This window comes from Sylvia atricapilla, chromosome 15 (genome assembly GCF_009819655.1).
Source record: "Sylvia atricapilla isolate bSylAtr1 chromosome 15, bSylAtr1.pri, whole genome shotgun sequence".
NCBI classification, from domain to species: Eukaryota; Metazoa; Chordata; class Aves; order Passeriformes; family Sylviidae; genus Sylvia; species Sylvia atricapilla.
In genome coordinates, this window is record NC_089154.1 from 4038437 (window position 1) to 4090929 (window position 52493).

The following is a 52493-nucleotide window of genomic DNA, read 5'->3' on the forward strand; positions in this document are numbered from 1 at the left end:
TTGAACTTTATTAATGACACGTGCTACCACCTGAGAGCTGCCTCCTCACTCCTCAGCTAGGCTAATTCTAAAATTAGTGAAGAAAACAAAGCCTTTGTTAAAGATATATTCTCATCACCTCCCCACGCAGCTGCATCTGACACCTACAGTTTGAAGCCAACCGTGAGTTTCCTGTGGCACTCACTGAATGGGGCAATTTCAGAGTAAATATAGTTCAAACACTTATAAATCTCTAGAGTGAAATCCCTGCTGAGCTGAAAATAAGAGCTTCGCCACAGATTTTGATAGTTTTTCAGTCAGTTTTAGAGTTGGTTCTCAGTGAGCCCTGTTGCTGGCAAGGGGACGATTAATGTGATTTTACAACGTGTGCCACCCTGTGCGTTCCTGCTGACCCACACGTCAGCTTCCATAAAGCACCACGGGCCTCCTGACAGGAATCATCTGCTCTGCCCTCATGGCTTAGACGTGCTGGCTGGACACTGCAAGATCCAGCCTGTGAACAGTGACCTAAGACATTAGAGAAGAGGGGAAGGAGCAGGGAAAAAACCCCATCATCACCATCAGCTCCATTAATTTTACTGCAGGACAAAACCTCCCCCTGGCACAACCTGCTCGTCCCAGGCTAAGCACAGGGGCCTGTTCTGCAGCTCTGTACATGCCAGCTGCTGCAGCTCCAGCAGTGGTCCTGGCCAGTGCTGAGCATCTGCAAGGCGTCATCTTGGAGGGATAATTTGTGCTCAGTCTCCATGATTCTCGTGGATTTCCCTAGGACTCCACCTGCAGGACTTCACACACCGGTGGAGTCTCATTATCACAGAATCTCTGTATGCTGTTTTATAGCAGAGAAGGTCATGGCTTAGTTGCTGGAAGAACCCACTGTTCTGACTATCACCACAGAAATAGAAAGAGCTGAAGAGAAGAGAAATTCAAATCCCTACCCCTACTGCACAGTGCAGTTCAATCTTCCCGAGGCATACAAAGTAAATAGTAGTAATAAAATGTGATAGGAAAATCAATTGGAACAAATGAAGCACTGTCTGTGCTGTATTCCAGCTCCTCCGTCCCATTGTTACTGCTTTGATTAATAAACAGCAATCTGATAATGAGCAAATCACCTCAGCACCAGGATATGGGGAGGCAAACGCTGCAGACGGGCTACAATGACAAAGCTGAATATTCCCAGTGTGTTTGGAAGGTGCTGGGCTGGTCCAGGAGGCTGGGTCAGACACACCACAACCACCACAGGGCAGGCTCAGAGGGCAGAACTCTTTGGGAGAGGAGCTGCTGTAAGCCACTGGATTTGATGTTATATTTATAAGCGTGCACTTAGAACCAGGCATCAATTTTTCACATTCATTTAATAGAAGTTTACCCCACTGGCTTTCTCTAGGGTGCAAAAATGAAGGCAACAGCCCAAAATTGGCTCTTAAAACAGTATTTTAACAATACAGTAATGTTAGTATAAAGAACTCCAACTAGGTCAGAGTCGATATCCAGCTTAGTTTCTTTCTGGTGTGTATTTAGATGGAACTGAAAGTTAATGGAATTGTGTCTGTTTCTGCCAGGAGTAAATCAGTTTAATTATGAGTTATTCTTTATTTCTTACTGTGTTTATTTCTTTCCTGCTCTTTCCCAATGTTCCCATGACCACGGTTGGAGGCTGCCTGGTGCAGCCCTTCCTGAGCAGTGTCCTGATGTGCCCTGGTCCCTCCCTGAGCCCTGTCAGGGGTTCTCTGCCTGCTGCTGTTGGAGCACGGGGTTGAACTTCAGCAAGTGTCAGTGCCCCTTTCTGTCTCCTTGCTGTTTTGCTAATGCTTTGGTAGATGCGATCACTGCAGGCTGTGCCAGAGATCCTTGTTAGTTCCCCACCTCTGTGAGCAAAAATTATCAGATTCACTGACATTTCAGACACAGAGACGAGGAGCAGTGTACATAATTGATGTGCGACCACTGGTTGCAGGGAATTTAAATCAGAAGTAGAGAGTTGTTGTCCAAAGGACTGGATATACCCAACACTCATCACCAAGAAATGGTTCCAAGAGCCAGCTGCTGACCAGAAGGAGGCTTTTCTACCAGTGTATGAAAAAGAAATTAATGGGACAAGGGATAAAGGAGAAATCTTAGCTCTGAGGTGGAATTTTTTCAGATGCTGAGGTGTTAAAATGGCTCTTTTGGCAGTACCCTGAAAAGTCAGGATGGCTGCTGTATCTGAGGGAGGGACAGAAGGAGTGGTAGCTCTTACTGCTCAGATTGCTTTGCAGCAATTAATTAATTCCCATTAATTCACAGCAAGGGAAGCAAGCTACATCCCATGTCTCCTCCCCATTCTCCACTGCTTGCTCTGCTCCCCATTTTCCCTGGTGGGATCAGCCTGGCCTCAGCCCCAGTTCCTCATCCCTGGGATGGTGCCCCTCCAATCTGCACAGGCTCCTGACAAGGCTGCAGTGGATCTCTCCTGTGTTTCCCTCCAGAACCTCTCTCCTGCAGGCTGCTCCTGCCCTGCTGAAGGGACTGGGGGCTGCAGGTCCTTTCCTGCCTTGTCTTTGCCCAGGCATAATGGGGATCCTCTGAAAAAGCCACCTCTCCATCTTTGTCTTTCTGCATCTCTACTTTGGAAGAAAATCGATATTGCTGTTTGTTGCTAAATTGTCAGACAGCTTTTGATGCTAATATCTGATGAAGCAGACACGCTGTTGTAGATAGTTACTCTCAAACAGGTTCTCTATCATCTACCATCTGCTTTAAAAAGGTCTTTTTTTCCCTTTTTTTCCAGTGACTAATGGTGCATTTAACCCCGGAGAGCCTCTGATATGAACATCAGACAGTTTCTGCAGCAGAGGAACAGAAAAAAGGAGGTGGGGGAGGGAGGGTGGATGAGCTTCCTGTTGTTCTAACTTGGCTGATTGGTAGGGTTCTCAAATCGAGCTAGAAATCTCACCACTTAAGGCAAGCCCCACTGAAACCCTTGATCCAGCTGCCAGTTGGCATCACCCCCATGCAGAGCCTGGAGACAGAGCAGTGCAGCCCAGGGGCAGCCAGGCTGTGGCACTGGCCCGTGTGGGCAGGTGCCCTCAGCTCTCTGTCACCTCCTGCATCCCCACAGAGACTGACAGCACCTTCTTCTTAAAGGAGCATCAGTTCTACAGGTGAAAGCTGCAGGGATGTAAGTCCTTCTGTTTGCTTCTGCAGCCTCAAAATTTACAAAGAATCGATGAAAAATCAGTGAGAACAGCTAGAGTCCTCCAGGTTTGGGTCTGGGATTGTCCCTGAGGGTTAGACAGAGTTTTACAGAGATATGGAGTGTGATTTCTGGGAGCATGGCAGAATTCTGCAGTACCTGAAATACAGGGATGAAACCTCATGCCCCAGCCTTCCAGCACTGCCTTGGGCGGGTCAGAATGGATTAGGCTGGGCAGAAGGGTCAGCCCAGGTGCTGCAGGTACTGTGTGGGCAGGACTGGCACAGCAGGGTCACTGTCACTCCTGCTATGCCAGGAGGGTGCCAGCATTCAAGGGCCCCCATTCACTGTGCCTGAACCAAAATCCACACTGGATTTGGTCTCCAAAACCAAAAGTCACCTGGCCTTGATCCATGGGAGAGCCTCCTTTTTCTTCTGCAGATGAGTCTGGAAAAGCAGAAGGTTTTCCTGGAATTACAGTTTCAGTTGACAGCTGTTTCTGAATCTTGTGGTGCTCTGGTGAGGGACCTCAGGGCTGCACAGTCCCAATCAGCCCTTGTGGTACACAGGGTGCAGAGCAAGCAACTCTGGAAACTGAGCCAGCAGGAGAAAGGGGAGTCACAAAGTGACTTACAAGCAGTGAATCACTGTCTCCTGTTTGATATCTTGAGTCTCTTTGTGAGCTAGGTTCAGTTCTCAGAACTGAACAAGAGCACAGGAGATGGAAACTGCACCAAAGGGGAACACATTGTCACGGTCTAAGCTGATTAAGGCTGAGTGACTTGGAATACACAATACAAATAACTGCAAAATCCTAGGATGTTGCTCTCCCAGAAGCCCTAAACTCCAGTGTCTTGCTTTGCCAGTCTCCAGGGAGCAGTTTAACAACTGCTGCTCAGGCAGCCCAGCCCAGGCAGGGCTGAAGAAGCTGCAGGCAGCTCCAGGGCTCAGCAGTGCCCCACCACAGCCTTGTGCCCAGCTCTCGACCCCTGGGCCATGAAAATAGCTTGGCAGAAAGAATACAGAAACCTCGATCAGGTTTACGGGCATTTTTCCAGCTTTGGCATCTATCTCCAGTTCAAGTTTGTAGGCACAAGTCTGCTTTGTGTGTGTTCCTACCCCCTTGCAAACTGCCAGAGCTGTCTGTGCTGCAGCAGGACCGATTGACAGCTTCGCCTCCAGCCAGAATTCGGATTCAAAGGAATATCCAATTCTGTGTAATAAAGTTTGCATGAAATTTTTACCTGCAACAATTCCCCAATGTGCTGAACTGCATGATACTGACTTATGCAATACATCATTTTAGCAGCAGAGTTAAACAAAAAGCAAAGCCAGGCTCAGTTTGATTTTTCTCTCATAATCACAGATATTATACCACGTGTGAGAGCTGTAAGCCATTACTTCCATTATTTTGTAGTATATAAACATCAAAGACAAGTGTCTCAATCAAATCAAATGTTTAAATGTAGACTTTTAAAAATACTACACCTATAAAATTAAAAATTAACCCCCAAAATGTTTTCAGATAAAAGATTGAAAGTATGTGAAATATTGAAAATGACTGCTTCAGTATTATTGAAATACTTCAAATTTCTTCAAAATGAAATGTTAGAATGGAAGAATTTCCATGGACATTTGATTTAGATGAAAACATATTTTCTAACAGAACAATATTCCATTGAAAAAATTTCCAATTGCATTTTCTAGTGGGCAATTTTTCAATGACATTTTCAGAAGAACAATCTGCATGTGAAAAATTTTCCAACAAGCTCCTGTGAGCTCTTAAAAGCAAGAAGAAGTAGTTTTCAAATAATCCATTTTGAAAGGCAGTTATTATTCTATGTTTTACACCTCTTGCAGTAGAAGCAGCAGACCAAACAGGGCAATTTCTGAGCTTTCTGTTACCTCCTTTCTAACTTAAAATACAAACTGCTGAGAAATGTTCCCAGACTTCAGTTAAGAACCATGAGTGATTTTAAAATGGGCTGTGCTGTGAATGTTGCTTACCTTTGGTACCTCTGGGATCCACACATGGCACCCTGGCCTGAGCTCTGGTGTCCAGGCACAGCCTCCAGTTCCAACTCAGCTTGAATTTCTTGATTTAGACTGATTTAGAGAATGTATCTAAATTTTGGTGGTACCTGCAAGTCCAGTTATTCACCCCAAATCTGATATCAAGTGCTGTCTAAAATACAGAAACAACCAAGGAATAAATCAACATGAAACCTTGTCCCATTCTAACCCTTAGATGAGATCAAGTGGAGAATCTACTTGAGATTCCATGGTGACACTATTTACAGGGAACATTTGCGACATTTCCAATTCCCATTTTATTTTCTTAATTGTTGTTCCCAGTACTTTGACCACACAATCCCTATGGAAGCTGGCTATTCCTGCTGGGCTTTTGTGCATGTGCTGAGCCCAGGTTTGTGTGACTGAGATGTGCATGTGAGGAGGGATGTGGCCTAAGGTGATACCTCACAAGGGCGATTTAGCACAATGGAAAATACCACCGTCATCTACAGCACAAATTCCAAGTCTGCACAAATCTGCTGGTTCACGACTTGGAATCCCCACTGATTCAAGCACTCTGACATTCAGGGAAGATCACGGCCTCTTTTCGGAATCTGAATGTATTTCGAGAGGTGCAGGGGTTAATTTCCTTCAGCTCTTGGCTCCAGAGCAGAGGCACCTCCCAGCCAGGGTAAACGACAGTGGCCCCTTTTCCTCCACGGCTGTTTTGCAGCTCCACTCCAGCTACAGATCTGCTCTTGGAGTTCACACCCAGAAGTCAAGAGGGAACAGAGTTTTCAGTCCTCCTCCACTGAGTCACAGAGAGATGAGGCTTGTGCAGGGCACAGCACAGGACAGGATCTGGTTGTTTGGCACCACATGAGCAGACAACCACAAGGCCCTATGGTGTCTGCAGAGCTGGGAGTTTACACTTGGAATTTTGCACTTGGATATGAGAAGAAAGGTCTGTTCCATGTATCCACTCCTCTCTTGTTTCACAGAAATAATTAGATCTCTTGTTCTCTGCCTCAATCTCTACTTCCACTTTTCCCAGAAGGTGGTTTAGCTGTCCTAAATTACAGATCAAAGAGCTAAATGCTAAAGGCCAGGCTAATTCTCTCGTTTCTTGCTGTAGTCTATGAAAACCCCAGACAGTTCAGAGGGCAATTCATCTCACCCTTAAATAGCCATCTCCAGTAAGTCAGAGAAACAGCTCTTTGGAGGTGTATCTCTGCTCACTGCAAAGGAACCTCCTCCAGAGTTTGGCATGTGCCTTCCCTGTGCCAAAAGTGAAGTGGGACAAATCACATCTCCAGTTTTGTCCATGCAAAGAGACATAAAGCTGTGGGGAGAGGAGATCACTGCAGAAACAACCACGGCATTCTGAGACAGTCCATCTCCTCTGCCCCACCTGCCATCTGTTGCAGCCATTCCAGCAGATGGTTGGGATCCCTGTGGCACAGCCAGTGACACATGGACATCCTCTCTGCTCTGGCTGGTGAGCAGTCAGCTGCTGGCTCCTGGAGGCATCTGACGCTGACCTGGCTGAACTTTTTGCTGAAGCAGCTGAGAAATGTTCCTGCAGTCCCTCCCATTGCTCAGCTGTGGACTCAAAAGCTTTCACAAGAGGGGCAGGAACAAACCACAGGCAGCTGTTACACAAGGATGCATTATCAGGACATTAGGAATGAATGCAAAATGCTCCTGGAAGGCTTAGTTCTTCCAACTGATGCTTTCTTATTTCTGCTTGAGCTACAGAGGATCTCTGAAGAATCATCCAATTTGTTCTATATATACCCCAACTGGTTGTTATTCTTTGCCCTGGAGGGAGTTGCAAATTGTGTGTGCAGCCTGTCCTTTTTGTAAAGGAATTGCACATGGAAGTATCCCCCTGCTTGCACAGTCCAAGCAGATGGCACAGGGCAGGTAAAGAGCTATTCTCTGGGAAGTGCTGGCTATGAACATTCTTTCAAACATTAATAACTTGAGAAACACAGCAGCAGCAATTAGATATAAAGTGACATAAATTACTTCTCGAAGATTCCATTAGTTAAAAAATGATGTGCATAAAAGAGAAGAGCATAAAAGAAAAAAGAGCATAAAAGAAAAGTGCAATCCCACAGGCCAACATGAGCTGACCCAGTCTACCTGAGAGACACCCACAGCAGAAGTTTGTTGCAAAGACAGGGGAGCAGCTAATCTAGTGAAGGCAACCAGGCCAGATGTTCTGTTTGGATTCCGATTGGTTTTTTATTGCCTGCTGCTGTACATCAGCCCACAGCACCAAGATGGGGACAGGGGATGAATGCAGAAGGAAAGGAAATTTGCTGTTAAATGCATCTTAAAAGGGAGGGGTATGGCAAAGAATGAAGGATCTAAGGACAATGGGATGGACCACTCTTCATCTGTAGGTCAATTTTTATTGCGTTTCAGATCAGCAATTGCGCGAGTCATTATTATCGGGTCAGTTTTATTGGATCAATTTGGCAATCTCAGTACAGCGTCTAATGTCGAGAGGAAAGCTTTCAAAGACTGAAGAGATTTAGGAGTCTAAGTCACACTCACGAGCAGTGGAACTTAAACTCTCTGAGGACTTAAGTGCTTTTGAAAATGGGACATGGTCTCCTCACCTCTACACACACTTGTGGAAGCATTTTCCACTTGGCCACAGCACAGCGTGGTTCCCGCCGATCTCCTCACTGTCAGTCACGGCACACAGGTCAAGGACTGAGTGGTTCACAGCAATTACTGGCTTATGAAATTCTCCTTTTCTTCTTCTCAGAATAGTTCCTCCTGTCGAGAGCAGGCATGTTGGCAGGCAATGATATTGTAGAGAAATATTTCAGTGAAGAAACAGAAGAACTTGTTGTCCGAAGAAGGTGCCGTGGTATTTTCCATGAGTAAAAAAATATTAAAAACTCAGAGGTGTACAAATGAATATGATGCAGAGGCAGGGATAAACTAAAGGAAATGTTGGCAGATCTGGAAAGATCTGATGTGCCACTGGGACAGTGAAGTCTGTTTTCCTGTAAGCACCAGGACTACAAAGGAAACCTGCAAAACTGTTAAATAAAACTGGAGTTTCAAAAGGAAAAGAAAATTTTCATTTTAGTTAATGCCAGGAGGGATAGCTATTTTCTTCTCTTTTGATTAAAATGGCTGTGGAGAAACAGGGCTACAGAGCTGCTCTGGCCATCAGCAGTTGTGTTGCTGCTGCTCCCAACCAGCCTTCAGCTTCCTCAGCGGTGTATGTTCAGAATCTCACCTCAGGGGGGTGTGCCACACATCTCAATTCCACATCCTGGAGCCCAATTCCCACGCCTTATCCCTTTCAGATTCCACTTATTTGGTCTCACCAGTTTTCAATGAGACAAAAGAGATCCATGTTTTGAACATAATAAATTACCCCAATCTCTCTCTCAAGATCTTTGTCCTCATGTGTTAAACAGCTGCTGTCCCTTAAGAAATGCCAGTGGATCAGAAATGGTGGTGGTGGCCCCACAGCCTGGATCCCAGCATCTGAGACTCTGGCTCTTCAACACAGCTCCAGTGCCACTGCAGACATGCATCCTGCCAGCAGGAAGTGCCCAGCCAGCAAGGGTGAGACAGGAGTGAGCTCTGGGCACCCAACCAGAGAATTCTGTGAGCCCCTGCTCCACCTGGATGTGTCCTTTCCTCACCAAAGAGCTCCGTGGTACTTGGGGCTTTTTATAGCTGATCTTCATCAATCCAGACGGTTTTCCTCTGCTCTTCCCCGATCCTGTCTTTTATTGTCCGGATCAGATCCTCGATGCTGCTCCAGGCCTCGGCCTCCACAGAGGCATAAAGGCAAGGCAGAGCTTCCAGTTCTTTCTCCTTCAGGCGGCACATCCGTAAAAACTCATCCTCGGTCTCGGGCTTCGGCAGCAGTTTCCTGTATCAAACGAGCAGACCAAAAATAAATGTCTTGCATTTTAAGTGAATCCTGTAGTCCCAGCTGTCCCATCAAGAATTTATTTTCTCCTAACTACTTAGAAGCAATAAAAGCAGTGAAGAATGCAGCTACTCCAGGTCTACCATCCCCTTACCCCCATGCCGCCCACAAGGAGAAATATCTGCTACAGGGAAACAATTTAAGAGGATTGAATGGAGGGAGAGTGCAAGTGTTTATGAGCTCTCCTCTTCCAGCTTGCATTACCTTAAGAAATGCTGTGGGAGTGCTGAGCATGGAGAAAACCACATTTTCTTCGGTCTCATCCTCCCACAATGCTCATTGCCACCAGTGACAGTGAAAGAGTGCCAGATTTGGGGAATTCCTGCTTTCTCTGGTTGTAAGATTTCAGGGAGGACTCATGGGAGGACATAGTGCACGTAGAAGTACCAGATGGGGAGGGATGAGGTTCTTTATTTCTCTCAGTGAGAACATTATTGGACTCAAGAATTATTCACTGAACAAGATGGAACATCAAATATGCAAAAGGTTTGACATGTTACCTGAACCTCTTGATGTTTTTCTCTGAGACTCTTATAAAGAGAACAATAGGATATAGCTTGGCTTTGATTAAATCCTTCGTGCAGCTTATTCCAGCTTCCAGGAGACAATGCTTGTTCTAAAAACAAAGTCATAACAGTGTCACAAAGGAAAATTCACTGCTGTGGAATCTGAAGATAATGATATCTATCCCTTATGAGGTCATTTGGAAAGCTCTCTATTTACCATTGTACTGATTTAAAACCTTTTAATCAAATGTACATTCAAAGTCCAGCTCCTCCTACTGGTTTTAAACTAGTCCGTCAAATAACAGTTGAGCTTAACAGCTTTCTCAAAAGGTTTAAAATGGAAATGAATTGCTCTAAAGATGAAGAGTATGATAAAACACCAGTTTTACATATAGACACAAACACACAGCCTTGCTTTTTGTTCAGAAAGAACATCTACTGCAACTACTTGTGAGACAAAGCCCCATCACTTTAATTCTCCTTTTTTTACATGCTGTGCATCAAATCTACTCTACTTGACATCAGATCTCTGTCTTGGGCATTGTTATCTTTGTTCTCTACACCCCTGTGTCTGAGTTTCAGGCTTTTCTTTCCTTTGTCTAGGTTCTTGTATCTCTTACTCTCTCGTGTATTCATATATACTTATGATATGAAAAGGAAATGAATAAAGGATGGAGCACAGAAAATGAAAGGATATTTAACTGCATCTATGTGGGTCATCACAGGGAAGGAGGGAGAATATAAAAGGATATGGATGAGGATGGAAAAGAAAAGGAAAAGTAAGAGCACAAATAAAAACCATTTGGGGGAATAAATAAAAATCTGAGCTTGAAGGAGGGCAGGAGAGAGAACGTGCAACTGTAAATTGGTCAGTCTGTTATTCAAGACATTGCAGAGAGGTTCAGAGAGAGCCCAGAGAAGGGACACAGAGCACTGTGAGCACCTTGAGAGCAACAGCCTCGATGTTGGCAGGTACAATACATTCGTATGTGTTCAGATTCTTTTCTCTGCTGAAGATGACAGTGTCTGTCCTTTGCTTCCTTAAGAACTCTTCTTTTGTTACAATATCTAGGAAGAGATGTGGATGGGGAGAGAATCAAATTTATAGCAGCAGAACACGTAGAAAAGTATCCAGCAGTACTTCACATGGGATGTAAGGATGGTTCAGGGAAGGAGAATGAGCAATGAATTGTCTTAACAGCTGCCTCATTTCTTCCATTGAATTCAATTAAAGCCTAATCTGATCACAGCTGAGCATCTCAGCTATATCCTGCACCAATGAGTCCTTGGGCAATTACTACAACACTATGAAGGCATTAAATTAAAACAGTAAATACAATTCCAGCACCTAATGCTATATAGTAACAGTGCAGGGATGGAGGGTGCTGAGAAGTGCTAAAAAGAGGTGGTCTCGTTTTTTTAGAGCACAGGATCCTAAAACAAGGATTTAGTGTTCCAACATTTGTGTTTAAAGTTTCAAAAAAATTTGGCTTAGGTTGCAATGTGTGATACCAGCCCCCTTGTGAATTGCAGCTCTACATCAAAGCTTTTGTTTTATGTTGCAAGACAGGGGATATTTATTATAATACTTAACTTCTCAGTTTCTCTGTCTGGATGACTGTAAGGCTGCATGCTATGCTGTGGGTATTCAATATTAGTGTAAAAATGAAACGTCAGCTCTGTTTAATGCTGGGTTGTATACAATCCTGCCCTGCAGCCATCACAGCACTGCGTACTGCTTTAATAGTAAATACTTAGCATGGAAGAAAATCAGTCTTTCCAGTAGATCAAATGCACAATCTTCACAGCTTGGATGAGACAGAAACCTAAAGTCGCTCTAGGGAAGATATTCCTCATAATAGCAAATACTAGAAACAAATTAATCAAAATTTCACATTGCCTAGATATGCAGTATGCAAACAGTATGCAAACAGAAAGAGCACTCACAGCATTTCAGTCTCTGAGGGGCAGCCTAGCAACCACACAGCATACACATGGATAATATTTATAGACACAGAATCTCATAACCATGTGTACTGGCTGTCTCAAAAACATTCAAATATCCCAGATAGTCTCAAAAAGCAGGATTTACAGCTACACATCACTCTGATGTGACTTGAAGTACCTCAAGCAACTCTCACATGTGCATTCCCCTACGTGTGCACGCATATATATGTTCACATTTCCAACGCTGAGGGCTGCCAGTCGTGGCCCTCTCTTATCCCATTACCTGGCTTGCATATGTTGAATTCCAGGGCACCTCCAGAGTTGAGAAGTTTCTGCACCAAGGGCTTGGCCAGCATGCTGGGGGTGAAGAGCACGGGGCGCCTGCGCTCGCAGTGGATGGGTCTGACCAGGCTGTACGGGATCAGACTGAGCTTCTTGTCCATTTCGCCCTCAGAATCCACATCTGAGCAAAGAACAAGACATTTATCCTCTGGGTTCCTCTCCAGAAATATTTGGAGGAAAAAAAAGGAGGCACACATGAACCAGGAATGACATGGTTAGGCATACTGGTCCTCCTTCCCTTTTGCTGGGGTTGTCTTTACTATACTCACAGCACTATGATGTCCAGCCTAATCCTAAATAATTCAACTGCCTTTTGCTTTCAAGAGATTATTTCTTAACCTCTTCAAAACAACATTTGCTTGGAGACTCTCTGCTTATTATCTTGGCTTACTCCAAGTTAAACGTTTTGGAGCAAAAGGCAAGAAAGCACCTAGGGAGGTCCAGGCAGGACATTTCAGTGTCCTAAAGCTGCCTGTGAAGGCTTAGTGCCCCAAGCACTTTTAGCAAAATCAGGTTTGGTCACAATTGCTGTTGAACTTTTTCAGAGTGGACCACAAATGCAAGACCTGTGACATATTTTTCAGCCATGCTGTTCTGCAGATGTTTATGTAGGCCTTTGTGCCAGTGCTATGTGTGTAAAGGCTATTTTAGGTTTGTACCTTCCAATTTATCAGGCAGCTTCTTCCCTTCAGCTGAGCTCAGTGCCAGCCCTGAGGGCCAGCCTGTGACAATGCGGACCCGCTCGTTGCTGTTCATTCGTTTGTATTTGTTCTCAGACCTACTGACAAACTAAAATGGTGAAGAAAAAAAAAAAAAAAAAAAAAAGAGAGATTTGAGACTCATTTCTTGCATTATTTACCCTCCCATGTGTTCATCAGCCAACACTCGTTACCTACGAGATCTAAATCACTTGTGTCTGTCAAAGACAGGACTCCATGGATCTGTGGACTGAGTTCTAAGACTCTTTAAATATCATAGATCTGTTTCAGAGCCCATGTTAATCCCCTTTGGGATTTGTTGTTTTGTTCTCTGCTTTGAGAGGCATGTTTTCCCTTCACAAAGCTCCCTGCTATCACCAGTACAAGCCCCAATGTGTACATCATACCAGAGTATGTGCACAAATGTATCACAGGCTATACCCAAACTGCCTCTACTTTGCTCTACCAGAGAGACTTAAAAACTCCCAAATGGCATCTTTTTTACAGTCATTTTACACGAGAAATAGGCTTCATGCTTTCCTTCCTCATCCACCCGCCTATTCCTCTATCCAAACATTAACTCCTCCTCCTGTGTATTTGCTAACCTTTCCCAACCACCTTTCTTCCCAAGGCTTTATCTTTCACACAGTCTCTGTCACGCTCAGAGTCGCTGGCCCAAATTAAAGGGCTGTTTTCTGATGGAGCCCTATCTCAGAGACTTGGAGATTTGATCCAGCCCATTGGATTTGTCCTTATGCGACAAACGAAGCACATTTCAGCCTCTGGTGGCAGATGTGTGGGATTCCTCAAGGCACGTCCATAATGGAAGCCGTGCTCTTGAAAACAAACACCTCACATCATAACAGAAAACACGACCCATCCTTCCCCTTCATGCATTAAATCTCTTTTTGATAGAAACAAATTCTGATACAACCTCTAGACCTGAGCTGGGATTTCTGGGAGAATTAGGATAGCCAGAGAATATCTACTGTTCAGATCCACTGTTTCAGACATTGCACTGGGGAGTTGAACTTTATTACCTGTAAAATCTGACCCAAAAGAAAGCTTGCTCTGGGTAGGCGAGGGCTGGTTTTTGGGTCGTTCTGCTGGGCAGGCTCCTCTGGCTGCAATGTATTCTAGTGAAAAATAAAAATAAAAATATAGGGGGGTTTGTATATTTTTTTGAATCATAACATTTGAGAAACAAAAGAAGCTGAACCAGATATTTTATATTTCCAGTAAAAGGGAAATAGCGATGGATACTTATCCCAAATAAAATGTTCTAAACAAACAGTGGACAGAGAATGGCCTGTGCTGACAAACACTGCTTTTCACATTCCTTTGTTCACAGACTGTTCTCCACACCTAAGAAAGAGATAATTTCTGCACCAAGAAAGAGCATGCACAGCTTTTGCTTTCACAAGCACCTCTGCCAGTGATCTCTGTCCCTTTGATCAGTGGGGCTGTGAGCACAGAAGGGATGTGTGACACTTAACCTTGACTGAAATCAAGCACAAGCACTGTCTACCTGTCTCTGCAGAATTTAGAAGCATGAATGTCTCTCAGACTCTAAAAATAACTTATGGTAACTAATACACCAGGAAGAGCAGTTTTAATTATGTAAAAATGGAATTTTGGGGTCTAAAGAAAGAAAAAATCAAATTTCTTCTAGTGATGGAAAAGGGAAAATTAGAAGGGCTGTTGTGTGTGAAGGTCTGATAATCCAAATTCTCTCCATAACATCCAGGCTGGGAGAGACAGGTCTGTCTAAAGTGGGACAACAGACTCTGTGGTTTAGAGGGTTATTCACAATAGGAGAGAAATAATTCTGATTATTAACTGCAAGGACACAGCTTTTTCCTCCTGTCTACATGAAGATGCATTAAATGTTTATGGGCAGAGAAGCATGAGAAGGGTAACTAAAATACAAAACAGAGTTTGGACATTTAAAGTGTAGTCCCTCTTAGCTGGAAGAGTTAATAGTGAGCCAGAGTTGGGTTCATTCCCAGGGACAATATTATTTAAAGCAAACAGAAAGTGCCCATTGCCTGACCCAATCAAAACCTACAGAGAGTATAAACAGGAATTTCTGCAAAATGATGATGAAAAATGAAAAACCAGTAGCAGAGGAGTATGAGGTGTTAAAAAGACTTTGTAGATCCTTACCCGCAGTGCCCGAAGGGTGTTGTAGGAGTTTTCTGTCTCATCTTTGCTTCCTCTGTGCATCAGCCTCTGCAGCTTCACCAAAAGGAGTTGCTGGGCTCTGAAAGAAAGGATGAAATCACAAAGATCAAGATATTTTTGAAACCACTCATGAAGAAGCTGGATTGCAATGAGTCTGTGCCTACAGAAAAGGTTAAGTAGAAATAGCAGTGAGGACTGAGTTAACCATGCAGTAAAGGCAGGAACAAAATAATATTAACAACTGCAGTGCAGTTAAAGATTAAAGAATATCCATGGAATATTTGCATATGATACTTTTTGAGTGACCTACTTTATTTCTTCAGGTAACATCTGGAATCTCCATTCTTAAGTTTTATAGCTCATACTACAGTTCAACATCAGACCTTAGCTCCAAGTTTAGGACACAGACACCTCTTTCCTTAGGCAGTAATTAAGTTCCCCGATTCTAGACCCCTGTTCTCAGCAGTGGTCACTCAGCATCACTCTCACCTGCTGTAGCTGGGGATGGTCCCCGTCTCCAGGTCCCTGTCAGTGAAGGGATCCACCCTGGCGCACAGCCACTCGCACCTGCCCTGGTACATGGTGTCGAGAATGTGGACGATCTCGTCACATTTCACCGACAGGGAGCAGCAGTCCAGCTGGCTGGAGATGTTCAGGTTCAGGCGGATGTGAAACGAGTCCCCCGAGGCGATGAGCCCTTCCTCCAGCTCCGAGAGCAGCTTGCGGTACCCTGCAGCGGGGATGGAAGGGCCGAGGCAGGAGCTCACCCTCTGCTCTGGCCGCATTCCCTCCGGGAGAAGCCACAGCAGCAGCTCCTGGGGCTCCTCTCAGAGAGCTCTGTACTTCCAGAGTGTTGTCTTTCCAAAAGGGCCTGCACCTCAGAGATGGGGCACTGACCCAGGACAGCCCACGCTGCTGCTGTAGGCTCTGTGGGAATGTTCTCATTATAATGCTACTTTTGGGTAACTCCATTCTCAGTGCTCCCCACATGACCCATGGAATAAAGAACTCAGCAAAGACACAGACACAGCTATAGCTCTGCCCCCTAAGGGCCGTGTGAGTTCTGCCACCAATTTTAATGGCAAGTTATTCCTCTTATTATGAGCTCTAATTGGCACTCCCAGAATCTATAACTGCTTTATCTGCAGTTAAGTGATGCTCAAAAAATTGCAATAGTCTTTCCTACCATTGAAAACATCAAAGAAAATCAAAGACATGCAGCTGAAATTCTCTAACCAGCATAAAACACGAATGCCCATTTATATACACCAGTAAAGAATGGATTTTGGAATGTAATTTTTGATCCATAACCTGAAATTATCATTATAGAACCTGAACACTAAAATCAAATTCTGTTCAGCACACATGAACTCCAGCTGTTAAAGATAAGATAAAGCCACAAAGGTAATAAACAGGGCAACTCCATCAGGTAAATGCTAAATCAACCAGCTGGATAAAGATCATTCAGCTCACCACACTGTATTGCAGAAAACTGTACATAAAAATAAGCTTGAGTGTGTTTCATGAGTCATGTTGCTATTGGCCACCATGTAAATTTTTCAGAATCCTGTTGAAAAACAGGTTTGGTATTTTTCTCAGACACTAGGCTAAAAGCTGAAGCAGTCCCACAGAGGAGCTGTAATTAACACCAGTGGCAGGCTTCAGATTTACACCAATACAAAGGATATGTTGGTCCTGTCACTCTCTTCCAGACAAGTTGCTATAAAAGCCCAGGGAACTACTTGAGATAAGAAATACTTTTGGTCTTACCTTCATGATTTGATTTATACTGGAGTGTTACTGGACCACTGCACCTCTGAATTGTCCAGTGAACTTCTTCCTTTGTGCAAGTATCCAAAGGAACACTTTGATTTTCCCCTTTAATGCAGCCCTCCAACTAGATATGAAAGAAATATTACTCTCAAGCACAGGTTCAATCTCTGAGTCAATTAAACCATTTTTTTAAAGTGCCAAGATCTTTTTCTTATTAAACAAAGCAGGCACTTTGTTATCAGGATGTAGATTATGCCCCAATTATATAATTCTTTTTCTCTCAAATTAGGAATGCTAGCAGTCAACAGAACTGCAGCACTTGGACAATCCCGGGCTTCCCTGGGAGTTAGAAATGCAGGAATATAAACTGGGGGGAAGGCATTTTAACAAGAAAATGGTTTGGGAACATTGGCAATGGAGGGGAAAGTAAGTAAAGAGAAACTTGGCAGAAGCACTGTGCTCATGGGATGGCAGGGACAGCACAGGGGGGTGGGCAGAGCCCCGGTGCTGCCTGTTGAGGATTTCATGCTCACCAGCAGGATCTGGTGTCCCTCCCGAAGGCCAGCTCTCTCTGCAGGGGAGCCTGTCTTGACAGAGCTGACGAAGCTGCCTTTGTCATTGCCCCCGAGCAGGGTGATCTCGGAGTTGAGGCTGTCCCCGTTGAGCGTCACCCGCTGGATGGTGTGACACGAGCTCCTGACGCGGCCCACAGACGTGACAGAGGGACGGAAGGGCCTGTGTCCAGGACAGAGAGGGACAGGGGGTTATCTCACTCTGAGCTAAATGAGGAACGAGGGATATACAAATGAACTTCTAGCATTACCAAGCACCAGGATCTAAAAGGAATCCTCCTTGGTACTGCACAAGTTTTGGAGAAGAGCATCTGAATTGCTCCCAGTGCATCTCTGAAAACTCAGTGTATAACAGTCCTCCACTCAGCAAGCTCTTGCAGCAAGATAGCAAGATCACAAGGAGGAATTGAAGCCTTTAGAACATTTTGTCCACCTTGAAGTTTTTGAATTTTTTGGATGACCTTCACGGGTTTACAGGACATGAAAGGGCTCCAAGATAACGTTTTACTGCTGCCACCAGAATCACTTCTGCTGTTATAACTTCAGCAACTAATAAATAAATAGAGAGTTTCTACCACAGCACCCTTTCCTCTTAGTCTCTAAGGTAGGTAAATTGGCATCTCAAGTACCTTTCCAGAGAGAATTTTCTAAATATGGAGTTGACATGCTCCAGCTCGTAGGCATCCAGGCCTTCTGACTGATGAGAAGAAGAGGAAGAGTGCACTGAAGGAGCTCCGTGTGAATGCCTGTCGTGACTGTCATCTGGAAAGAGTAACAAGAATGATAATGAGTCCTAGATAAAGTGACAAAGATGAAAAGGGGAAAATGAATTTTAATTGATCCCAGCCAATACTGAAGAAGGAAATTCTTTACGCAGAGTTATGATCCACAGGACATGGCACAAGGAATGCCACTGTCATAGAACAGAAAGTGGGAAGGGACCTCTGGAGACTGTCTAGTCAAAGGTCAGTGCAGGGTCAGCTCAAGGAGATTGCTCAGGACTTTGTCCAGATGGGTTTTGATACCTGCAAGGATGAAGAGTTTGAGTAAAACTCTCTGGACAACCCTGTTCCAGTGTTTGACCACCCTCATGGTAACAAAACTAACGCTTTTCCCACTTGGTTCTTCAGGAATGACTGCTTTCCCCTTCTCACCACTGGCCAACCCTTTGTCTTCTTGATTTACTCATAGGCTGCATGTCCCATTTAATTAGAGCAGGGCTGGTTATCTGACAGTGTCTGTAGCTGGGGAGCTGATCACATATTAGCTCATATTTCAATTATACATGATATAATGATGGCTGCTTACCATCCAGCTCCAAAGCATCACATCCAAAGCTGTCATTGTCCTCTTCAACCAGGCTGGAATTAAAAACAAAGCATGAGATAACGGAAGAGAGAGAAAGATGAACACTTTCAAGCTTTCAGCAGATTTCCAGCTCCAGTAGATTTCATTAAGTTCTGAAGGAGGAACTTCTTCTGTGAAAAAGGAAGATGTTGGAGGTGTTGCATCACGCAATGGTGCAGCTGCAAAACAATAAGCAAGTAACACCCTTGAGGGTCCAGGGAAGATACAGAAAAGGGCAGGAGACAACATGTGTCAGCCAGCACGGGAAGCATGTGAAGCAGCAAGAAGGTTCAGAAGGAAGAACTGCCAACAGCAGCGAGGAAATGAAGATTTTGCTGAGGACAAGGAAGTTGCTGACGGATGGTTTGGTGTGTGACTCACACCACACTCGGTTCAGCACGGAGACAAAGGGCTGCCCCATGCCTGCACCATGCCTGCTGTGCATGCACTGCACTGTGGGGGTTTTCCACAACGGAGTGGAAAGGCAGAAGTTCACTGATGGACAGAGTGAATGCAGGGGAAGTTACTGAGCTGCAGCAGAAGAGGAGTAATTCATCTGCTTGATTTAATGTACTTGAAGCGTTTTATAGCTGTTTCAGGGTACCCTGCATGGTTGCTCAGGTACCTGCAGTACAGAAAGGCAAAGTGCTCCAGGCTTTTGCACAGGCGCTGCCACAGCTCTGGTCCCAGCCCAGCTCCCAGGGACACAGCCATTCCTGCAGAGGTGACTGGGTGGGCTGGCCTTAAAACCACTCTAAATTCACCAAAGATTTGCTCTTAGAGAGGTATTTGGGCTGTCCAGCCAAGTGAGTGATCTGTCAGCTTCACTAGAAGGGCTTCATTAAAGCATGTCCTTTGGTTGCAAAGCTGTTTAAATAACAGCTTGTTGTTTTTCCCATTCAAAATGATTTGTAGGTCTCCTGTGGAGCTGATATTCCTCATATTTGGCTTCAGCTGAAGGGTGAATTTTTGCAGCCAGGCTGCAGAGAATCAGCTATTTTTGCACCATGCATAAGCAGGAAAATAATGTACCTTTTCCTACATTAAATGATGATCTCACCTTTTTTTTTCACACAAATTAAGAAGAGATGAACTGTGAAACCTGCAACTTGGCTTGCAAACAGCAATTATTCTGGATTATGTTCACAAATAAGTTCCAAAAATTTAGCATGCTAATTATAAAGTTATAAACTACAGTGAACTTTTGGGCAGGCTCTTGAGATACTTGACTTTAGCGATTATCAGCTCAACAAAGTAAACCCACATCCAGATCTTGTTCCAGGGTACCTTTTCTTTCCACATGAAGAATATCTAATATGAGAGAAAAATTCAGATTTCAGTACAACTCAGTCTTCCAATGCCTTAACACACAGAACAGAATACAGTCAGAGTTACAGTGAAATAAATCCACAAGATGAATAATTTCCATATAATCTCTACTGTGTTCTGTAATACACCGCAAATATTGGAAACTTTAGGCTTGCCAAAGGCTTCTCAAGCACCTGAAGCACAAAACATTCAAATTATTAATAAAAACCCCTTTTCTCCATCCTGAATTGATACAACACACTTTAAAAAGGGACTTGGAGGACAATGAAGGAGAAGCCATGGGAGACTAAAATAAACACTGCTTAAATCCTGAACAGCCTAGAAAGTTATGTGGGAGAATCAGCTGAGGATGCCCTCAGTGGAAAGGTTTCTTGCAAAGCTGTCCACAGAGAGAGGCAGAAGTGGCAATCTGCCCAAGATCAGAATGTTTTGAAAAACATAAGAATCTGAATAAAGTTCTAATAAAGTTTAGGTACTAAAACCAGATCTAATAAAGATCTAAACCCTCCACATGTATTGCTTTCTTCTAAATTGCTGTGCTCTGTTCTTTTCTCCTTCCGCTTGAGACCTTTAGGGAGTGCATTTGTGTCTCTGGGTATTTCTGCTGCAGACACTGATGCTATCACATCACACCAACACCACACAACACAGCATGTCTGAGGCTCACATTGCAGAAAACCTTTTAGAAAAGGGGTCAGTGCCCTTTAGGGAACTGTGAGGCTGGAGTGGTCTCTCTCCTTCCTGCCGCCAACTTCCCACTCACCAGCTGATGTGATTTCACTGCCAGGGGAACTCCACGGGGCCCTGACCTGACACAAGTAGAAGCTGCAGGAAGGTGAAGCCAAGGGCAAAGCCTCTCCCTTCCCTTCTCTGCTGAGAAACAGACCCTGAGACTCACAAAAACCACCTCCCCTCCACTCCTCACAGATGTGCAAGCAGCTCTGCTCTACTTTGGCAGCCTACAGAGTGAAGGGGGGCTTTGAGAGAAGGGGAAAGAACAGGGACATGTGGGCAGCACGGAGCTGACGGGCAAAGACTGAAGCTGGACCGATGTATGAAGGTAGAGAGAGCACTTTCTCAATAGCATCAGTGCCGAGTCATTCCAGTGCTGGTTGTGTGTCTGTCCACTACAGTCACTGCTGCGGGGCTGTCACGGTGTCACCCATCTGAACTGCCAGACACCCCTGAGTGCTTTGGACAAAATGTGTGATGAAGGGAAGCCTTGAGAAGTTTGAGTTAATCCTGTGCCTTACAGACACTGTCCAAGCAGAGGCAGACACTCCAGCCCTTTTCCCGGTGTCCCTGGGCCAGGTTTCCCCAGGGGTGACCCACCTGCAGTGAGGGGTGTCCTCTTTGCAGCGCCGCACGATGGAATCGTTCCCGGGAGGCTCGGGCGTGGTCGACATGATGCTGTCATTGCGATTCCGCAGGGTTTGCTTTGAACGAGACACCGAAAAGGTGTCAGAAAGGTTATCTGGCTGAAATGTGCTCTCACTTCTAACTCACAGCAGCATTAGCAACGGTGCTCTGCGCTGGCTGTGCTCTGCACTGAGAAGCACACACGGAAAAAGAGGAGAAGTTGATTCTAGTTCTACCGAATCCAAGAGCACTCATATATCCCAGTTTTTAGCACAAGGCACAGCTTGTGTGCTGCCACTGCACCTTCTCCTGCGAGCACATGACTGCCTGATTTACTGAGCCATTGTAACTTTACTTTGGTGTGTGGCACAGCTGACAGGAGGAAGGGGATAACAAGCAGTATGTGTACTTATATAAATGTATAGAGTTGGAATGAGGAAGAAAAATACTCATCTCCATATATTAAATAATTAATCTTCCAGTGCACTGGAAACTAAACCCTGAATTGCACTAGAGGGAAAACAGTATAAGTCATCTAAACATCCAACAGATATTCCCAAAAGTGTTCCTAACCCAGCTAAGCTTATTACGAGTGACAGCAAGTTCTTTCCTGGCTATTCTTGAGTATAATTTCCTGGGGGCAGCATTTTTCACGGTGTTCTAGAAAGATGTTTTGTTCTTTGTTATTAACACTCTGCAAGAGCACTCTCTCTATCTGCCTGTCCTGCTGTGTCAGTGCTCACATATGTATAATGGAATATCTACCTTGGAAGATTATGGGGATACAGCAAGCAGGGAAGAAATGGTTTGACTATGGTATGCAGAAATTTCCAACTGTGATCTGCACCCCTTTCCTCACTCACTGTTATAGACAGGAAAAGCATTATGGAACTCAAAAAAATTTTCTCAGATAAGTTACAAAGCAGCTTTTAAAGCAAACCTCTTTCTTCTAGAAGTAAATGTTAAATGGCATAAGGAGACAGCAAGAGGTCATAAATACTCTGAAATATCTTTAAATAAACATAAACCAATTCTGTGATTTTGAGAAAGGCTAATAACATAAAGTTCTAACAAAATGCTGGTAAAAGGATTAAGGGAGCTTCTGACAAGAGCCTTGAATGGGATCACAGCTGGGATGCTGGGGAAGTGCTCATACTGAGCTGTGAAAGCTCTGAACCACATTAGGAGAAATGGCTGTAGACAGACAAGGGGCATCCTTACAATCTTGGTGACTTCACAGCTGCTGATGGAGTTGCTGACGGACACCGAGGAGCTCGTGTCCGTGCGGCCGGTGCTGCCCTCGGGCCCATCTTCCTCCTGTGCTCTGACTGCTGCACTCAGGGGACAAGGGACACACACACAGAACACACCAGAGAGAGGCCTGTCAGAGCACCTCAGTGCAGAGCCTTTCACACATGTGCCACTGCACTTATGTTCTCTCTCCATTTCACCTGGTCTCGTACCGGACAGAGCCCTGGACATGCTCCTGCTCTGCAGCTCTGGCTCCCGTTCCTTCCCCAGCAATTCCCAACAAAGCACAGGAATCTCCACCCCTCTGCACAGACTCCTGCCCACTTTGTCTTCCAGCTCTGTCCTGGATGGTTTTTAATAGATCTCTGGGTGCTATTTGACAAATCAAAGAAGGATTGTTTCATGAATTTATGTTTTAACTTCCCCACCTGAACCTGGTGATCTGCAAGGTTTGGCTCATTGAATTAGACTTTGTTAGCACAAAGAATTTACAACTGGCACCAAGAAGCCCGAGATCCCTCAGCAGCCCCAGGTAACACAATGAATGTGGATTGGTACTAATGTTGCACTCTCCCTGACAGCAAAGCTGCTGTTTAACATGGAATACCTTGGGGCAGGAGCTGTGTTTCCCAGGATATTTTGTCCAAGAGGGGCACACACAACTATTGAAGGAAGTGCTGCCTCTGATGGTGTTTGGTGTTTCAGGGGCAGTGTTATACAAACTAGAGGAATTAGGAGTAGCTCAAACAGTGTAGAGCAAAAAATTTGGTAAGTTGGCAGCTGGCTGGGGCATGGGTCAATCCCCCTTCCCAGTCTTTCCAATGCTTTAGATTTAAAATTAATTCCCTTTTGCTGAAGGACAAAGGAACTCATTAGACAATCACTAGATTAGGGCCTTTTCAGCTTGAATGATTTTTCCAACAGCAAAAAGAGAATGGTATAATGATTTTTAGTACAGATGTTACACAAATGACTTTGCAACTTGTGTAAACTAAATGGAAAACCAAGTAAACAGAAAATTTAGGTAAGCTATGGGATGCACATCGTGTTCCTGGGGAGGTATTTTTGGATGGAGAGGACAGTGAAGTAGAACACTTGCCTACTTTAAATCATTACATTTGTAACTGTGAGAGAAACTGGTTTTTTTACTGACTTGGACTTAGTTAAGAATTTCCCTGGTTGGCATATTTGTTAAAACAACTTAAAGAGATTAAGTGAAAGAGACAAAGCAATGGAAAAGGAATAAGGACAGGGGTGCTCTTTCTGACCTTGAAACTCTGATGTTTTGTTCATGCTGACAGGGGATTTAGCTCTTGGACTTATCTAAAAGAAAGAGGACAAAAATCAGCACAAATGTAGAATATTTACCACACACTGTAAACCAGATATTTTCACCACCTTTTTTCACTGTTGTGTTGTAATATACTTGCCCTCCTTTAAGCAACAGGACCCAAAATTTAGAAGCTATTTTATGTATCTAAATACGACAGCAGTGATGGAGGGTGAGCTACCTGACTACTTTTGAATGTCTGGCCTAAATGCATCACAATTTCCACATTCTGCTGAGGAAACAAAGAGACAGAAGGTGAAGTGGGTGCCTTGGGACCGGTTTCAGGCAGCTGTTAATACAACACACATCCTTTTGGAGTGTGCAATGTGAAAAATGCAGCTCTATTGCCATAAGTAATAATGACAGTCAGAGCTCAGAAAGGTTATAAAGGGCAGGGAGAATTCAAACAACAGATGAAAGGAAAGAGAACCTCAAAAGTCCAAATGTTAGATTCTTTGTGGTTTTTTTTTTTTATAGTTCATGAATCCAGCATCAGGTAATAGCCATGTGAATGCAGCTAGTTGGGGAAAGCATGAACCAACTCATGCTACCCCTTCCTGTTAGGGGTGAGAAAATTGCCATAATTTAATTCTAAATTAGATAGTTAATTCTGCTCTAGATTGTGTCCATTTCTTTCAATTTTTCCTTCCAGCTGCTGAGAGCTTTTCCACCAATGCTTCGTTTCTCACCTTCAATGCGTGTTGGACCTCAGGCATTATGTCATTTTTTTTCCCACTAATGTTAAGGAGGCAAAGAATCAATTTATTGACAACGCTTCAAGAATGTGAATGAACAGCAGAAGCAAGAAGAAAACAGAAAATGGGGAGAAGGGACAGAAAACAGCCTATGAAGCTTGATCAGATCTGCTCCTCAAGATGCAGTTCACCACAGGGCAAAAACTGACAGCTCACTATCCTGCCCAGATCTATTCTTATCTTTACAGCAGTTTCAGAGGCACAGCCACAACGTGTGTTATGTCTGATAGTTCTGGAAGGCCCTGCTCTGTGTCATTCCAGCCTCAGATTCACACACACCTGGATCCCCTTTAGGTTCACTCTTCTCTTGAGACGAACTTGATCAGGCAAGAAGAATTTGTTGTCTTCTGGGGAGTCCTCAGAAGTGGAGGAGTCATCGGCTTCCTGACCGTTGGCTTTTGGGCCAGAAGTCCCAAAGGCCTGGGAGATAACGGTGATGGGAAGGTTCCGTGGCAAGCTCTAAAGATCACAAGGGAACACTTTATTTCTGAGACCAGTTTGGTACAAGTCATGACCTTCCTTTAGAATAATCTGATTGAACCTATTGCAACTCCAGTGCTTCAAAACCTCATCTGGAATGTGGTCCCAGACCCAATCAGTAATTTAGGCTGAAATTTTTGGGGATTTCTGTTCACAGACTGCATTCTTTTTCACTCACACTCCAAAAAAATATTTTAAGTTTCCACCTCAGTGTAGCAAGCAACTGCTTTTTTGCATTTTCCCCCCTTCCATTTAAAGTCAAGCTGTGGAACGGCAGCCTTTGGGAAGCCACGTGCCTGACAGACAACTGGAAAAACACTACAGCAAAGAATTCCCAACGCTGACATTTAGTAGGAAGAGATTATTTTTTTTCAGTGATTTCATGGAAAAAATTAGAACAGCCCCCTCTCCCTTCCAGATGAAAATGCTTGCACAAGCGGGTCCGAGCAGAAGAGATGTGTGTGCCTTGCTGAGCCGTACCTGGTCGAGGAAGTTGCTGTCCTTGGAGAGGCGGCGCAGTTTGCACTCCAGGTTGACGATGCACGCCTCCTTCCGCACCACCTCGATGCGGAGCTCGTCGTTCCTCTCCTCCAGCTCCCGGATCTGCTTCCTGTATTTATCCTTCTCAATCAGGCAGTGGGAGTACTGGGTCTGAGCCTCGTCCCGCGAGCGGAACGCCTGCAGAGGGGGCAGGAAACCTCCTGGGCACCTGGGCACCAGACCCTGCTCCTGCTGCTTTTGTTTGTGAGGTGCTGGCAACGGGGCCTTCAGAAGTGCTACCCAGCAACCCATTAACACAGCAGTCAGGACCAGGATGTGCCACAGCAGCACCATTAAAAATTATGATGATGAGGGTGGTTCATTTACAGCTCCCTCTGGGTTGGTGGGAAAATGTCCCAGAGTGTAAATGGGGTGACTTGACACTGACATAAAGCCGTGCAGGAGCTGCTGTTAGGATCCTGGTCCTGCCTGCCAGATGCTACACTGTGGAAACAACCCAATATTACCCTGTGTTTAATTACCATAATGCAAATCCCAACAAGTAATTCTTTTAACTGCTTATTTCATAATGGTATTTTGGGCCCAATTACCTACAATTCCCCAAAGTGACACAGAACAGATAAAGGCTTTTGCTTTTGATTTTCCCCTGCTTTAACTGTGAGATACCTGGTCCCGCTCCTTTTCCACCTCTTCCAGCTGTATCATCACAGTGTTCATGCGGTGCTTGTACATCTCACAGTCTTTTCCTAGTGTTGAGCACTTTAACTCCAAATCTTCTTTCTCCTCGAGATACTGGAAATGACACACTGTTAACCACCACTGCTCTCAGAGGCATTTTGGCCACCAGCCTGAGATTTTCCATCTCTCTGCCCCTCCATTCCTCACCTTGTCTCTCAAGTCCTCCACATGGCGAATCTCCTCTTGGAGATTAAAAATCTTGTTGACCAACTCGTGACGATCCTCCAGTGCCTCCTTACGGTCGTGCTCCAGAATATCCAAAATGGCTTTGTCTGAATCTGGCAAACCCCTCTTGTCAGCCTGAGGAAAGACAGTTTTCAGAGCCAGGCCAGGGAAAAAGAAAGTAGTTTTGCAGGGAGCGAAGTATCAGAGACAGTAATGAGCAAGAGGAATGGCAAATGAACAAGGTACTGCAATGGGAAAGCAGGAGAAGAGATGGACATTTGTTCATATTTTAAAGCAGAGTCAGAAAAGATGAATAAAATCTATCTTGCTGTCAGAATGGTCTGATGAAGGAACTGTTTTACTGGTCTATTGTACTGGCTATAATTTGATCTGGTTTAGATGCAGTGACAATTCTTCACTCCAAGCCCTGCATTCAAAACTCTTTTCTATTAATCAGCTCTAACTGAGCACAAAAATCACCTTTTTCCAAAGAGCAGAGCCTAAGAAAATATTCAGGAGGATTTTTAAGGCATGCACAGGCTTTGCAGGGCTGTGCTCAGAGAATATTAAATGCCTGGAGTACCTTGTACCACTGCTTCATTTTCTACACCATCCAGGAACGCAATTTCTTTCAGATTTAAAAATTAATAAGATTACCAAAGCAGGTTCTGACACATAATTGCCATCCAAAATTAACCATAAATGGAAGATGAAAAAAGCATAAAATCTAGCAAGGAATATGCATATTTAGTTTTCTAGGTATTTCATTTTATTTTATAAATACCTAGCCTGCCTTGGAGATTTCAGGGATATTTTGGTTATCCAGTATTTCTAAGTATACCTAAGCATTTCTTAACCAAACTGGTTCGAGTTTATTTATACTTTCACTTAGGAGAATTTAAATCCTATTTTTAGCTATTTCTTTGTTTCTTTAAGTGCTATAAGACCATTTCAATTAATAGAAGAGGACTAGAACTCCCAGAATCTTCTATCCTACACTCTTTTCTAACCTTTGCATTGGATTTGTGTTAGAACTAGGAATCGTTAGGCACTGCTAGAGGCTACAGCCATTTCTGAAAGGCTTTCTATTGATAATTTTTAAGTGTCACTTTAAAATGCCACAACGAAGTGCTAGCTAATCTCACATATATCCCAATATTTGGTGAAGTTCTTCACAGAGGAGTCCTAAATGTGCTGCACATCCACTGTTTCCCCTATCTGCCCAAGCACAGGTTGGTGAAGCTCCCCGTGCAGGTCACAGCAGGGCTCTGCAGGGCACCCAGGTGCTTAGTGACCACTCAAGTACAGGAACCTTTATCACCCTCTGCTCCATTAAAACCTTTTGGCAAAGATATGACAACAGCCTAACACGGGGTACACAGAGCCACTGTCAGAAATTTCTGTGCTGACAGTTTCACACAGATTTGTAGTGACAGGCTGGTACAATGTTCAGCAATTAAACACTGCACTCTTGGAAGAGCCAATTTCTCATGAACACTTGATTTTTTTAGAGGACTATTTTTGTAGGACTCCTCCTCATGCATGTGTCTGTACAGGGAGCACTCCAGGCAGCTGGGAGCTGTACAAGCAGCCTTCTGTTTGTCCAAACTTTGCACTTGTGCTGGTTGCAGCCTTGCAGGCAGAGGTTTCAGCCAACACTTCCTGCACTGTAACTGGAGAATGTGTGAGTTTGGATTTTAGAGGCAGCAAGCTGCTTTTATACCTGAATGATGGACTGTAACTCCTGGATTTTTGTCTTCATCATCTCATTTTCCCGCTCCAGCTCCAGCACCTGCTCCTTTTTGGGTCGGTTTTCAATATCATTTTTCAGCTTCAGAGACTGGTTCCTCTCCAGCTTGCACTCCTCTTCCACCTTGTTCAAGCGATGCTTCAGCTGGTCAATCTAGAGCAGCCAGGGAGCAGCAAAAAGGAGAAAGAGGAGAGAAAGGGAATCCTCCCTAGCTCTGACATTTAAAAAACTCTCACTTCCAGGCAGAAAACATATGAGGGAAAATAGCTTAAACTCCGAATGCTAAGGAGGAGTTGATAATTGGCTGCTGAGTGTCCACAATAGAGCAGGTGAAGTCTCAAGTCCAACCCTGCTACTTGCCAGCTACAACTCCTATGGGCTGGTTGTGAAATTTTAGAATACCTGGACTAAAAGAAAGTGGCACATTCTCAATCCTCCAATAAATAAATTAAGAGATATGAAACAGAATGAACACTTAAGAGGCTGACCTCATGTTATGCTTTTTGCACATGGACTATTTGGATCAGGAAAAACAGGAGAAAATTTAGAATATCTTTCTGAATCAATCCCCAGAAGCTGTAGTGCTGCTAGATAACTGTATCAAGATATTACTGAGCTTATAAAAAGCTAAAATTATGTTTTCAGCAAGCAGTTCTGTTTTAAACTTTATTTTTACTTGCATTCTATTCTGTTAATTCATTTTCTGCAATTAACACACCTCACTGCAGTTGGCATTTCTGTACAGTGATGCCTTCAATCATCTGGATAAGCAAAGCAAATGAGAGCTCCACATCTTCCTGCTGTCAGAGGAGGTCTCATTTTCCCAGAGGCCACTGGCACCCTGAATTGCTGCCCAGAGCATTTATCTCACCTCCAGCTGCAGGTCCCGGCTCCTGATCACAGCCATGCTCTTCTCGTCACTCAGCTGGGCATATCTCATGGCCAGATTGTAGTTCTCATCTTTCACCTTCACCAGCTCATCGTTGTAGTTATTCCTCTCCTCCTTCATCTTGTTGTATCTCTCCTGGAAGGTCAGCAGCTCGATCTTGTTCAGCTTCAGCTGCTTTCGCTCATCCTCCAGCTGGCGGGACTTGGCCAGGAGCTCACAGCGCTGCACGTCTTTTGTCTTCACTTGCTGCTGGAGCTTGATGATCTCGTTCATTAGGAAATGGGTAAGGCCTTCATGTCCCTCCTCCACTGAAAAGGTTTGAGCAGCTTATCAGTGTTTGGTAAAGTAACTTATTTAAGTTACTCTAAAGTAACTTAAAGTTAAGTCGGATCAGCAGAACTATGTAAGAAACAAAAGGCCCAGAGTATGTACAGAGGTGCAGAATTTACACAAATTCACACACATCTGTATGTCTACCTGGGAACAGTACAAATATTACACACCACACTGACATCAGAATCACAATATACACATGTACAGCTTGTCTGGATAGAAGATAAGGCCTTTACAATTGTCTTGTTTCAGCTGAGCCTGTAGAAATAGCACAAACTTTGTACAATGAATCTGTGCAAGTACAATTGATCTGAATGCTTCAAATGTGCTGCACATGTGTAGGTCGCCAGTGTAATTTAGTCCAGTGTTCCGACTAGCTTCTCTTGAGAATTCTGGCAGTGCCTATCATTCCATTTGAAGCTCTCAGCTTCATTCAGACAGTTGGGATGTCCCTTTGCTTTATACATTACCTACCACATTTTGCTTTGAAGGGGACTGAAAAGCATTCTACACCAAGATTAGCTTTCATTTCCACTCCTTGCCTGAAAAAACCACACCAGTCTTCCAGAGAGTCTTCACCTCAACAGGCTCCTTTGTGACTGGTTCTACTCACCAACAATAGTGGAAAATCTCCGTGTGGGTTCTTTCCCTGTCACCAGTTTGTAGAGTTCAGGGTAGTAAAACTCCAGGCTCTCCAAGAACACCACGTAGCCCCTCTGGCCCTTGGTGTGGAGGATGTCCAGCAGTCGGCCTGGGCACAGACAGCAGAGAGGTGACACGTCAGCCCCACCAGCAGCACGAGCAAATACCACATCCCTGATGTTCCCAAGGTTCATCTCTGCCATGGCAACGAGCTGTGCAAAATCTGTCTGATTAACTGAGTTCAGCTGAACGCATAAAGTAATGCCACCAATTCTATGTGTTTGTGCTGATGGTTATTCTGAGGGAGTGTGGGCAAATTGGTCTCTGGAAGAGGAATTTCAAAGGACAAGTTATTCAGTGCAGCCTTTACCAGGCAGGGGTGGCAGATCTTCCAGTGACAAATCAAAAAGTGCTGCAAGACAGCTGAAAAGCTACTCCTGGAATGGCACTGACTGCTGCTTGTGTTAACTGAAATATTTGCCAAGGCTTTGATGGGAATTTGCACTCCACGAGCTCCAGTCTGCACAGCACTGGAAAGGGTCTTTGTTATCAAAATAGCAGCAGAATTCCCCTGTATTTCAAACCTCCTGTAAATAAGATAAAAGTGTTTCCATCTGACAATCTGTAACTTGATTCAGGCTCTCTCCAGACTCAGTAGAGCAAGGCTATTCAGACAGAGATGCAGATGGGGCCAGTGACCAGATAATTACCTGCTCTGTTAATTTTGGAGGGCAGCATGAGTGAGTTGAGCACCTCATCCTCATCCTGCTCATCGATGACTTTGCACTGCCGTAAGTAGGGGGTCAGTTTGGCTGGGTTGATGTAGCGGCTCAGCATGTGCCTGTTGCACTCCACATTCTCCCACAAAGCCTCCTCCTCATCTTTCAGGGTCTCCAGGCAGTCATCCATCTCTGGCTCTGCTCCTGAACAAGGGACACAACTGGCAAATGAGCACCAAGCAGGACAATCCCAGTACTTTTTTGTGCTTCCATGTCATATGGGATGAGCTCAGAGTGTTGTGACTAACGCTGGGTTTGCCCAGTACTGAAGCTGTTTGAAGTGCAGCCTGTCCACAGCTCACCTGGGAAATGACAGTTCACAGAAGTGCTGTCTTGAGCCTGTGAACTCATTGCTCATCGCTCTCCAGTGAGGAACCTGCTCTCAGCCAGCTCCACCAAGCTCTCTACATGTCAGAGGATGCCTCTGCTCAAGAGAGGCAATGGCAAAGGGCACAGTGCAAGGCAAGAAGGGAATGAACCTGCAGAGCTCACAGCAAAGACAAATTCTGGCTGCAGGCAATGAAGGCTTTCATCCTCACCTCCTTTGCTCCTCCAGGCTGTACTGATGTGAACCTGCACAGACGTGATGAGCCAGCACCTGTAAGTGGCTGCACACGAGAATAGTTTAGGCAGGTCTGTGTCTGCAGCTGCCTGTGGGTGCACTGAGGGGTGTGAGTGCAGGTACCTGGGAGCTCAGACCTTGCCTTTCCCCGGAGCTGGGGGCAGGTAACAGCACCGTGTCACTGCAGTCTGAAAATGTTCTTGACTCATGCAAATGCTGTCACACGGTTTCTGAGTGCTTGCGAAGCAATTTCCTGCCAGCTCCTAATTTGTACCCACCTCATTAGAGAAGGTTACATGGCAGGCTACAGCGAGGCAAGGAAACTTGGACTGAAGTTAAAACTAAAGAAACTTTGTATTCAAAATAACCAACTTTCCTTAGTTCTTGTTTAATAAGTATTAACCTTTCAACTAGTACTGTGTTTGCATTCCAGCTTTCACAGGACCTTGACATCCAGGTGGCACATGGAACATAAGTTCTATTTCAAGTTCAGAGGCCCTGGTGGATGAAGAATGTGCAGTTCTTGGATCATATGAGACGAGAGCTCTGCTCTATGAGGCTTTGCTGGTAATCAGTAACTAAAGACCTCAAAAGCAACACGTTGTTTTTCTCAGCTTCAGGCACTGGGGAACAGCCTGTGTTACACTGAGCACCCCTGAGCAAAACCAGCTCACGAAGTGCATAGCCAAGGGCTATTAATTCCTCATTTTGAAAACTAAAGCCAAAAGTGCTAATCTGCTAAATAATGTGTCTGTCAGTGTTCTCACATAATGAAATACAGAATATTCTTACAAAAATAATGCATGCTCTCTGCTTGATGCTTTTAAAAGCTTTCCCAATTTGTCAGAAATTCTAGTCTGGGTTTCAATATCTCTATGAGAAAAATTTGGATGGTTTTTCACAGTATGGCCAAGTTAAGGGAGTATTGGCAGGGGCTTTGTTCTTCTCCTGTACTCCAGCAGAGTTCTTTTCTTTGCATTTTCACATCCTAGGAGCCACTTATTCCACATTTGCTTTGATGCTTGCAGGGGGATTCATTACTCCATGACTGCTATTACATATTCTGGGAGAGACAGCAGTCCCCAGAGGGCCAGGAAGACCAGGGCAGTTCAGTGGGATGCAGAATCATGGGGCAAGGCCGTAGTTAGGGGAAAACCCTCCCTGATCTTATGAACTCCACACTGGCTGGGTGAAATTCTCACTAAATGCCAGTACTTATGTGTGGTAAAAATGACACTGAAGCAATGAGCAGAATAAAGGTAAAACAATAGAGAAAAGGCTTTACAAAGCAGGTTGCAGTGGGAGGAATGCTAAAGGTGAAAGAGCTTCATCTGAAGTCCTCACACATTCTCTTGAACCTTACTCTCCACCATTATTCTGGAAGTAACTCCATTTCACTTCAAAGGTGAATTTAACAAACGCTACATAATTGGAGAAGCCGGACTTTGGGGAGTAGAAGTCAGTGAAGCAGAAGGTCACACAGTACCTCAGCCAGCTCACAGCCACAGGCATCCACTGCAGCTGAAAAAAGGAGAGTCACAGCCCCTTTAATTTCTGGGAGCGTACCAGGGAGCTCACAGATGGACCTCAGAGTGCAAAAGAAGCACTTCCCTGAATTTCATAAAATGCAAGATATCTTGTAATCTGCTGCGCTGAACCAGAAATTATTGCACACTGTCAGCAGTTCCCTCAGGACATTAGTAAGGGATTTCTCCACTAAATGATTCAAAGAAGAGTTCACTCATCAGCGTAATTCTCAACATGAATACGCTTTTTTTTTTTTTTTTTTACCTGACATTAAAAAAAAATCTTTATCAAATAGTCCCTTGTGTATGGGCCTAATACATCCATACTGTTATTTTGGGGACATAATGTTTGATGGGAAAGTAATAAGAATATTAGATGAGTAGCTAAGAATTTAAAAAGATTTCTGGTAGCAAACTCCTGCTAAACACATTCTATTATAAGGAGCAAGCCCTGAGAAATGACATTTATGGAGTGGTCCTTCATTGCCACGTAGGAATGTCAGACTCTCCCTTTTGCTTTTTTCATTGGAATTGCACCTTGGAAACGGCCTGCCAGGATGCCAGCTGAGCTCTGTCCTCCCGTGCAGCCCAGCAGCTCCCAGGGGTGTGTGACAGGTATCACCCCTCTCCTCCCTGGAGCTGGAGGCATTGCCTCTGTTGTGAGTCTTTGGCCAGGTTGCTCTGAGCACAACCCCCAAGGAGCTGTGAGGTCCTGTGGAGCTGCTCCAGAGAAAATAGCAACGAACAGCTGATATTAGTGCAGAACCTCTCCTACTGAGCACATCATTCTTTGATTTAGTTTTTAATACAGGGTCGAGTAGGAAGCAAAATGCTTGGCCATTGGTTGAAATTTTGGTGTGCTGGTCAAAACCCTAAATGTAACAACTGAAACTCAGTGGGAAACCAATAAAGGTCTGGTATTACAGACTTTAATTTTAGAAGTTTTTCAGCACTGCATGCATTTTCTAGACATTTAATAGCCCTTTTTCCCTGCTTCTGTCCTTCCTTTCTATGATGATATTGCAGAAAAGTTGTTTTCACTTATAAAATTAAAAACGACAGATTTAAAATGTTTTCAAATGTGTAATCACTTATTTAATCTGATCTTTATTACCATTATCTAATTTGTGATTCCAACACCTCTTGAGCTGTAAACTAACACATCCAGGAGTTGTGATATGTCATTAAAATACTGTGGCATCCGTTACAAATCACAGGTGTGAACTCACAGACTTGGACTGACTTCAACAGATATTAAGCAAAAAGAAATCAGAAATCACCACAGCAGTTAAAAAATTGCTCTCCTGCTGCTCCTTTCAGTAGTTAGTATACAAAATAGCTTTTAACTGCAGGAGAGCTTAATCCAGTAATAATCTCAGCCAGCTCCATCTATTTCAAAGGTCTCTGTAGATGTAGACAAATAAAAGAGAGAATCCCTTTCTACATTAAAAGGAACACTCTGCTCCCCTTGTCTCCTTTTCTCTCTCAGGGACTATCCTTCTGCTGGCTGTTACACACAAATGAATCGTTCTGGATGTTTGCTGGTTTTCTCGTGGTGTATTTTTCAGCTGAACAAATCACCTTGCAGTTAAAGCTGCTCTCTGTTCTCACTCAGACTCTGCACTCTCATATGTCAGTGACACTCTCCACTGATCAAGGGAATAAAGCCTGCAGGCTTCAGACCCAGGGGTTCTATAAAGTGCTCATCATCAGGTCACATCTAAAGCTTCATTTTTGGGTGGTTTTTTTTGTGCTTTGTTTGATGATGGTGCAGAAATTAACCCTTCAGCTGTTTAATTATTTGCATCTCCATGCTCTCAATTCCTGCCAGCCTGTCAGGATTCAGGAATAGCCAAGTGCAAATGCAGCTTTCAGCTCAGGTTTCTGATTTCCTGATATTCCCTTTGTGAAATATGAAAAAGGGGTTTTCTCTTTGTGCTGAGAAGCAGAAGAAAGTTTATTTTGGAAGAGATAATCTATTGTTATGTTTTGGATTTCTGCATTTGTCACAGATGTTCGAAGACTGGCAGCATTTAAAAAGAAACCATGGCGCACAAAATGTTTTGCATCTTATAAGTTAATAAGAACAGAAGGTTATGTTAAATGCTGAGTATGAAAGAATTAGATATAAATCATCATACTTTAGAACAAAAATAAAGATGAAACAACACTATTAAATCATGTATCTAATTATCCTCAGCACTCTGAGGGTGTTGTTGTACATCCTCTTTCTCTGCACATCTCCAGAGCCTGTGGGGTGATGTCTTTTCTCCCTGCAGTTTGTACAGCACCTCACATGACAAAGTGTAACAACTGGGTGATTTTCTCAAAAGCTGCTTGTGTGGATATGTGCAGATTTGCAATATCAGAGAACCACAAAACCACAAAGGGATTTAGAGCTATTTTTACTTTTAGAGGAAAGTCACAGTTTAAAGTGTGATAAGGAAATTATATTCCTTTGCTTAAGGACAGGAGAGCTCGGTGTGCCCTCCAGGCTTTCTGAAATGCTGAATACCAGCAGTTTCCAATTATGTTGGCTGCTCTCTGGATGCTCTGTGGTACTGAAAACCACTTTTAAAAGGTTTAAACATTGATAAAGACGGCTAAATTTGCTTACCTATCCTCGCAATTTTTTTCAATACAGACGTCTAAATCCAGACTCCCAAAGGAGATGAGACAGTGCCTTCATCTGCCTTTAAGAATTTTCACCTTATAGCCTTTCTTTCTCCCTCAGTGTCCTCACCTGGAAACAAGGCTGGCAATGGGTATGTTTGTGACAAGGTAGGACTTGTTAATTAGTGACTGCAAAGCACATGGAACCACTGAGATGGAAAGCCCTCAGAAAAACATTTATTATTAGTGCAGTTTTATTACTTCAGACTCTGCAGACCTCAGAACACTTTCTGAAGGCAGCAGCTCTGCTGACTGGGCTGGGTTGTATTTCTGTTTTGGGTCAGAGTGATGCACATGAAAAGAACCATTCTGTGTATCTCAGACCTCTTTCTTTATACAAGACATTCAACCAGCTTACTTATTTCAACAAAATATAAAAGAAAAAAATAGAATAAGAGATACCAACGTAATAGAAGAGCAAGAAGCTTTAAACACAAAGTAGGATTATTTTTGCACAAAGATGTCGTATTCAATTCAATTGAGTCAATCTTCCTGTTCCACACAGCCTCCAAAAGAAACCCCAAACACCAGCAGACCTCCAAGGCTGCAGGGAGGTCAAGCCAGATTCTCAGAAGCTAACAAGAGTAGTACTCCCATTTTCTGAACAGAAGAGAGTGAGAAGGAAGCAAACCAAACTCCCCAAATGGTTCAGAAAGCTCTGGAGGCATCTTCATCTGGCTTCAGAAGACAGAAAGAAAATTCCCTTCATTTTTGTAACTATAAGCTCAAAACCCAAGTGAGACAAAAAGAAATGAAGAATTCTGTGGTGTTACTCTCCCTTCTATACTTCAGTACTGTATTTCAGTACTTCTCCCTTCTGGAAAAAAAAAAAAATTGAATAAAGCAGAGATTTATGTCTAATCACTATTCCTGTCCTATCAGAATGGGGTCAGAAGAATTAATACTCTTGGAACTCCCTTTAATGATCGCTTTCTTTCTTTACTTTCCTAAGAATAGACCCATATAAAACCCCACCTCAGAAAAAAGAAGGGCAACTCACATATAAAACACAGATCAATTACTGGTTGTCAGTCAGGACACTCAAGAGTTTGCTTGGAACCCCCTAAACCAGAAAACACCATGTTGTACAAAGACAGACAAGATTTCAGTGCTGGAGGATACTATTGCCTAAGAGCTGAAAAATAATGAACTGAATTCCACACTCACTGCATTGAGATTTTACGCGTTTTGAAAGTGCAAATGAAATTCTATACAATTGCTATTGCTTTCTGGAGGAAAACACTATTTCCACATCAGGAACATTGTTTTGCCCAATGCAATATTGTTGCAAAGACCCGGATAGGTGCTGCAATAGTCCTTAGGATCCTGCAATGATTTCAGAAAAAGGCTGAGATTGGTGCTTTCCCATTTCACACCTCACCTGCTGGCAGAATCTGCTCTACCTCTTCCTCAAGTCTGGCAGCTTTAGAGGCTCTGAGCTCCCATCACCTGATCTCACAGGAAGGAAATGACTCATTTTGCTCAATGGCCAACTGAGAGCAGGTTGTGCTGCCTCCAAGATGCAACAGGCAGCATCCAATCAGCTTTGGCAGTGACACACATTATTGATAATAAACAAAGACAATGGAAAAATCCTCCTCTGCAAAAAGCTGAAATGATGTTTTGACAACTGTCATTTCTCTGTGTGTCACTATTTCCTACAACAATTAAGCTGCTTCCAGCCCTGGCAGTAACACACAGTTTAAGTGCTACTGAGAGAGGAGCAAATTTTGGGGGTGGATTCATCTCACCGTTTTGAATTAGGCACGGATGTAGAATCCAGTTCCTCTCTAGTGAATGGAAAATGCTCTGTTCAGAATTCTTCATTCCACCATTTTATATTTCCACCTTGGAATGCTCTCCAAAGATTGATATCCAGCCACCTCAAATCACTTGGGTTCCCTCTGGGGTCCATGGAGAGAGATTTGTCCTCCTGATGCCAATATCTACCCTGGTGATTACATGGGCATTATTCTGTTTTCACATATTTTTTGAGAATCTGATACCCAGGTTTCAGAAACTGTCAGAATGCCATCATTGAATGCTAATATGTGTAAAAGTAAATGAGAGATATGACCAATGAGAGATGCAGAAAAAAAAGTGAAGAGGAGAGAGAAAGATGATATTTGAGGGTGAAAAATGGTGAGGTTAGGGGAAAAGGAAATATTAAATAGGGAACAGGAAAAGAAAAAGAAAGTTAGAGAAAGAGGAACTCAACAGAACGAAAGTGAGGAACAAAAGTGAGACAGAGATGAGAAGAGGAAAGGCTTTATTAAAGGCAAAGTCTGGGAAGGAATGTGGGAATAAACAGGGAAGGACCTGCCACAGATCCTGAAACATTAGGAATCAGCGTTACTTCTGAGCATGCAAATCAAGATAATGGCACAGTAATTAAAATAAATAATTTACCACAGGACTTCAGAGCATCTATTGTAAAGGATTTGCAAAGTAGCAGTGGAGAGCTGAGCTCCTGACATTTAATAAATGTTTTAATCTACACATGCTCGGTCCTGCTCCGCATGGTGATGAGGAGGGCAGCAGAAATCGCTGTGCTAACGCAGTGCAAAGATGTTTATATAGCTGCCCTTCTGTTCTGGAGCATCAGCTACTGACACAAGCATTTCCTTTCAACTAATGTGGGCTAAAAGCCGAGATCTAAGAAAGAATCTGTCCTCCTCAGGCTGCCGAGGCTCATGAGAATGCTGGTCCAACAAATGTCTCAGAAGTCATTGCTGGGTCCCAGGTTAATTTTTTTGTTAGACCGACTCACTTTGTTTTTACAATTGAGAACGAGATTCTTGCCAGCTCAGGAGGAGGTGGAGGCACAGCTGAGGGCAAGTCCTGTGTGTTTAGGAGGAGCGTTGAATTAAAAATTCAAGTTGCTCAAAGATGCAAATGGTTTGATGATAGTAGGTTAGGTCCCAGTAAATGTGTGCTCGAATTACAAACCCCAGCACATCCTTTGGTACAGAGAGCCAGTGCTTGTGAGCAATCTCCACAGACTGAGCTGCATAAGAACTTGGTAAAGATGAAGGTTCATTAACTGGTACACATGAAACCTACATAACCCTGGCACAGACTGCCTGATTCTTATCAGTGTTGTTAATATTTCACTACTATTAATACAAATCACATCAGGAAGAGAGAAAGAATTGTAACTCTGCCAAATAAAACTCCTACTTAGTCTGTTTCTTGAAAAAATTGTCACTTTCTACAAACTCTTACATTACAGAAGTATAAAAAAAACCCAACAACAACAAAACAGAGAGAAGAACACTTTCCATCTAGTCAGATAATGACCCTCTGTAGGTGATACTCTCATCTCCAGGCAGTCAAAGGATAACACAGAATGCATTCAAGAAGAGGACTGCACTCACTTAAACAATCTCCAAATTCGGAAACAACTGACAGTAAATGTGTAGGCCATTCTTAAAACAGAAAAGGTCACACTCCAATCTTGAATACTGTCAGATAATCTCCCTGTAATTCACCACGGCCCAGGAAAGTTTGAAAATAGTATTCCATATAGCATGGTAGGAAAATAAGACATAAACCTATATGGAGAATCATAGAATCACAGAATCTTCCGAGCTGGAAGGGACCCACAAGGCTCAGCTGGTTCAGCTCCTGGCCCTGCACAGACACCCCAACAATCCCACCCTGTGCACCCCTGGGAGCATTGTCCAAACGCTCCTGGAGCTCTGGCAGCCTCGGGGCTGGGACCATTCCCTGGGGAGCCTGGGCAGTGCCTGACCAACAGCTGGGTGAAGAACCTTTTCCTGCTGTCCAACCTAAACCTCTCCCTCCACAGCTCCAGCAGTTAAAGAATCCCACAGCTAGTGAAAACACACAAAAATACAAAGAAAGAATAAATAGGAAGACAATTCTTATGACCCTCCTTTTAAGATCAACCTTAACAAACTGCTCCAAACACATAAAAACAACCCCCATGCAAACTGTTTACTGGATGCACTGCTTGTGGTGAGAATATGATTTAGTTCATTATCTTAAATACTCTGCAAAGCTGTAATAGTTCCCATCCAGCTCTGTGAAAACTTATCCATTTGTGTTTAGCTTCCAATTTCCATCATATCCTGTTGGATCAAACACTGGCCAGTCTCCTATAGATGATGACCCTCATGGCTCACACATACACTTTGCTCATTTTATCTAAATGCATAATTATGTAGATAGAACAGGAATCTACACCTTATTACTTTTTGTGACCTCTTTGTAACCATTACTTTAAAAGAGACTCTAATTTTAAAGAGCAGGCTGCTCTCCTGCAGCTCCACTGTAGCTGGAACAATGTCATACATACCTTACACAGCCAACACCTCACTGCAAGAGGTGAGCTCCAGTCCTAGCCACAGTCTGCCTCAGTCCTGTGTGCTCTGCTCATTGGCCAGATCCTTGCACCTTGCTCAGAGCTGCAGGAACATCTCAGCCAGCAGCACACAACATGCACTGAGGACAACTGGATGCCATTTGATGAGGAAAAGCCTACAATAAATCCTACGAGCAGCCTGCTCTAGGAAGGACAAACCTTCACCAGGAATCAGAAGGAGCTTGATATTTTACTCCTTATACGTGGAGATGGTTGTGCTTGTTTTATGAATAGATCTTCCCTGCTTGTTCCTTCTGGTCACCTCCTCTTCTTGCTGTGTGCCCTCTCTTTTCACCAGTGTTGTGGGACTGTGACACGCAGCTCCGGAAACCTCCACCCACCACCCTCCCTCTCAGACTTACAGCCTATATATAGCAGGCAGAAAGGTGCTGGGGGCTGCCTTACTTCCCTTTTCTTCTGAGCAGAGCTTGTGGGCAACTTTCAGATGTGACACCGCTGCCGAGGGAAGCCTTAGAGGAAGTGCTCTCACAGCCACGGGGAGCTGGGGGCTCTGCATGGAGCAGCAAGGGCTGAGGAGGACCTCAAGCAGGTCCTGTACTCCTGCAGAGAGCCCAGCTGGGTTCCCTTAGCCATCCCCTGTCACCAGAGACCTGCAATTAAGAGCAGGAAAGCAATCTCTGGAAAACAGAGAGACAATTCTCTCTCTGTCTTGCAGAAGGGCTCCTGTGAGTCACTTCTGTAGCAATCTAAAGGAAAAATGGTCTGTTTGTGCATTGTCTGTCCATTATTTCTGCAGTGCTAATGTCTCCATGACCTTGTCTTGCTGTCTTGGGGAAGAGATAACGCCAAATACTTGGCAATTCTATATTTTGTATGTTCAAAGCATTGCAAGGAGGAATTAAGCATCTTCTGTTGCTCTCTCCATAACTAAGCCCATTGCTCTGATGATAGGGAATAAAATACTGTAAAGCTTTCATGTGGAAAATTTATCCCCAGAGAACTGACTAACCATGGGAGACTAAACTCTGGTATCATCAAGAAACTCTGGCTGGTTCAGTTCATGGTTAATGTGTATTTTTTTTAAAGACCAAAGAAACAAGGTACTAAAATAGCAATAAATCTGACTATTTGTCTTCACCTGGTGTGGTTCTTGACCATGAGTCAAAGTAGGAAGAAGTATGAGAATTGTATTGAATTCTCTACTGACTGTGGAAATAAATACTGGTGAAAATAACAACTGTAAAGAGATGCCAGAATTACATCCCATCTGTGAACATCCCAGCCTTTAAGGATGGGCAGCTGCTGTTAAAACAACATCTACAGAAACTACTACAAAAGCAAGATTTGCAGGATTATTTGCAGCTAAACCCTGATTTTCAGATGTTTAACAGTATAAAGGGTGGTAACCAACTCAAAATCAGAGCAAGTTTGTTTTATTCTTCCAACTTATGCCTTGAAGCACAACAACTCCTTAGCACAGGCTGACAACAAAATCATTTGCAGAATGTGCAGAAAAGCCTTTGTTTTAAATGCAGTGTTGCATTTGTGGCTGAGGTGAGGTTACACACAAGATGAGCACGAGCAAACGGCTCCCACGCGTGAGGATTGATTTCCCCTATTTCTCAGTCCTGCTCCAGGGCACAGCTCATAATTAGGGTCAGATTTTCTAAGAGCACAGGTGGTATTTAGGCATGGAAATAAATGGCCAGATTTTTGCCAGCCTGGCCTCAGAGTGTAGGATAAGGTGGTGTTATGAATCACGGGGCTGCTGAGCGTTAAGCACTTCTTAAAATCAGGGCTTCTGTACACGCTTAAATTGAAGTTGAGCGCTTTCAAAAATCTTCTCACCATTGGAACATTCTTCAAATTCTAGGTATTGGTAAAATGGGCCTTTAAAGCTTTGTGAGGTGCTAATTTTTTCATGACTAGGGAACTGTTCTCTATAGCACCTATAAATCTGGCTGGCAGCAGTATTTAAAGAGTTCTGGTTCTCTAGTGTTGTATAAACTCAGCAGCAGTGCACATTCCATGGGGAAGAGGGCAGATGCTGTGTGCCAGTGCTTACCTGTGTTAATTCTAAGTGGAGAAATAAATATATCTAGCAAACAGGTGATGGCAAACACTGCTGATGCATCAATCTCTTTTCAGCACATTGTCTCCAGCCACAACTGATATTTTAAGAATTAAATGAAATTTTAGGCTTTGAACCATCTGAGACATGATAAAAGAAGGGTTCTTTCTACATGACTTTCTACAAGGAACCAAAACAAATTTATTTTTCTTATGCTCAAAAGCAAATACAGTGTCGAAACTGTATGAGGTTTTAGATTAGACTCTCCTTTCATCATTAGTTGCTCTATTTATCTTTTTTTTTCAAAGCCGGTGAGTTCAGCCTTGCAGAATCCTTGCTGCTGACTCAGCTAACTGAGCCAAAACTCATAAAAATCTATTTAAAAAAGGTCCAATGATTTTATTTTCTAATCGTAAATATGAAATTTAATTAGCTTCTCATTGCTAACGAAGTCACCATGGAAGACAAGACTGAGGAATTAGGCACAGGGATGGATCATCAAGCGTAAGCAAAGCAACTGTTATGCAGGAGCCAGTTTAACTCCTGCTTTTCTCCATTCATGTTTCAGATTTTTTAAAAATCACAGGCTGTTTTCACAGGTTTCCTTCTCTGACAGCAAGACCCTTCTATCCTCTCTGTGGCAGGAATTGCTCCATCATGATATCCCATCATGAGAAATACAAAATACCAACAGATAAGGTTCACTCTGGATTAGAAAAAGAAGCAAGGCAGAGCAAGTTGGATCTGAATTCAAAATCCTGTTTTGTCATAAGCTACTCAGGTCAGCAAGTGTTTCAAATCCAGTAGAACCAATAGACTCATCAAATGAGAAAATAACTCTCATTATTCTCAAGGGTAGTGCAAACATCAGAAAGATTAAAGGAATTTTTTTTAAACTAAGCATATGGAGAATTTTAAAAGCCTCTTCAAATAGGAATACGTCCAGCCTTTTCATTATTAGCATTTTCAGAAGCTGTGTCCCAGACTGACATGAGCACTGAGGTTGGCGTTACTGGGTGGAATTCTGTCAGCTGGCAGGTCCTGTGCCACCTCCTCCCGGAGCCCTTGAGAGGTCAGGAGCTCCTGCTCTGCCTTCACCCTCCCAGGGGGCAGGAGGGGGCTCCACGAGTGTTCCCTGCACAGCAGCACAGCCACGGAGCCCAGAACACAGAGCACAGAACACCTCGGGAGAGGGGACTCGGGGCCACGCGGGCAAATGCTGTGGGACAGCTCTGCAAGGGCTGGGGAAGTGCAGTAACCACAAAGCTGTTTGTGCTTTCTCCCCACACTCACACTGAAACAGTTCACAGCAATCAGTGTGGGAGGAAGTGTTTACAGGACCTTTCCTGAGAGTGATTAATCATTAATAATTCCTGGATTGCTAGAAGAGGTTTAGCAGTGACTCTGTGAGTGGACAAGCCCCTTGGGTGCTCTCAAGAACAGCATTCTCTGGGGTAAAAAGCAGTTGATTAGCGGTGGTCCTGGTTCCTCACACACATCAGGACAGTTTCACAGCACTGTTACACGATCAGTCACTTGCAATAGCAAAGAGCCACACCCAGACAATATCACCGAGTGACTGGGGTTACACTGCCCAGTGCATCCTCGGTGCTGGTGCTGAGGTGGACCTGAGGGGAACTGGGCAAGGACCAGCAGCTTCCTTCAAACAACCGATGCACAGTCCCTGGTGTCTTCACAAGTCTCTGTAAATGAGACTTATCCCAGTTCAAATTCCTGAAATAACTCTTGTTTCTTTCTAATACTTATGATGCCACTTTTTCTAGCAAGGAGAAAAGAGGGAATTAAACTTTCTCACTCCACAGTTAGAGGGTCTGAAGTGGATAATTCTGGTAAAGCATATTTTTAAAGAACAAGGCAAGTTTAAAGCAATGGCCATATGCTCCTTTTGGCTTCTTATATACAAACTTTTAACACTCAGCCAAAAATGTTGCTGTTCCTTTTCAGGACAGAATGGTCCAGCCGGTGGCTCAGAATCCACATACAAGCACTCACTGGTTTTTCTCTGGAGGAAATAAGGTTTCCTGGTTTGGGCAACAGAAGCTGTTCAGTTTCTCTTGGGCTTATGTAAGGGCAAATTCAAGGCAGAGCAAATTTCTGGTCTGAGGTTACAGAGTTCACTGCCTCCGCATGAGGGGAGGGAAGAGGTGGGCAGGAACCACTTCTAGACACAGGCAACGTAACACAGAATGCCAGGATGTGGCATTGCCCAGCCCACAGAAGCTGATGCCCTGAGCTGAAACCCAGCACAGCAACCCCAACAACCTGCATTACTACAGCCAACTGTGTGTGTGAAGCATTCTCCACAAGAGAAAAGAACTGGAAGAATATCCCAAATGAAAATCTGACTTTGTTTAGAGCTTGCTAAAGCACAATGGCCTGTCTCTGTTTTCAGGCAGGTTTTTTTATTTGCTGTGCTTTGTGATTGCTTCAAGTCCCTCTGTCACAAACTGGAGGTGAGTGATGCTTTCAGCTCCAAAGTCTGCAGGACAGAGAGAAGTTTGCCAGATGCCTTCTCTAGCTTGCTACGACTCCCATGCATGGGCTGGGAATCAGAATCAGAGAGGAGGAGGAGGAAAGGAGATATTAAAGAAGACAAGTGAGAGGAGTCAGACAAAAGTGGTCAGGCTGAAGGGAGGGAGGACTTGGGATGTTCTGTAAGGACCAAAGGAGCAGTAACAAACCACCCTCTGCCTTTTCTCATGTTCTTTCCTCACAATCTTTCAATGTTCAAATAATTTCTACTGTTCAGTCCCTTTGTGCAGAGACTCTACTTGAAGTGCTGATGGCATTGGCTATTTAATAGCCAAAATCTCTAAATGCATTCAAGATTTCTAATACTATCCTGCTCAAGTAGCTTTGGATTTCTGCACTATTATCATGTAGCAATGATGCAGTTGCAATGGGTTTACATTTTTCTGCATTGCAGCACATACTACAAGGTATCAGGAGCTTGTCACTGAATCCACAGTCTTCAAAGGGGCTTTCAAATTCTGATCACTTCTGCCTCAGACCAAGCATTTTCCAGTTGTGCCTTGCAGGTGGAATATTCCTCCTGATATTGTATTCTCACATGCTCCTAAGGCCCAAGGAGCCAGGCCTGCTCTGCCAGGTGTGCAGCCTGGCTGGGCAGGGATTCAGTGAAGGCGCTGCTGTCAATAGTGTTTAATCCAGCGAAACTGCCTGGATGCTGCTCTCAGTATGGATATGGATGAGTCACAAAAACACCACTCTGCAGTGTAACACTCCATATGAAAATATTCAAGTATCACTGTTCCTTCAGGCCATAGACTTGCGGATTAAAAAACCCAACGGATTCAGCCTTTCCAGCCTTTCGGCAAATGTAAAACTCCTTCAATTTTTTTGAACAACTCAAGCAAAAGGAAAACATAATCTTTTCAATCCTAACACAGAAGTTTAAACTTTTTTTGTTTCGTACTACATTGGTATCTTTCATGGCATAAATTGAAAAAAAGATAAAAGGAGAATAAAGGATGGAAGGAAATCAAACCTTCTAAAATAAAACATGTTAGTCTGGGGTCTTTCTGAAAAATATGTAACTGGAAATACAAGAATATGTTACTGGAAGGATGAAGATTCTTAATTAAATTTTGAGACTTATTCTGATTTGCTTTGGCAGGAATGGTGAAGGAAAACTAGCAGTGTAGGAGCAGGGAACAAACTTACCTTAAGCTTGGTTTTTTCCCTCAGGAAAAATTCAGCTCAGCAATAGTAAAGAAGGTGGGGAAAATGGATGGAATTTTCTATTTTCAGTCATGGCAAATCATTAGTGAAAAGAGTTTGATGATCTCGCTAACTACCTCATTATAAACTCCAAAAACCATATGGAATGTAAACTACCCTCACACGGTGCTCAGAGACATGATTTAGTGCTGGACTTGGCAGTGCTGGGTTAACAGTTGGACTCCACGACCTTAAAGGTCTTTTCCAACCTAAATAATTCTGTGATTGAGAAAAAGCCAAGCAATGAGATGCAGAAAGGAGATGCTGGACAGACACTGTGACTTGTTCTTGTAAAAGATTGGGATGCACCAGCAGACTTTGGGGAGGATCCACACGAAATTGTAACCAGGGAGGAAATATTCTTTAAAACACAGACCCCATGCAATGGACCAGTTTGGTCAGTGAGCAGTGCAGGTCACTGGTATTTGAACTGAGTTGTTAAAAGCCAAAAGCCTTCAAATGATCTTATAAATGTGATAATTTTTCAGTTCATGATCAAAGAGAAAAGTTTCAATCACCATTTTCACTGTAGTTTGGAAATGTACTTGGTGTAAAAAGACTTGAAACACCCTTTGGGTGTTTTTCCCAGTATCATCAGGATTCAGAATCCCCAGAGGCAAATATTTGATAGCTGTCTTTATTAGTGTTTCAAATATTGGAGGAACATTTTTTTGGTTCAAATATATTAAATGTATGTAACAACCTATTAAGTATATTCAGACTGATTTCAAGTATGGGCACAGTCAGATTGGAGATGTTTCTACACACTTAGAGCTATAAAAATGAAGTGGAAACAATTCTTCAGCTGCTAATGACAACCATATATGTGCTGCTACCATACAGCTTCTTCTGCATGCAGATGGAAAAAAAAAAACAACAAAAACCTTATCCCACTTTAAACAGAAACCTGATGTTACATTTGGTGTTCAGCATCTCAATTACAAGCTGAGGAAAATTTTCCAGCAAATACCCAGTGCTCAGAAGGCCAGTGGGAATCCTTTCTTTGGCTACACTGAAGCTGATTCCTCCCCTGAACTCTAAAAACCAGAGGTGACTTGGGCAAATACCAAGTGTCTGTGTGTAAGGCCAAGCTGACCTCAGGGACAAGAACAAACACATCCCTTAATACAACACCAAGTTACTTCACACAGACAAATTCACTGAGGCAACAATTACTACAAATAATATCACACACACAGCTGTATATACATTTATCCTTTTGACAAAACCAGAATGCTACAGCATTTCATTTGACATTTCTGATAGATTTCCAGTGGGATTTGACAAATTTCTCTCTGCTTTTGAGCTGCTAAACAGATTCACTGAAGTAGACAGCATTTGAAAGTAATGCCCCATCCAGCCCTGAAGATAAAATAGGTTTTGCAGGACTAACACAACAGGAATATTCTCCTCACCACATGTTCAGTACTGGGAGCAGACAGCGAACAACATGTTGCCAATTTTGGGTGCTATTAGTAATGTGGTTTTGCTTTTTTGTATATGAAAGCACGAAGTTCTTACCCATTGGTAAAAGGTTACATGTAGATCATACATGTGAGCTCGTAGGACTCACAAACTATCACCCTTCCTAGAGCCCAAATATTTGGCAGAAGGTTATGAAGGAAGGTGTTTGAAATCAAAGCTCAGATGAGATCTTTGTGCTTAAGTCAAATCAGTGTGCAAACCTCAGCCATCAAACCACGACAGGAATCCACTGCCCAAAGCTGGGACACTCATGAGAGGGAATCTGGCAGAGCTGCTGTTTGCTCTAACTGCACTTTAAACAGCCTGGCACTGCATTCTCCTCTTGCCTGGGAGGAGCAGAAGGGAGAGGGTGATATAGGGAGAGAATACAGACTAAAGCAGCAGAGACAACGAAGCTTTTATCACTCATTGGATGTGTGCCACAGACACCAATTATATACATTTGACAGCAACCATTATAATTCCAGAGTCCTTGAACAAATCACAAGCAGAAAGGTTACCTTCCTGAAAATGTTCATTGCCGTTAAATAAGTGACCCAGACTAGAGGGTGAAGGCAGCACTTAAGAGAAAATTTGGGGGAAGGGTAGAGATAGAGAATCTTATTACATGTAGACCTGTAAAACCCCATCATTTGTTCTGAAAAAGGAATTGCAGATTCACTGCAGATGCTGGATTTGCAGCAGAGAGACAGTGTTCTGTAAATGCAAATCCTACAGACAGCAGTGGCAAAACGGACAAGAGACAAAGAATTTTTCTCTCATATCAGTGGCGAAACTTGACCAGACTTGGTGGGGTTTATGGTTTTACCCTTCAGTTTGAAAATCACAAGGCATACTTCCATATTTCTTTTTAAGTTTAGATTGCTATGGAGGCTACTGCCAAAGAAAGCTGCCATGGGTCAAACTCCACCATCAGTTACACAACTTAATGACCATATCTAAGTGAAAGATTCGTATTTCATGAAAGATGTATTTCAATATCAAAGAGAGAGTTGAGCCATCTGCTAACAAGTGGGTAGCTAAAGATCTCTATAAATTTCATCCTCTGTGAGCAATCATCCCATATATCTCTCTGATAAAAACTTTCACCACGGAATTGTATAGAAACCAAGGTCATTTGGTATCTGGCATTCTGGTATCTTCAGCATATCTGAGTTATTTGAGATTCATCCTTCTAGAGAAGGTTCAAGTTATTTTTAATTGTTACAGATACATGTAGTCAAATGTGTCTTCCTTTTCCCCCACACTGAAAGTTTATTAAGAAAGTTGATTATTAAAGTTTATTTAACTCATAATTAAGTTAAATCTAACTCGAAGTAACTGTTTGCATAAGAACAGAGAGTCAAACACGTGATTCTGAGTTTCTGTTCTGGGGTTGGCTCTCTGTTTGCTGAGGAGGATTGAAAGTTTCCAGGCTTTTTCTGGCTGAAATTTCTCCTCTGCCATATACAATTCAAGAAACTGGACACACATACGCACAAAAATAAAATTTCTGCCGCCAGGTCCCCTTGCAAATGTCACAACACACCTTTGACAATGTCCATTTTTAACTCAACACAAGCCAACTATGTGATTCAAAAGAAAAAGGAGGGAAGGAGAGAGAGAGAGAGAAGAGATATTGTCTCAGCCAGTTGCTGAGATGGGAGTCTTTACAAAAAGAACCAGCAATAGGGGCAAAGGCACTGACAAAACAAGGCACAAAAATCCAAAATTTTTGTAGAATGACTCAAAGGAATACAAATGCTGTTGCCATCACAAGATGAGTTGCAACAGAATAAGAAAGAGTCATATTAGACCTGAATGTATAAAATGAGTATCACTTATTTTATTGTTCTAGGCTGGTGGACTTTTGCAATTTCCAAAAGGCAAAGATATTTTAATGTACCTGTTTCTGTATTCAGAAGAGAATGCTCACAGCTCAAAGGCCACAGTTTTCTAGCTCTGAATCAGAAAGGATATCTTATAATTGCAAACATAAAAATTTAAGCTCCTTTCACTCATAAGGAGATGGACAATTTGAGAGAGCCAGATAGATTGCTAAGAGAATTCTCCCACATAATAATTCTCTTATTAATTCAGCTGAGTTTAATAAGTGAACCTTATTCAGTTCCCAAAAGACCACACCAGAACATCCATAGAAATAAATCTTCAATCTCAATAGTCCTGCTCAAGAAGGTGAGGCTAACAAGCTCCATCAAAGAGATGTACTTATTTGTCATATCTGATTCAAAGCATAAAAATTTAAGCAAGGAATAATACTAGATATTGTCCTTGAATGCATTTTTTAGCCATGTCTGATCTTGGTGACTCACCAAGATGTCTGGTATAAAAGACATGAGCTGTTTCCAGATCCTAGGAGCAAAGTTACTGCCACTACAGCATTGGAGCTGAGAACTTCTATCTCTGGGACTTGGAATCCCATAAGAATAAAAACGACAAAAATGATGCCAGTGTCAGATCAGAAATTCTGAATAGTTTAGTAAAAAGATTTATGAACAACTGGAACTATTTTTTACAGTTTTCCAAAGGCGTTTTGCATTGTGCTCTCCCATTTTTTTCATCTACCTTCAGTCCCAGCACTAAGCTCTTTCTCTGCTCAGGCTGCGTATTCTGCAGAGGAAAGAGGAGCTGAGAGACTGCAATACTTCCTCTGGTTCCCCCGCAGGCTGGCAGCAGGGATTGTAAAGCAGCAGTGCAAGCCCAGCTGCATCAGCAGTTCCTCCCAGTTTGAATGCAATATAAAGATAAAACCAGATAGAGAAACCTGGTGGAGTGTTGTGGTAAGGAGGTAGGAAGGAGTGGGATGGCAGAAAGAGAAGGGATAGAATGCACAAAGTCAGAGCAGGTTCTGTTTGAGAGTGGAGAGGAAGACAAAGGGGGTTACAGGTGTTAGAAAATGCTGTTTGTGAGACAGAAACAGAGAAACAGAATGACAGTGGTTATTTGTTGTGAATGACTAAATATGAGTCTGAGCACTGGAAGGAAGTTATGCAAGTGTAAAAGTCTCCTGTTTTGGGATGCATCCCCAAAACTGTAAATATGCAAACCCTGCACATGTCCATGGAAGGTAATGACAGGAAAGAAATGTGTGTGTGCAAGGACAGCCCAGTGCAGAGGCAACAGCTCTCACAAAAGGATCTTTCCAGGGCAGCAAACACAGGAGAGAGGAGATGGAGCAGGAAGTAGAGTGCATGTGTGAAGCTGGAGGAACAACGGGAAAGGGGAACACAAGAGCAAGAAGGAACTGACAGAGGGGAAGGAGGGAGAGATTCAGAACTTGAGGGAGGATGTACAGTCTATTGCACAAGCATGAAAGAAGGCAGAGGGAAAGGAAAGGAATGAAGAATGGAAATATTTGTCATACAGAAAATACTTTTGATGGCATAAAAAGGCATAAAAGGATGGTGAAAAAGATAATAAGAAATAGAGAGGGTTGAGAATAGAAAAAAAAGAAGTGAGAAGAACAAATATAAAGAGGAAGAAAATCAAATAAGAAAGATTTTGTTAACAGAAAGCGTAAATCTCTGTGAAGAGATTTAAAGAAAGAGCACAACACACTACGGGCAGAACCAGAAATTCCCTGGAGACCAGTGCTGATGATCAGTCCTTCACCTGCCCTCTCCAGACCTCCATATCAACCCTCTCTCCCAGTGCACATCTGCACCTCCAGCTACAGCCTTTTAACCTCCCTCAGCCCTGGGCTCCAAGGATCGGCGCACACAAAGTACAGACTGCTGAGGGCAAGGAAAGCACGAATGGAACCATTTCCAAAGAAACTTTTGAATATCAATGCAAAATAAAGGTGAAAGTGGAACTTTGAGTGATCAGGGCCAAATGCTGTGGGAGCCAGCAGGGAGGCTGAGCTGCTCTGTCCTTACCTTGGGTGCTCATGAGTGACCGTCTGTCTCGCTGCAGCTGCTGCAGGCTGCACTCTCTACGTCGCCTCCATGCAATTGTCCGTGTCTCTCCAGGAGTCTTGGAGAGGTTATTTGTGCTTTGCAGCTGTTGAAAAATAAAGGAAACGCAGGGAGTAAAACATCCCCTGGCCCCCAAAGTACAAAAGTTTCGGGAGAATCAGGAGTGAAGGAGGCTGGGGCACCGGTGGCAGAACGAGCAAAGAGCCACACAGAAAGTAAGAAAAAGTGTGTCAGAGACTGGGAGGGGCAGAGAAGGAAAATGCAAAGATCTGACAGGAAACCAGACTATAAATTTGCTTCGGGTTGAAAAAAACACATTTGTGCTCCCCAGCGATAGGGCCTGTTTGCAAATGACTCTGCAGGCAGGTGACAGCAGAGCCCCGCCGCACCAGGCAGGCAAATCAGGAGGCACCAGTGCCCCTTCCCCAGGAAGAGCAGTGGGCAGAGGTGGAGGCAGCACAAACACCCAGCTCAGGCACAAAAAGGAGCCTGTCTCCACTGCCTCACTTCCAGCTCCACACACCTCCAGGGAGTGTTTTCCTCGGGCACAAGGGGATGTGCTTACTGCCAGCCTGGCCGGTGCTGTGCCTCTTCCAGCACAGAGCAGCAGCCCTGGGGTCTCAGGGCACTTGCTGGTAGAAAGAAAGTGGGAGAGAAAAAAGAACGAAGGAACTGAAGAAAATAGAGTTTCAAGAAAAGCAGTTCCAGGCAGAAGGAGTTCTGGGTTTTCCCAAGGTTTCAAAGGTTTTTCATTAAAGCATCTCTTTTATTAATAGCTTCTTTTGCTTAAAAGCTAGTCAACAAGGTTTGCTTTATGCATCAGATTATTTTACAGTTGAAGGATGCTTTAAATAATGTTTTCCAAAGGGAGTTTTTGCTGACACAAAGAAGCCGCAGTATCTTGTATTGCTTCAATGCTGGATTCCAGGCTTAAGGCCAACACGCAAACCCAGCCCTTGGTGGGTCTCACAGAGGAAATTGATCTCCAGATGCAGCCAGGAGCCTCCCTACAGCCAAACCCACCAGAGCAAAGCCACTCAGTCCCTGCTCTTGCTGTTCTCTGGGTCCTGCAGGACCAGGAGTCACCATCACTTCTAGAAACACCCTTGGGTTCCTCTGCCACCCTGCTGAGGGATGCTGAGCCTCATCGTGGTGTGCTGGTTCTTGTACAAGGCACAGCTCCACTCCCAGCCACTGCCGACGTTTTACCTTTACACTGGGCAGATGGGCACAGGTGAAGCCTCACTGGAATCAAACCCTGGCTGTGTGAGGGACAGAGAGAAGAACCCTTAAAGGAATGATGAGTGTAATGAGG

General features: G+C 43.6%; 1 protein-coding gene across 2 annotated transcripts; it reads right to left on the reverse strand.

Moving 5' to 3' along the window:
- Positions 1–7581: 7581 nt before the first annotated feature.
- On the reverse strand, positions 7582–51377 carry CARD11 (caspase recruitment domain family member 11). 2 transcript variants are annotated; one of them, XM_066329765.1, is made up of 24 exons: positions 51140–51377; positions 30766–30978; positions 30027–30164; positions 29063–29388; positions 28165–28344; positions 26424–26576; positions 26205–26330; positions 25518–25715; positions 24837–25016; positions 23741–23795; positions 22443–22552; positions 21195–21298; positions 18495–18547; positions 17816–17948; positions 17148–17349; positions 16612–16738; positions 15331–15571; positions 14824–14920; positions 13698–13793; positions 12619–12748; positions 11901–12080; positions 10614–10738; positions 9665–9780; positions 7582–9104 (listed from the first exon to the last, which is right to left on the reverse strand). In XM_066329765.1, the coding sequence occupies exons 1-24, from the start codon at positions 51150–51152 to the stop codon at positions 8900–8902; spliced, it is 3501 nt and encodes a 1166-aa protein (XP_066185862.1). In that variant the 5' UTR covers positions 51153–51377; the 3' UTR covers positions 7582–8899. The 2 variants fall into 2 exon arrangements, with proteins under 2 accessions (XP_066185862.1, XP_066185863.1); XM_066329766.1 differs by lacking the exon at positions 51140–51377 and adding an exon at positions 39917–40067.
- Positions 51378–52493: the final 1116 nt, after the last annotated feature.

Coding starts and splice junctions, on each gene's coding strand:
- CARD11 (XM_066329765.1), bottom strand. Junction 13,794..14,823: donor ACACCCTTCGGGCACTGCGG/GTAAGGATCTAC, acceptor ATTTTTCACTAG/AATACATTGCAGCCAGAGGA. Junction 12,749..13,697: donor TTTTGGGTCAGATTTTACAG/GTAATAAAGTTC, acceptor TCACCATTTTAG/TTTGTCAGTAGGTCTGAGAA.